This window comes from Heterocephalus glaber, unplaced genomic scaffold (genome assembly GCF_053883595.1).
Source record: "Heterocephalus glaber isolate CG9 unplaced genomic scaffold, H.glaber_assembly_v1.0 deba00001461, whole genome shotgun sequence".
Taxonomy (NCBI): domain Eukaryota; kingdom Metazoa; phylum Chordata; class Mammalia; order Rodentia; family Bathyergidae; genus Heterocephalus; species Heterocephalus glaber.
In genome coordinates this window covers 21649461-21721549 of record NW_028258308.1, presented here as the reverse complement: position 1 = coordinate 21721549, position 72089 = coordinate 21649461, and the positions used below count along the sequence as shown (strand labels likewise).

The following is a 72089-nucleotide window of genomic DNA, read 5'->3' as shown; positions in this document are numbered from 1 at the left end:
GCGGAAAGGGCCAGGGATTTAGCTCAGTGGCGCCATGCCTGCCTGGCAAGCACAAGGTCCTGAGTTAAATCACTGGTACGGGGGGTGGGGGGGGTTATTTTACTTATTTGATATATGATAGGCACCTGGATTCAGGCTCTTCTTTTCTGTTTCTCTGATGTGTACAACTTCTATCCTGTTAGGATATTGATTACCCGCCAGGACTGCTGGAGCTCCTGCCCTTATGTTCTTCCACAGCAGAGCCAGGCTCAAGGGTAAAGGGTGCACCTTCTGCCTTCAACACACCACTTTGAAATAGCACAATCTCTGCCCTAGTCCCTGTTGGGCAGAACATAATGATATGTCCATTCACTGCTTAAATGGAACCTAGGATGATTTTTTTTCTTCCTACTGGGTATAAACCCTCAAGGGGAAAATACAATCTTTATCTCACTGTATCATGTGATTGAAAAAGTGTAGTTAATTAATGTGTCAAGCAGGACATGGTGAACTATTTTGGGCTTGGGTTTTTTTTGTTGTTGTTTCTTTGAGACAAGATCTTGCTGTGTAATCCAAGCTGATTTTAAAGGAACTCACTATGTAGCCCAGGCTGGCCTTGAACTCATAGCGATCCTCCTGCCTCAGCCTCCAAAGTGCTGAGATTATAGGCGTGCTCTACCTCACTTTGGCAGTGGTGGGCCATCATGATGGATTTGATCATCATACCTTCATGGGAACTCAGAACTTTACCTTTGAAAAACATTAGAAAGGGATGTGGGAGTCAAGAATGAGTGAGAAATAGGAATCTGTAAGGCATCCTTGGGTAGGAAGAATATTTATTTCCTTCTGCAATGAGGATTTATATTTGCAGAGACATTTGGCATAGACACCGTATATTTTCAATAATACCAGTTCTTTAGTTTTAGTCCCTCAGACAAAGCTTGTTACATACAAGGAAGGAATTTTTCTTGGTATTTGGGAGCTCATTTATTTTACAATGCTATCAGACACTACTGCTTGGTATTCTGTTTGTCAGCTTTGCCATGCAGACTCTGCATCTTACCTTCTTTCCTTGCTCCCACAATATACAGCACCTGGAGATTCTGTACCATTACTATCTACCCAGTTCACCAATCTTTGAGAGAGAGAACTTCCCCTTAACCCTCCTCAGAACAAACAAATTGGGACCAGAAGTTAAGGAGTACTCTGGTTTGTGTATTGACTCCAAAACAATTTTGAAATTTAATCACCCATGTAATAACATTAAGAAACAAGGCCGTTGGGGCACTGGCCTTGCAAGTGGATGAAGGCCATTTCATGGTGAAGTGGACAGCACAGAGTCCCTTACCAGATCCTGGATCACACTCTGAGACTTCCCAGCCTCTAGAGCTGTAAGCCAAGTAAACGTTTATTTATAATCTTCCCAGTTTAATATTCTCATATAAGGGCAGATAATGGACACAAACAGGAAGTTTTATGATAAAATGATAGAATGATAGGTAAAATGTGGACAGTGGCTACTGTCTCCATGATGTTATTAATTAGAATCCATGTATATTGAAGTGGCTTCAGGTTAAAGAGTGAGCTAGCAGAAACAATACTGTTTACTTTCTTTCAAAATTTAACCACTGAAAATTTTAACCAATCTCTGCTTTCTACCTACTAAGAAATGGTTGACAAAGCTAGCAGTAAATTATTCTAATAGTTATTTTTAAATTATTAAATAGTAATATTTTTGCCTCGAGTTACATCCCCAGACCTTTTTTATTTTATGTTTTGAGGCAGGCTTTTGCTAAATTGCTAAATTGCCCAGGTGGGCCTGAATTTATGGTCCTCTTCCTTCAGTCTCCCAGAGTTCTGGGATTACAGGGGTGCTGCACCATGCCCAGCTAGTATTAGATATTATTTATTTGATATTGGTCAGAGGAGACCAAGACCAGGCACTGAAGTTAACATATGCACTAGTGGAAGTAGCACAAACATGAAGATTTAATAATACAAAGAGATTCTTTATTCATATATACGGCATAAAAACTGCGATTAATAGATGTAACTCATCAGTGTTTTCTTCAAATCTATCTTGTCTCTACCTCCTACTTCAAGAGGGATGATCATTTAAAATTATTGGGAAAGAAACAGTGACAGTTAATTTTAGGTTTAAAAATCTAAAAAAACATGTCAGGCATCGGGAGATGTATATGTTGTAAAGTGCCAAATCTTTTTTTTAAGAGTAGGAAAACTTTATTGGGAGAAAGAAAGCTTCTGCCTAAGAGAGACAGAAGGGGGACCAGAAAGTGGGTTGCCCACCCACCCCACTTTTCAAAGACGTTTTATACAGCAAAGACATATGGTAAGGTGGGTACAAAGTGGGAGAAAACTATAAGACCCAAAGGAAATTTACAAGGTGGGCATGAGGTGGAAAAAAACCATGACCAACCAATAAGATTACAAGTATAGTCACCCAGGTAATATTGATTAAATCGGGGTCAAATGGGACAAGAATTTTCAGGAAGGGTGGGTCAGGGACATTTCCTGGAGAAGCTGAGTTAAGACCTTGGCCCCCCACCCAGGTGATTGATACCTCCTTAGAATATCAATCACTGGTATTCATCCTACCTGGGTATGATAGTTTCTCTCCTTTTACAATGCTGGCCTTCTGTGAATGTCTTCACTGTCCTCCATGTTGGCTCCTCAAGGGCTAGCTCTGCCTAACTGCCTACAAGATATCTAATTAACTTGCCTATCTGCAAAGTTCCCCCCTCTGAAGAAGTACCCCTAACTGCTGTGAGGGGGCAAAGAGCGAAGACCATTCTGGCTACTTCCAGCTGGAGAGGGTCGTAGTTGTGATCAGCAGTCAGAGTTACTCTGCAGAGGATCTATTTTAAAGGCCATTGATAAGTGCCAGGCATTGTCACATTGGTAGCTGTATAGCTTTGAGTCTGGAGGAGACAAAGCCAAACAAACAGTTAAGAATACATGGGCCAAATTATAAGGTCACCAGGATTGGTATGAATATAACCAACAAGTGTCTCCACCAGGAGGAACTAGTAATAGCCTCCCACAAAGAGGATAAGGAGAAGGTCCAGGGGACTTCAGAATCTAACATAGAAGTCATATTGTATAGTTTAGCAGATATGAGCTGTTTACAAGCTCAATCTGATGGGTCCCAGTAAACGAAGTCTAGCACATTTGTCATTGGTTCCATTTGTATGACTGCTTGGAGTTGGCAGCCTCCAGGCAAGGAAAAACAAAACTTTAAGAAATTAGAGCATGTGTAATCTAAGCATGAGCACACTAGAATGGAAGGGCAGGTTGAGGAGAAAGTCACATTTAGAAATTGAAATAGTGATTGTAACCTGCTGGCTCTTAAAGATTCTACCATAGTTTTTCCTAATGATCCATAACCATGGTCAGCTGCTGGTGTAGCTAGCAACTGCCAGAAGGGGTCAGTGACTGGAGCCCCTTTTTGTATCTAGCTTTATTACTATGGCATTTTATACCTCTTTTGGTTATTCTTTTCTGCTGGGTGTTTAAGACCAAGTTAAAGTGAGACCTGTGTCAATCAGTATGAACCTCTTTCTATCTATCAACGTCAGTTAAGTCTCCTCGGGCATTACTTTGGAACTATTAAAGTTCCAAATCTTAAAAAACAGCCTTTCACATTAGCTAGCTTGGGACGGCAGAGTTTTATTTTTATGAGAAATTTAAAAGGTTTACTAAAATATTTATCTTCATTAGAATTTTTCTGAAGAAATAGTTCCATAAAAATCTTTTGACTACACCACATGCAGTAGGGGAATCATACCTATTTGGGAGGTTCAGGCAAGATGATTGCAAGTTTGAAACCAGCCTGGGCTATTCAGTGAGATCCTGCCACAATATAAAAAATAAAAAGGGTCGGGGATGTAACTCAGTGGTGGAGTGCCCTTGGGTTCGATCCTTAGTACCAAGGGTGTGTGTGTGGGGGGGTATAACCACTTGATTTTACCATCTTTACTACTTTTGTGCAATTTCAATTTTTAGTTTCTATTTTCTTGATAGAGGTAGTCAGTAGTTTATGTCTATTGAATATTTGATTAAATACAGTGAATATTCGGTTATGTAAACTCTTATTACTCATGGTGTTCTGATATTTTCCATCTTTCTGCTGCTTTAGTTTGTTTGTTTTGTTTTTTGGAAACATGGTCTTGCTATGTAGCTGAGGCTGGCCTCGAATTCACAGTGATCCCTCCTGCCTCAGCCTCCCAAGTGCTGGGACTACAGGTGTGTGCCACCGCGCCTGGCTTCTATGCTGATTTAACCCTGGCACATGTGTCCTTTTACTAACATTCATTTTAACCATTTTAATAAGAGTGGTAAAAAATCAGCTATCACTCCAGAATTCATCAACACTGGTGACAAACTAATGCTACCCAAACTGAGCTATTGCCAACAGTGTCAAATTTAGCAATAGTATTTTGGGTGGTAAGGAAAAGTGTTTGCCTACACTATTAGGACTAATATTGAGGCTGGATGTGAGGCTAGGTTTTTCCCTCACAGGAATTTGAGAGAAGATAGATAAAACTAATTTGTTTTGTTTTTTGCTTCTTGCCTGCCCTTGCTTGTTCCCTTCAACTAGGACTATGAAAGTACAAAATTTATGTTTGAAGCAGTTGTACGCTTTATAAATCACCTCAGCTACATTAAGTTCTGCAAGACTAACCTTGATTTTGTAAAAATATTTTTGCACATAAAATTTTCCATTTGAATGAACATTGCTGGCATAATAACATATTTTAAAGCTACTTTTTTTTTCCCTGAAAGTCAGCACAGTAGTAGTTTGGACAATATCTACCTTCTAACATTCAATGCCAGTTGTGTTTTAACAATTATACTTCAGGTCCTAAAATATGTTCTAATTATCAGCCAACTTTAAGGTGTGGGACAGGCTTTTGGATTCCTTGTTTCTCATGATGGTGTTAAGCTCATATTCTTTAATTACAGTGAGCAATAAGTAGATCTTAATATCTTCATGATATAGCTTCATTATCAAAATAGATTATGGTAGTGTAAATTTCTTTTTAGGCTATGTGTAATAATATAGAGAAAACAGCTGTCTACAAGCTTTAGGATAAATGTAACATTAATAAGCTTGAGTATGTGCCTCAGTATCAATCATATGTACTCCATTAATATGTATATGACTAAATGGTACATATGAAAGGACATAAAATGGCTTTGTTTCCTGTTAAAGTGAAAACATTCATGAGTTATGAAAGATCAGAAAATGGTGAGAGTAAATAGAGTGACTGAGAAAATCTTCAGTAAAATAATCACAGTAAGTACCCCTCACCATGCTGTGACACACTATTGTTTAGGAAGGCCAAGGTCCCGGCTGCTGGAAAGGACTCTGGATGAGTATAGGAAGCCAGGCTGCTCCTACAGAGAGAGTTCTCTGTCCATGTCAGTGCCCTGCCTCCCATGCATGTTTTATACAAGCTCTCTCAGTCTCACAGTTATAGACTGAGTGGTTTTCTGAAGTTGTGGCAATTAAGTGGCAAAACTGGACAGAGAGCCCTCTCAGACCAACTTCATCACTGAAGCACAACACTTTCTTCAGTGTGAGACTTCGGTAAAAATCCAAACTCCATTTCCTCAGGATGAACTGATTCCAGCTGAAGCCAGCCCATTCACCTTGCTATGGATATACTCTGTAGTTAAAACACAGAAGGGGGCTTGCCCCTGAGTTGAAAGAGATGAGGTAAAGGAAACCTTCATGTTTCTGTTTTGATTTTTACATAGGAGCATCATCTTCCTTTAGATCAAAAGTAGAAGAAAGCTGAGTATGTCAGGTTTTGATGAGCATGCATTGATTTACAGTGACATTCGGATGAGTGTCCTTTACTGAGGTCTGCCATAAGCACTTAATTCTTAAATCCTTGAGCTTTGTAAAGGAGCATGAATGAACTCTGGACCTCGTAGAGATGTGGGAATAAGCCAGTGAGAGAGAGCTAAGCTTTGGATTAAGGAGTCCTCTAGAAGATAACAATGGGGCTGGAACCCATGAGTCACCACTGCTCCTGAGCCTTTTCAGAAATGGGAGGAGGTGGTCGTCTCCAATAGCAGGACTGGGGTACAGCAGTAACAGCCTCACCTGGCACCTGCCTTGCTCATCCAGCTCAGAAGCTGCGAGTCTGGTCCAGTGAGGGGAGAAGGACTATAAATGTGGTAGGACCACTCCAACTTCATGAAGTAAGTCAGGAGAAGCATGACACATGTAATCTTATTATTCGTTCTTTAACAGAGGGAATAAAAATAACATTTCTGTAGGAATATTTTAATCAAAATTTTCCTATATAAAAGTGTAACATTTAAAGATGGTCTTTCTCCTGCTGGTGACGTTACTGTAGCCCTATACAATCAGCTCATTATAAACTAATTCAAATTTAAGGCATGTTACTTTATAAATTGGCAAAATATTTGGTATTTAATACGGATAAGGCAGTATAGTAAGTATCATAAAATTTGGCTTCAAGGGCCAGGGATTTAGATCAGTGGTTTTCTTTTTTTTTGGTATAGTACATCGTGCAGTAATTTTTGCTGATTGTGCTGTGCAGTACAGTACTGTAGTTTTATGTTATTATAGTATATTACTGTGCTGCATGTAAGAGTTATGCAAATAAAAGCAAAGTCATAGAGCTGGAGTTTCCTTTGACCATTTCTTTGCTCTGAATATTGTAATGTGCACACTATATACTTAATCTCCACATTCTCTGCTTTCTCAACTATTAGTGTTTTCAGATGCTACCTTCCTCAAAAGATTGTGGACTGTATCATAAATATATGATAAGAGCTTAGCATACTGGATTGCATTTTTTTATTACATCACTCAAAATTCATAATTTAGAACTTGCTTAAAAACCAAAGTAGAGCCAGGGATTTAGCTCTGTGGCACCATTCCTGCCTTGCAAGCTCAAGGTCCCAATTTCGATCCCTGGCACCAAAAAGAACAAAACCAATGTAGGCTTTAAGCGACACCAAAACCTGAGAACTATGCTGGAGGTTTATCCTTTCATTCAGCGATCATGAAGAGTTTTCCTGTCAAAGTGAAAACATCCATGAGTTAGAAAGGTCAGAAAATAGTGAGAGTAAAATAGAGTAACTGAGAAATCTTCCAAGAAGTTGTCTATTCCAAGACTTACAAGGGAAAAGATTGAATAGAAAGAAAAAAATACAGTAGAAAAGGAAGCTGTTCTAGCTGAGAAGGGGAGGAGCAGAGGAATAAATTGGTCTCTGGGAGAAAGACCGGGGAATTTAATCTTGGAAGAAGGAGTGGGTGAGGAGTAGTAGTCTTTGAGGTAAGAAAAAGGCTATCAGTGTTTGGTGGTGCACTCCTGTGACTCTGGCACTCTGGAGGGGCAACTGAGGCAAGAGGATCACTCAGAGGCCAGCCTGGGCAACATGAGTTCAAGGTCAGCCTGAAATAAAGTACATAGTGAGACCCTGTGTCAAGAAAAAAAAAGTTATCCTAGATATTCTGTAGTGTAGAGCATTCTTTTGGAAAATCAGATAGCCAAGTAGGAGAATGTAGCTGTTATTTTATTTTATTAGCAATTTTTTTTAAAAAGTACTGAAGCTTGATTAGCAGGGTATTAACTGACACAATAAGACTCTTCCAGGGTGGAGAACTGTAAAACTTAGGAGGCTGTACAGATTCCCTCTTTACTGAGACCAGATATGAATTATCTGGGATTGTCTCCTGACCTTCCATCTGTAACAAATTCTTTAGGCAGGTAATTATCCCTACTCTTGATTTTCTGTCTACAGATAATGCAATGATCATTTCCTTCAGCAAACACTTTGGAAACTAACAATTCAGTCAGGCATTATTTCCAGTAAAAAATAGTTAACAGCTTAAGATAAAAATGCTATTGCTAAGGAGAAAGCACAATGAGATTCTCAGATTTTTCTTGAAGGCTTTCTTCTTGTAGAATTGACAATATTTACAGGCGGTTCCTTTGTTTAAAAATATATATTATGCCTGAGGCATTATACAAGGTTTTTGAGATGTAACCAAAGACAAAATATTTATCCAAAGGACTGAGGTTCAGGATCAAGGTCAAAGTTACAGTTTCTAGGGCTTCATTAGAAATGTAAATTAATAGACCCCATCCTGTGTCTACTGAATCAAAGAGACCCCAGGAAGTGTGGTCAAGAAATCTGTTTTATAAAAAAACACATCTTCTTTATCCAGTTTCCAATTGATGGGCACTTGGGCTGCTTCCAAGCTTTAGCTAATACAAACTGTGCCACTAACAAGGGTTAAAATAATTAAAATGAATAATTGATAATTTGAAATAGGAAAAAAGGTCCAAAGACAAAGGGGTGAAGGGAGGGGAAGGGGAAAGGAAAAGAGGAAAAGGAAAAACTATGAGAAAAGAAAAAAAAATGGAAATGAAGTCTGTGTAAATAGGGAAGGGTGGAGGGGGTGAAGGGTGCACAGGTAATGGGAAAAAAATAAGAACCAAGATATATCATGTACAGGTACAAACACCCAATGATAAATGTAAATGAATTGCATACCTAAAATGTACCAATAAAAGAATTTAGGAAAAAAAAAAGAAAGAAATCTGTTTTAATAAATGCAGGTGATTCTAAATCCTCACAGGATTATGATAAGCACTGTTTTAGACCAACTACTGAGTAGGACTTGATTTAAAACTTCAGAAACCTACCTGAAGGCACTGAGCCAGGGACAAGGGGAGCAACACAACTGAGGAAATCTCTTCAGTCTTCCGTTGTGCTTGCTGTTTCCCCTGACCTGAGGAGATTTCTAGGATTACAGAGAAATTATGTAAATTTTCCTCCATCGATCATTTTCTTAATTGTGGTTTTCATTAAATTCCTTAATTTGATCCTAGTATCCATGGAAACTTTATTATTTACATGTAATGTTATATAAGAAAATGTAAGAAATACAGGACAAAGGAAAAAAAAGTTAAGAAAAACAAGAGTGTAGGTCTGATTTTAATACATAACCAACATGCTGTGGAGACAAATTACTCTCCAGTTCTGCTTTCTCTTGATTTTGGTAAAAACATTTAATCTTGTTCTGACCTTCACTGATTTCACTTAACTTTTTGCTGGTTGATATAAATAACTTTTAAAACATTTATTGAGGATCTTGTATGTCAGATATACACACAGCACAGACAAGGTGCTTAATTCCTTGTGAAGAGTGACCCACAAACTTGTTTGCTAGTGCTAAAGTCAGTTGCCCACAGAAAGATGAGGATGTAAGTCACGGGGAGGTACTGAGCAGTGCCCTCTGTGGAAGAGTCATTTGAGCTGTGAACTGAAGGAAAAAACCGAAGCCAGAACTGCAAAACCATGAGGCCGGAGCATCACAGGATGTGGAAACAAAGAAAACACCCCATGAATGTGGATAAATTTGGTGGAGCTGGAGTTGACAGTAGCTGAAGGTGGCCCTGATGAGATTGGATGAAGGTGGGTTTGGAGGGAACAGATCTAGAGTAGGTAATCCCTTCAGATCTCATTGTGGATGCAGGAGGAAGTGGTGATTAGCAGCCTGGTGTAGGTTTTAAAACAGTATTCTGGTCTTTGAACTGAGAGGAGTGGAGATAAGCAGGAAGAATACAAACTAGGAAAATGGCATTCAGTTGGTAAAATGGTGGTTTAACTGTGATTCCAAAGCAGTTTTAGGTATGTTAATTTTTAGTGCTTATTAAAGGTTCAAATGCAAATAAGATGGCAGCTCTGTTCTAGGAAGTATATTTAGAGTGTGGCATACAATTATCAGGGCGAGACAGTAAGACAGAGTTCTGGAATGTTTCAAACTCTGGAGGTTCCAGGAATGTGAAGCAAAAATAAAAATTTGAAAAAACAATAAGAATAATGTTCAGAACCAGACCAGTCTAGGGTCTACTATGTGAACTGCTGCAGGTAGCCTCAGGAGAGCAGAATCAGTGAACTTTAATCAGTGAAGACCTCTAGGGCATATTTAGGGACACTGGAGAAGCTGCCAGAGAGCAGAAGACATAAACGATGAGCTTATATTCAAGGACAAATAAGTAGAAAAAAATGTTTGTAGTTCATATAATAAAAAAGGACCTACTCTTTTACATGTATAAATATCTCTTTAAAATGGACAAAAACTGGCCATAGGCAGGTGTGGCGGCCTACGCCTGTCATCTCAGCCCTCTGGAGGTGGAGGCGGAGGCAGATGATGCATTTTGAGGTTGAGACCAGCCTGGGCTACATAGATCAGTCTGAACTACATAGTGAGACCTTGTCTCAAAAAGGAGGAGGTGGACAAAAACTTGCTAGAAGAAAATTGGTAAAGAAGGTCAGCATATGGCGGGGCTGTGGGGAAAGAGGAACCCTGCTCCACTGCTGGTGGGAGTGTAGACTGGTGCAATCACTGTGGAAATCAGTATGGAGATACCTCAAACAACTAGGACTGGAAGTCCCATTTGACCCCGCTATTCCACTGCTGGGGATCTTCCCCAAAGAATTAAAAGAATCATACCACAGTGATATATGTGCACCCATGTTCATAGCAGCACAGTTTGTGATAGCTAAACCTTGGAAACATCCCAAATACCCATCAACTGGAGACTGGATAAAGAAAATGTGGGGTTTTTTAATAAAATGGAGTACTACTCAGCCATAAAAAATGGGAAACTAGAGACATTTATAACTAAGTGGATGCACATTGAGGCGATACTCTTAAGTGAAATAAATAGGACACACATGTATAAATACCAAATAGTTTCTCTGGTGTGAGAAACTGAAAGTGTAAATAAGGACTAAAATGTATAATAGGTAATGTGAAATAGGAAGAAAAGGGGCAAAGGGGAAGGAAGTGGGAGGGCTGGGGAAATGATAGATGGGAATGGGATTAATATGAGAAAATGGAAAAATAGGAACAAAATCTCTGTAAATAGGGAGGAATGGAGGGGTTGAAGGGAGGGCTGGGCAAGGGTGAAAAATAAGAACCAAGAGAGATTATGTGAAGGTGCAAATTTCCAATGGTGAATGTCATTATATTGTATACCTAAAATGTACCAATGATTAGAATGAATAATCGATAATGCAAAATAGGAAGAAAATGTCCAAAGGGGTAGGGGTAGTGGGAGGGGCAGGGGAAAGGAAAGAAGGGAAAGGAAAAATGATGAGAAATGGAAAAAAATGGAAATAAATTCTTTGTAAATAGGGAAGGGTGGAGGGTGTGAAGGGAGGGCTAGGAATGGGGAAAACATAAGAACCAAGATGCATTATGTAAAGGTCCAATTCCCAATGAGAAATGTAATTGTGTTGTATACCTAAAATGTACCAATAAAAGAATTTAACAACAACAACAAAAAGAATGTCAGCATAGAGTTCACAGAAAAGCAAAAAATAAGTGAAAATATATGAAGACTGCACTGCTAGCAGTAACCCTAAATTTTAACAGCTTTCTTATAAATTGCATGAAAAAGTGTATAACTCTTACGGTTAAGAAAATGACAAAATATAAGGCTGCTGACTGTGGCCTGAACCTCTGCAAACCATAAGCTTTTTTTTTTTAGATAGGATCTCACTAATTCAGGCTGGCCATGAACTCACTATGTAGCCCATGCTGGCTTCAACTCACAGTGATCCTCTTGCCTCAGCCTCCCAAGTGCTGGGATTACAGACAGCCATGAGCCACCAAGCCTGACTTCCTCCCTTTTTTATTTTATTAAATAAAAGTAATATATAAAGAAAACAATGACAAAATGTATAAAAGTTATAGATGCATTTATCAGCAATTCTATTTCTGAGGAATATATATGCCTTTTTTAGAAAGACCAAAATTACCAACTTCCAAAACTCTTTTGTACCCAAATTATTGAGGAATATCTCAGTAAATTTTTTTAAAAAATAGAATGTCACTAAGTCACTGAGTTGGCCAAGCTGAGCTTAGACTTGAGATTCTCCTGTGTCAGCCTCCCAGAGTACTGGGATTGTTGTCATGTACCACCATGTCAGGGAAAAGTGCAGTTTAAATTATTATTAATTCATTAAAGAGAGTTCTTAAAAACTATTTTATGAAACACTTTTTTCTGAAATGAAATTATGGAGAGGATTGGCAGGTTTTATTATTTTGCAAATGTTATCAATTTATGCCTTATCAGAATAACTGCTTTCTCATGCCTGGTTCACATTCTGTACATCGCAACAGGCTGTTTTGTTAGTTGTTTGATTCAGATCTTACTTTATACACAGGTATGTATTTAGAAAAGGGGAGAAAAATTCTAATACCATTTTAGATAACTTTTATTTTTCTGTAATCCAATCAATTAACGTGTTTGTTCTCTTTTGTGTTAAATCTATTGGTCTGTCTTATAATTTGATCACTCTTCTACCCTCCTATAGTTTTTCAACAAAACATGTTGTTCATTTGTGGAAATATGGACTCTCGCAGATCTGCCAGATGTTGACATTGTTCATTATATCAAAAATCACATTTGTTAATGTCAACACTAACTATACTCAGGAAGACTATGTAGCAGGAAGCTCTCCCATTGACAATGGTGAATACAAGTTTTCCAAAGTAATTTTTATATAAAAGTTCCTATTTAATCATTGGCAACTAATGCACTCAGTTTTTGTTTTTGTTTTTTTCATGAAATAACGGGGTCACCTTTGTAAGAAAACATCTTCCAAATTACCAAATTTGAAGTAACTAGTTCTGCTCAATCTTTCAAAAGTAAAAATGTTTACAGATTGTATCTAGGCAATCACTGAGATCTCAATAGCAGCAGTGTATTTTGTGGAGACAGCTATTGAGTTTCTGTAGACAGCATGTTTTTCTGTGAATTTTCCACTTTATATAAATATTTATTATTAATACTTAGTAATTATAAACTTAATAAATATCAAATAAATCAGATACTTCAGGATTTAGTATCTTAATCTTCACAAAGACATAAGGATATTCTTAAAATGTGACTTTTTTTTGAAATGGGAATATGCAAGTATGTAGACTTTAAAAAATATAATAAAAGACTACTGTTTGTCACCTCTTAATAGCAAACCCTAGCAGTTTTATCTATCATCTGTGCAAATGTAAGCACAGTGAAAAAGTAAATTGATTCTTGAGACTGCATTTTGAAAACTCTTTTAAGAGATATCTAAACAAAATACAAAAAAGAATCATATGTAACAAATTAATCTTAAGCATGATAAACTTTTTTTTCATTAAGTTTATTGGTACATTTTAGGTATAAAATACAGTTACATTCATCATTGGGATCTTGTACCTTTAGATGATGTATCTTAGTTCTTATTTTTTCCCCATTTCCCTGCCCTCCCTTCACCCCCTCCACGCTTCCCCTATCTACACAGACTTTGTTTCCATTGTTTCCTTTGCTCATATTTTTGCTTTTCCCTTCTTTCCTTTCCTGTACCCTGCCACTTCTCCTACTCCTTTACACATTTTCATCCTATTAACATTATCAGTCATACCATTTCAACCTTTTTTACATTTTTAGTTTTTTACACCAGAGAAACTATTTGGTATTTACACATATGTGTTCTATTTATTTCACTTAAGAGTATAGACTCAATGTACATCCATTTAGCTATAAATGTCTCTAGTTTTATTCTTTATGGCTGAGTAGTACTCCATTTTATGGAACAATCATATCTTTATCAAGTCTCCAGTTGATGGGCGTTAGGTGTTTCCAAGTTTTAGCTATTACAAACTGTGCCGCTATAAACGTGGGTGCTCGTATAACACTGTGCTGTGATTCTTTTAATCCTTTTGAAAAGATACCTAGCAGAGGGATAGTTGGGTCAAATGGGACCTCTAGACCTAGTTCTTTGAGGAATTTCCATATTGAATTCCACAGTGGTTGCACCAGTCTGCAATCCCGCCAACAATGGAGAAGGTTGCCTTTCTCCCCACACCCCAGCCAGCATGTGTTATTGGTTGCTTTCTTGATAGCAGCCATTCTTTCTGGGGTGAGGTGGAATCTCAGTGTTGTTTTCATCTGCATCTCTCTAATGACCAGTGATGTTGAACATTTTTTCATTTATTTATTTGCCACTTCTATTGTTTATCTGAGAAATATCTGTTCATTTCAGATGCCCATTTTTGAATTGGGTCTTTCAATTTGGGGGGTCTGATTTTTTTTGAGTTCTTTATATATTCTAGATAGTAGATCTTTGTCTGAGAAACAGCTGGTAAAAATTTTTCCCACATTGTAGATTGTCTCTTAGCTCTGTTGGTGGTTTCTCTTGCAGTGCAGAGCTTTTTAATAAGATGAGATCCCAGTTGTTGATTCTTCATGCAAGTTCCCATGCTATGAGGACTTGTTAATAAAATGTTTTCCTATGCCAATATGTTCAAGAGTTCTACCTAACTTATTTTCCAGTAAGTTTGTGTTTCTGTATTAATATTTAGATCTTTAATCCACCTCAATTTTAGTTTAGTGCTTGGTGAAAGACAGCGGTCTAGTTTTAATCTCTGACAGGTTGAAATCCAGTTTTTCCAGCACCATTTATTAAATAGGCTCTCTTTCCTCTGGTTGGCTCCTTTGTCAAAGATGAGGTGATTCAGTATGTCTGCAGTTGATCCTATATCTTCTAATCTATTCCAATGATCCTCAGGTCTGTTTCTTTGCCAGGACCATGATGTTTTTATCACAGTGGCTTTGTAGTATAGTTTCAAAATTGGGTATTGTGATACGCCCTGTCATGTCTCTGTTGCCTAGAATTGCTTTTGCTATTCTAGGTCTCTTCTGGTTCCAAATGAGTTTTGGGATTGTTTTCTCTAGTTCTATGAAATATACTGTTGGGATTTCAATTGGGATTGCATTCAATCTGTATAGTAGTTTGGGAAGTGTGGCCATTTTCACTATGTTCGTTCTTCCCACCAGGAGCAAAGGATGTCTTTCATTTTCTTATACCCTCTTCAATTTCTTTTTTCAAAGTCCTGCAGTTTTCAATGTAGAGGTCTTTTGTCTCCTTTGTTAGATTGATTCCTAGATATTTCATTTTTTTGGATGTTATTGTGAAAGGAATTGTTTCCTTAATTTTTCTCTCAGTGAGCCTTTTTTGTGTACGGGAAGGTTATTGTTTTTTGAGTGTTGACTTTGTATCCAGCTACTCTACTGAATCTGTCAATTCTAGAAGTCTTTTGGCAGAATTTTTTGGATCTTCAATGTAGAGTATCATATCAGCAAATAATGACAGTTTAACTTCTACTTTTCCTATATTTATTCCTTTCATTTCTTTCTCTTGTCTAATAGCTGTGGCTGATGTTTTCAGAATTAATAGATTAGAAAATGCAGAAACAACTCCAGACATACTCAGCCCCATCATCTTTGACAACCACCCTCTTTTAGGAAAAATAGCCTATTTAATGAATGATGTTGGAAAAAATGGATTTCAACCTGTCAAAGATTAAAACTAGACCCATACCTATCGCCATGTACTAAACTAAGATCGACATGGATTAAAGAGCTAGATATTAAGACAGAAACACTAAACCTGCTGAAAGATAAGTTAGGTAGAATTCTTGAAAGCATTGGCATAGGAAAAGACTTGAAGAACAAAATCTCAGTAGCATGAAAACTAGCACAAAGAATCAACAACTGAGATCTCATCTTATTAAAAAGCGCACTGCAAGAGAAACCACCAACAGAACTAAGAGACAACCTACAATGTGAGAAAAAAATTTTTGCAGCTGTACCTCAGACAAAGGACTACTATCTAGAAGACATAAAGAACTGAAAAAAACCAGACCCTCCAAATTCAAAGACCCAATTCAAAAATGGGCATCGGAAATGAACAAGACATTTCTCAGACAAAGAAATAAAAGCAGCAAATAATTATATGAAAAAATGATCAACATCACTAGTCATTCGAGAGATGCAGATGAAAACAACACTGAGATTCCACCTCACCCCAGAAAGAATGGCTGCCATCAATAAATCAACCAATAACAAATGTTGATGGGGTGTGGGGAGAAAGGAACCCTTCTCCATTGCTGGTGGGAGTGCAGACTGGTGCAACCACTGTGGAAATCAGTATGGAGATACCTCAAAAAACTAGGACTAGAGGTCCCATTTGACCCAGCTATTCTCCTGCTGGGCATCTTCCCAAAAGAACTAAAAGAATCACAGCACAGTGATATATGTGTACTCATGTTTATAGTGGCACAGTTTGTAATAGCTAAAGCTTGGAAACAGCCCAAGTACCCATTAACTGGAAACTGGATAAAGAAGATGTGTTTTATTTTTTTTATAAAATGCACTGCTACTCAGCCATAAGGAATGAGAAACTAGAAACATTTATAGCTAAATGGATGCATATTGAGGCCATACTCTTAAATGAAATAAATAGGACACACATGTGTAAATACCAATAGTTTCTCCAGTGTGAGAAACTGGAAGTGTAAATAAGGATTAAAATGATTAAAATGAATAATTGATTATTTTAAATAGGAAGAAAAGATCCAAAGGGGATGGGGAAGTGGGACAGGAAGAGGAAAGGAAAAATTATGAGAAAAGAAGAAAAATGGAAACGAAATCTATGTAAATAGGGAAGGGTGGAGGGGGTGAAGGGCTCACAGGTATTAGGGAAAAAGTAAGAACCAAGATATATCATGTACAGGTACAAACACCTAATGATAAATATAAACATATTGTATACCTAAAATGTACCAATAAAAGAATATAAGGAAAATTTTTTTTGAAAAATGATGTTTTCAGAACTATATTGAACAGGAGTGGTGATAGTGGACATCCTTGTCTTGTTCCTGCTTTTAGCCTGAAGGTTTTCAGTGTTTGACCATTAATATGATCTTAGCTGTTGGTTTTTTATTGTGTTTTTGTTTTTTTTCCCCATTCCTAGCTCTCCCTTTACCCCCTCCACCCTTCCCTATTTACAAAGACTTTATTTCCATTTTATCCAATTCTCATCATTTTTCCTTTCCCTTCTTGCCTTTCTGCTGCCCCTCCCACTACCCCTACCCCTTTGGACCTTTTCTTCCTATTTTGCATTATCTATTATTCATTCTAATCATTGGTACATTTTAGGTATACAATATAATGACATTCACCATTGGAAATTTGCACCTTTACATAGTCTCTCTTGGTTCTTATTTTTCACCCTTGCCCAGTCCTCCCTTCAACCCCTCCATTCCTCCCCATTTACAGAGATTTTGTTCCTATTTTTCCATTTTCTCATATTAATCCCATTCCCTTCTATCATTTCCCCAGCCCTCCCACTTCCTTCCCCTTTGCCCCTTTCCTTCCTATTTCACATTACCTATTATACATTTAGTCCTTATTTACACTTTCAGTTTCTCACACCAGAGAAACTATTTGGTATTTATACATGTGTATCCTATTTATTTCACTTAAGAGTATCACCTCAATGTGCATCCACTTAGCTATAAATGTCTCTAATTTCTCATTTTTTATGGCTGAGTAGTACTCCATTTTATTAAAAAACCCCACATTTTCTTTATCCAGTCTCCAGTTGATGGGCATTTGGGATGTTTCCAAGTTTTAGCTATCACAAACTGTGCTGCTGTGAACATGGGCGCACATATATCACTGTGGTATGACTCTTTTAATTCTTTGGGGAATATCTCTAGCAGTGGAATAGCGGGGTCAAATGGGACTTCCAGTCCTAGTTGTTTGAGGTATCTCCATACTGATTTCCACAGTGGTTGCACCAGTCTACACTCCCACCAGCAGTGGAGTAGGGTTCCTCCTTCCTCAAAGCCCTGCCAGCATTTGTTATTGGTGGATTTCATGATAGCAGCCATTCTTTCTGGATTGAGGTGAAATCTCAGTGTAGTTTCCATTTGCATCTCTTGAATGACCAGTGATGTTGAACATTTTTTCATGTATTTATTTGCTATTTCTACTTCTTTGTCTGAGAAATGTCTGTTCATTTCAGATGCCCATTTTCAGATTGGGTCTTTAAATTTGGGAAGTCTGATCTTTTTAAGTTCTTTATAGATTCGAGATAGTAGACCTTTGAGGAAAAGCAGGTGAAGATTTTTTCTCATATTGTGGGTTGTCTCTTCACACTGCTGGTGGTTTCTCTTGCTGTGCAGAACCTTTTTAATAAGAAGAAGTCCCACTTGTTGATTGTGGTAGTTCATGGGCAACTGAGGTTTTGTTCATAAAATCTTTCCCTACACCAAAGTCTTCAAGAGTTCTACCTAACCTCTGTTCCAACTGGTTCAGCGTTTCTATTTTAATATTTAGATCTTTAATCCATTTTGATTTTAGTTTAGCGCATGGTGAGAGATATAGGTCTAGTTTTTATCGTTGGCAAGTAAAAACCCAATTTTTCCAGCACCATTTATTAAAGAGGTTATCTTTCCTCCAGTGAGGGTGTTTGGCTCCTTTATCAAAAATGAGATGGCTGAGTGTGTCTGGCATTGTTTCTGCATCTTCTAATCTGTTCCACTGTTCCTCAGGTCTGTTTCTTTGCCAGTACCATGCTGTTTGTATCACAATAGCTTTGTAGTATAGTTGCAAGTTGGGAATTGTGATACCCCCAGCCATGTCTTTGTTACCTAGAATTGCTTTTGCTATTCTAGGTCTCTTGTTCCAAATGAATTTTTGGATTGTTTTCTCAAGGTCCATGAAGTATGCTGCTGGGATCTCAATTGGAATTGCATTGAATCTATATAGAAGTTGTAGAAGTATGACCATTTTTCACTATATTAGTCCTTCCTACCCAGGAGCAGGGGATATCAGTCCATTTTCTGATATTATCTTTAATCTCTCTTTTCAGAGTGCTATAGTTTTTAGAGAAGAGTTCTGTGATTTCTTTCATTAGTTTGATTCCTAGCTATTTCAGTTTTTTGGATGCTATTGTGACATGAATTATTTGCCCTATTTCTATCTCAGTGAGCCTGTCATTTGTGTAGAGGAAAGCTATTGATTTTTGTATGTTGACCTTGTAACCTGCTACTTGACTGAATTTGGTTATTAAGTCTAGAAGACTTTTGGTGGAGTTCTTGGGGTCTTCTATATAGAGTATCATGTCATCTGCAAATAAGGGCAATTGACTTCTTCATTTCCTATCTTTATTCCTTTTATTTCTTTCTCTTGTCTAACTGCTGTGGCTAATGTTTCCTAAACTATATTGAACAAGAGTGGTGATAATGAACATTCTTGTTGTGTTCCTGATTTTAGTGTGAAAGATTTCAATGTTTGAACTTTTAGTATGATATTGGCTGTTGGATTTTCATAGATGGGTTTTATCAGTTTGAGGTAGAGACTATCTATTCCATTTTTTTGTAGGGTTTTTATCATAAATACTTGTTGAATTTTGTCAAATGCTTTTTCTTCATCTATGGAGATAATTATATGGTTTCTGTCCTTGACTCTATTGATATAGTGTATTATATTGATTGATTTTCGTATATTGAACCATTCCTGCATCCCTGGGATGAATCCCACTTGATCAGGATGTATGATCTTCTTGATGATTTTCTGCATTCTATTTTCCAGTATCTTATTAAGGATTTTGGCATCTATGTTCATTAGTGAGATTGGCCTATCATTCTCCTTTTCAGTTGGGTCTTTCTCTGCTTTGGGGATCAAGGTGATGCTTGCTTCCAGGAATGAATTTGGGAGTTTTGTTCCCTGTCAATTTCATTGAAGAGTTGAAACAGTAGTGGCATTAGTTCCTCTCTAAATGTCTTGTAAAATTCAGCAGTGAAGCCGTCAGGGCCCGGGCTTTTCTTAGTTGATAAGTTTTTAATTATGTTTTCAATTTCACTGGTTGATATTGGGTTGTTTAGAAGTTTTAGGTCTTCTTCTTTCAACTTTGGTAATTCATATGTGTCTAGGAATCTGTCCATTTCTTCTGTGTTGTCCATCTTATTGGCGTATAGGTTCTGGAAGTAGGTATTGATGATCCTCTGGATTTCTGCTGGGTCTGTTGTAGTTTCACCCTTTTCATTCCTAATGACATGGATTTGGGCCTTTTCTTTACTTTTTCTGATAAGTTTGGCTAAGGGTTTGTCAATTTTGTTGATTCTTTTGAAGTACCAACTCTTGGCTTCATTGATTTTTTTTATCGTTCTCTTAGTCTCCATTGCATTGATTTCTCCTCTGATCTTTATAATTTCCTCTCTTGTATAAACTCTGGGTTTGTCCTGCTCTTCTTTTTCTAGAAGCTTGAGGTGCAGCATCAGGTTGTTTAATTGGGCTCGTTCTGTTTGCCTAATATGAGTATTCACTGCGATGAATTTCCCTTGTGAGACTGCTTTCATTGTGTCCCATAGATTCTGATATGTTGTATTGTCATTGTCATTTAATTGAAGGAACTGTCTGATTTCTTCTTTAATTTCCTCTGTGACCCATTGGTTATTCAGAAGCGTGTTGTCCAATTTCCACATGTTTATGAAATTTTCTGAGTTTCTTTTGCGATGGATCTCCAATTTCATCACACTATGGTCTGATAATATACAGGGGATAATATCAATTCCTTTGCACTTACTTAAACATGTACTATGTGTGAGTGTGTGGTCTATCTTGGAGAATGACCCATGTGCAGCTGAGAAGAATGTGCATTCTGGTTTTGTGGGGTGGAAGACTCTGTAAACATCTGTTAAGTTCATTTGTTCAAGAGTTTGATTGAGTTCTAGTATTTCATTACTTATTTTTTGTCTAGTTGATCTATCTATTTGTGACAGTGGGGTGTTGAGGTCCCCCACTACAATTGTATTAGTGCATATATGACTTTTCATGTCCATTAGTGTTTGTTTTATATAATTGGGCATACTAGTGTTTGGTGCATATATGTTTATGATTGTCATCTCTTCCTGTTCCCTTTACAAGGATGCAGTGTCCTTCTTCATCTCTCTTAATCAGTGTTGTTTTGAAATCTACTTGATCTGCAAAGAGGATAGCTACTCTTGCTTTTTTGTCAGGTTCCCGTCCCCTGGAATATTGTTTTCCACCCTTTAACTTTCAGTCTATGAGTTTCCTTTTGAATTAAGTGTGTTTCTTGTATGCAGCATATTTTTGGATTTTGCTTCTTGACCCATTCTGCCAGTCTATTTCTTTTGATTGGTGAATTGAGACCATTAACATTGATGGTTATAACTGACATGTATTGACTGGTCATTGCCATGACCTTTTCTTTTTGTTGGGTTCCCCCCTCTACATTTAATTTCTTGTCGTTCCAGATGGGTTCATTCTGCTTTGCTTCCTGGGGTTGTGATCCTCAGTGTCTGTTCCTAGGATATTGTGTAAAATTTTCTGGAGTGCTGGCTTGGTATTCATAAAGTTCCTAAGGTGCTCTTTGTCATGAAAGTATCTTATTTCTCCATCAGTTTTGAAAGATAGCTTTGCAGAGTACATCAATCTGGGTTGGAGGCTGTTTTCTTTTAGTGCTTGGAGTATGTCACTCCAAGCTCTTCTTGCCTTGATGGTTTGTGTTGAGAAGTCTGCTGTGATTCTGATGGACTTTCCTTTGTATGTGATTTGTTTCTTTTCTCTAACTGCTTGTAGAACTTTGTTCTTCTGTTGAGTTTCTGGAATCTTAACAATTATATGCCTATGTGTAGATTTTTTTTTTTGATCAAGGCTATTTGGTGTCCTATATGCCTCACTTATCTGTATGTCAAGTTCTTTTCCCCTGCTTGGGAAGTTTTCTGCCATTACTTCTGTGAACAGTTTTTTAATTTCATCTGCACTCTCTGCTGTTTCTTCATTGACTCCAAACAGTCTTATGTTATTCTTCTTTGCATCATCTAGCAGCTGCTGGATTGATTTCTCATGTTCCCTTATAATTTTGAAGCAATTTTTCTTTTCCTGGTCATTAATTGCAATCTTATCTTGTATATCTGAAATTCTGTCCTCACATTGGCTCATTCTGCTGTGTAGACTTTCAGTGGAGTTTTTCATGTCCTGGAAATCTATTTTCATCTGTTTTATGGATTCCATTTGTTTCTTATGTTGGGATTCCATCATGTTTCTGAGCTCCCCTCTAGATTTATTAATCATGTCTTGCACTAGGAGCACTATTTTTCCTGTTATCTGAGAAATTATTTCTGATTTCATTTTTTCCAGATCCCTTTTTGTTGCCAGTTCAGTGGGTCCAGGTGTTTGAGTATCAGAGTGTTCCATGTCATTTCCCTTTGGGGTTGCTGTAGGTGATCTGGAATTCTGGTTTTGAGACTTGTTTACATGTCTTCTCATCTTAACGGGGGGTGAGGGTGGGGGTGGTAGGGGTGCTGTTGTCACCCTAGTGGCTCATCTCCTCTGAGCTGGGAGAGACGGGACAGGGGCCAGAACCAGCAGGTGGGATGGTGGCCCGCAATCCCCTTTCTCTGGGCGGGGAGTGACAGGCTGGATGGTGGCCCAGAAGCCCCTTCCTCTGGACCAGGACTAGTGGGATGGCAACTCAGAAGCCCCTACCTCTGGTCCAGGAGTGGCGGGATGGAGTGTGGCCGGGAAGCCCCTTCCTCTGGGCAGGGAATGGTGGGATGGATGGGAGCCCAAAAGCCCTTTCCTCTGGGCCCGGAGTGGCAGGATAGATGGTGGCCAGGAAGCCCCTTCCTCTGGAACAGCTGTTGGTTTTTTATAGATAGCCTTTATTAGCTTGAGATAAAGACCATCTATTCCAATTTTCTGTAGGGTTTTTATCATGAATGAATGGGTATTGGATTTTGACAAATGCTTTTCATCTATTGAGATGATCATATGGTTTTTGTCCTTGGCTCTGTTAATGCAGTGTATTACATTTATTGATTTATGTATGTTGGTCCATCCTTGAATCCCTGGGATAAATCCAACTTGGTCAGGGTGTGTGATCTTCTTAATGACCCTCTGTATTCTGTTTGCCAGTATCATATTGAGGATTTTTGCATCTATGTTCATTAGGGAGATTGGCCTGTAGTTCTCTTTTTTGGTTGGGTCTTTCCCTGGCTTTGAAATCAAAGTAACACCTGCTTCCAGGAATGAATTTGGAAGTATTGCTTCCCTTTCAGTTTTGTTGAAGCATTTAAAGAGTAGTGGCACTAGATCTTCTCTAAATGTCTTACAGAATTCAGCAATGAAGCCATTGGGACCTGGGCTTTTCTAAGCTGTAAAGTTTTAATTACATTTTCAATTTCACTGATTATAATTGGACTGTTTAGACTTTTTATATCTTCTTCATTCAACTTTGGGAATTCATATGTATCTAGGAATCTGTCCATTTCTTCTATGTTTTCCATTTTATTAGAGTACAGGTTCTTGAAGTAGATATTGATGATCCTCTGGATTTCTGCTGGGTTTGTTGTGACTTCACCTTTTTTGTACTTAATTCCATGGATTGGAGCCTTTTCTTTCTTTTTTTTTTTTTTGATATGGTTGGCTATCAATTTTATTTATTCTTTTGAAAAACCAACTCTGAGTCATTGATTTTTTTGTATCGTTCTTTTAGTCTCCATTGCATTGATTTCTGCTCTGATCTTTATAATTTCCTCTCTTTTAAGAGCTTTGGGTTTGTTTTGCCCTTCTTTTTCTAGGAGCTTAAGGTTCACCATTAGCTTGTTTATTAGAGCTGGCTCAGTTTTCTTAATATGGGCATTCACTGCTATGAATTTCTCTCAGAACTGTTTTCATTGTGTCCCATAGATTCCTATATAGTGTACTGGCATTATCATTTCCTTGTAGAAGCTAATTTCTTTAATTTCCTCTGTGACTCATTGGTTGTTCAGGAGGGTGCTATTCAATTTCCATGTGTTTGTGGAGTTCTTGTGGTTTCTCATGCTATTATTGATCTCCAGTTTAATTGCACTATGATCTGATAATATACAGGGGATTACTTCAATTTCTTTACATTTACTTAAACGTGTTCTATGAGGTAGCATGTGGTCTATTTTTGAGAATGACCCATGTCCAGCTGAAAAGAATGTATATTCTGATTTTGTGGGGTGGAACATTCTGTAGACATCTATTAAGTCCATTTCTTCAAAAGCTTGGCTCAGTTCTGTTGTTTCATTGTTGATTTTTTGTCTAGATGATCTATGTGTTATAGTAGGGTATTGAGGTCCCCCATTACAACTGTATTAGTTCTTATTTTGTTTTTCATGTCCATTAATATTTGTTTTGTATAGTTGGGGGAATTAGTATTTGATGCATATATATATTTATGATTATCATCTCTTCCTCTTGGATTTTTCCCTTTACAAGGATGTAGTGGCTTTCTTTGTCTCTCTTAATTAGTTTTAGTTTGAAATCTATCTTCTCTGCAACTAAGATTGCTACCCCTGCTTTTTTCCAAGTTCCTGTAGTGTGGAGAACTGTTTTCCATCCTTTTACTTTCAGTCTGTGAATTTCTTTGTGAACTAACTGGGTTTCTTTTATGCAGCATATTGTTGGATTTTGCTTCTTAATCCATTCTGCCAGTCTATTTCTTTTGATTGGTGAGTTGAGGCCATGAACATTGATGGGTATAACTGATATGCATTGGGTTATCCTTGTCACGTTATTTTCCTGTTATTGGCTCTTTTATTGTTTATCCCCCCCCCCATTTAATTTCTTGTCTTGCCTGGTGGATTTGCTCTGATGGGTCTTATGGAGTTGTGACCTTCATTTTCTTTTTCCAGGATTTTTTTTAGAATTGTTTTGGAGTGCTGTTTTGGTTTTCATGAAAATTCTCAGGTATTCTTTGTTGTGGAAGTATCTTATTTCCCCATCAATTTTAAAAGGTAGTTTTGCAGAATACATCAGTCTAGGTTGGAGGTTGTGTTCTTTTAGGGTTTGAATACCTCACTCCAGGCTCTCCTGGACTTGAGGGTTTGTGTTGAAAAGTCTGCTGAGATTCTCATGGGCTTCCCTTTGTATGTGATTTGTTTCTTTTCTCTTACTGCTTAGTAGTATTTTGTTCTTCTGTTGGGTTTCAGAGAACTTGATTATTATATGTCTAGGTGTAGATTTTTTTTTATCATGGCTAGTTGGAGTCCTGTGTGCCTCACTCATCTGTATGTCAAGTTCTTTCGCTCTGTTAGGGAAGTTTTCTGTCATTACTTCTGTGAACAGTTTTTTAATGTCATTTGTACTGTCACCCGATTTTTCATGGATTCCTATCAGTCTTACATTATTCTTCATCTAGGAGCTGTTGGATCGATTTCTCATGGTCCCTTATTATTTTTAAGAGATCTCTCTTTTCTATATCTGATATTCTGTTTTCACTTTTGCTCATTCTGCTGCAAATGCTTTCAATATAGTTTTTAATCTCCTGGATATCTGTTTCAATCTGTTTCATGGATTCCATTTCTTTCCTATGTTGGGGATTCATGGTTTCTATTTCTTTCCTATGCTGGGCATCCATGCTTTCCAATCATGGTCCTGAGCTCATCTATTTTTTCATCTCTTTCTGTTCTAGAGTCTAGTCATGTTTTTCATTCTGCTCACCATCTCTGTAGTTATCTGGGAAATTATTTCTGTTTTGAATTATTCTAGAGCTTCATTCACCTGTTTTGTTACTTCCTGTGCCATCAGTGTAGGTTGTCCAGGTGATTATCAGATTTTTCCACCTCGTTTACCTCCGAATTTGCCTTTGGTGAGCTGGTAGCCTGATTTTGCTTAGGTATCTTCTCATTTTTATTTTTGTTGTTGGTACTGTTTTTGGATCAATTCCTGGGTTGATACTTCCATATTGCTTATTGTAAGTATCTTTGTTGGTTGTATTTAGAACCTTTATGAAATGATTGTTTCCCAGAAGTGCCTTCCAGATATATCTGGCCTTTAGATTTTGAGTCTCTAATGACTCTTAGGCCATCACGTTTTCATTTTACCAGTAAGGACAACTGATTCAATCAATCATAATACCTTAGCCCAAGTGATACAATCATCAACAACAATAGCATCAAACACAGTTTAGAAAATGACAATTTGTGGTAGTTATTAATCTATTACTTAAACATGTTAATTAAATCAAAATCGAGGACCAGCCCAAAATATGTCTATAGTGAATAAACTCTTCAATATAGCAACTTTACCCTTCAGGATGGGGACTTAAAAGGAGTTGGGGAGGGAGGGAATAGATAGATATGATAGCTTAGAAATGAGGCCAGAGGGTAGAGGAAGATCACCTATAGGAAGCTGTTGTAGAGAAGAGGAGAAGACAGAATGAAAGAACAAACACAAAAACAGAACAACCAAACAGCAATAGGGAGGCTAGAAACTGTATTCACTTTCCTTTAAAACTAGTTACAATCAAGAGAAGGAAAGAGAAAAGAAAAAGTAAGAAAAAAAAAGAAATTCGAATTAAGACAAGAACAGGGATAAAAAGAGAGAGAAATGAACAAGGTGGGAGAGAGAGCAAAAGAGAAAGGAAAGAAAAGGAGAAAATAAGGGAAAATTTGAAAAGAGAAAAGAATAAATAAAAATTAGAAAAAATATTAAAAATAAGAGAAAAAATTATTTTGAAGATAAAAAAATAAAAGTAAAGGACCCCCTTTACGGTATGCCTCTGCTGTCAGTATAGACAGCGTGGGCACGAGTGTGCAGGTGTAGATCAATTAGTCTCAGCAAGCCAGCAGCTGTCCCCTGAGGTTCAGGGTTATTTCTGCCTGTAAGGCCCAAGTTGAGATCTCTGACCTCTTGCTGAGTTGAATGCTCCAAGGTTCTACTGCAGGTTCCAGCTGCCCTTCCCCTGAAGATAGTCCAGGTTCCGATGGGAGGTGGTGTTCCATGCACCTTACCAACTACCATGGTCTTGTGTGCCTTTATTGCAGAGATTTTCTTCACTTTTCCAGTAGTCTTCAATTTTCATCTAGGAGCCTCAGAGGCCCTCTTTCTCTTGTTCACTTCTGTTCTATCTTCTGGCATTCGGATCAATGTCTTTTCTCACCCACTGCCCCTCTGTGGTGTGGATCCAAGTGCTGGCTTGGCCCCGTAGCCAGAGGTGGGGGGAGGGCACATAGGCTCCCATGTGACTCCACTCCTCTATGCTGAAGGGGTGGGGCCACTGGACATCTCATGCACTGCTCAGAACCTCCATTATAAACTTCTCTAGTTTTTTTTTTTTTTTTTTGAGACAAGGTCTCACTGTGTAGTTCAAGCTGGCTTTGAAATCTCAGAATCCTCCTACCTCAGCCTCCCAGCATGCTGGGATGACAACTGTGCATCACTGTGCTTAGCTAGGAAGGAGCCTCAATGTCTTCTTACACACTGAGTTTTTTAAAAAAATGTTTGAAAGAACAGGAAGTGCTACTGATGTCCAAGGAAAAGAGTTTTGGTGGGAACAAGGGGAGGGGAGAATTAAGAAAGGAAGTTTGGGATCCCAGAGGTCTGTACTGTTATTAGGAAAGCTGGCTAGCAAGTGGTCTGTGGACACTGAACAGAAGAGAGAATCTGAAGAGCTTGGTACTTGCTGTTGTGATGTCACCTAAGGGTGGCTCAGTTAGACCAGGAAAGTAAATGAACAAGGAGTAGGCCTATATTGAAGACCAGTTTCCTCAATGTTAAAATATATCAGGAAGGATATATTTTTAACAGTGTAATTAAAATCATATTTCTAGTGAAAAGGTAGAAATGTTGATCAATGGTAAATCATAGAAGGGAGTATAGATGTGGGGATGCAGCAGGATATGTTTATTCCTGGAAAACAGAACAAAGCAGGAAAAAGTAGTGTCTCACATTTTTTACAAAGTTGCTTTTGCTTTGTTTTATTATTTCTTCAATGATAAGTTCTAGGGTCATGCAAGCTGACCACCTTGGCTGCAGAATTTAAGGAGACACCCAACTCTCTGGCTCATGTGTACCTCTGCTACCTTGAAAATAAATATCTCTTATATTTACTTTTTTGTAGATACCTCCCTTTTAAGAAGCTCTCAAAGAGTCCTTTACTTTTTGATCTTGCCTTGAATATGTGCACAATTTGTACTATGAATGTACAAATTCCCCCAAAGGAACATCAACTAGGGGAGGCTTGGCTTCACCTCCACTAGTTCTGTTGTTCCTTCAGGGGCTATTACACTTACGTCTTCCACTGAACATTTTGTATTTTTTCCACAGAGAGATCCTGTGCCCTGCTGTTGTTTGTAACTATTTTTCAGCCTAGTGCTTAAAATTACCAGAAAATTTGAGAGAGCCCCTCTGATTGGAAATATTAACATATTGCTATCTTTTTCCTCAAGCAAGTGGCTGCCAAAGATTTGTTGGATTTGAGGAGTCCAGGATGTGCTGACCAGTTCTGTCTGCATGGACTCTCCTTGTGTCTCTGATGCATCACTGTAGACACTGAGCTTACCAAGTGTACCTGCTCCAAAACAAGAAGGAAGCCTGTCTGTCTCTTCCTGTTCAGAGTACATGAAGATATTCCACATTTAGCACAAGCTTCAGCTAGGAACTCCATCCAGGATGTCCAAAAGGTGCAGGCTCCAGTTACAGCACAGCACAACAGAAGATTCCTATTGTGAGACACACCTGGAGCCATTAGAGCTGTTCTGTGATGATGACCAAGTCACACTGTGCAGCAAGTGCCTGCAGGCACAGGACCATGAGCACCATGCGGTATATAGTGTACAGGTGGCTGCTGAAAAGTACAGGGTAGGTTTCATGAAAATCTCAAAGCACTGGGGCCAACTCCTTTGATGGATTGGGCAGATATTCTGATCCTCCAAAACCATCCCCTTTGTTAATGTCTATTAAGAAACACCAAAAAAATACCATGCTTAGTCAAGACTTAAACATCAAAGCTATGAAAACATATATTCATCCCTACTAGCTCTTTAGCCCAGTTATTCTAAAGCAATTAACTTTCCTGGAATTCTGTCATGTATTTCTCTACAGAAATTATTCCAAGAAATATTGAATCTACTGAGGGAGAAAGTTGAAGTCGCTAAAAGTATATTGGCTGATGAGCAAGAAAGAATGATGATGATTCAGGTCAGTGCTTATCTTGATTCTTGGAGGAAATTATCAATAATGCTGGATAACAAATAATAGCTCGTAAACAATGTTGAAAGGCAAAACCAGAAAGTGACAAAACAGGAAGCATTTGAAATCCAGGGGGTGTGAAGTGCTGATATGATAAAGAGCTCTTAGAAGTCTATTAGAGAGCTGGGTGAGGTGGCACACACCTGTAATCCCAGCACTTGGGAGGCTGAGGCAGGAGGATCCCTGCAAGTTTGAGGCCAACCTGAACTAAATATATCGAGGCCCTGCTTCAAAAAAACAGAAACAAAAAGTTTGCTGGAAATAAACTAGAAATTCAATAGAAAAAATGATCAAAGACTTAAATTTTGGAGAAAAGAAAATACAAATATCCTTTTTCACCTTTGTAATATTTTTCTTTCATTTTTTCTCTTTTTCTTCTTGGTTTTGTTTTGTTTCTGTTATTTTTGAAAATATGTTTTAAACATCCAAAAAGATTTTGAACTTTGCTCATAGTAAGAGCAAGTAAAAATTATATTAAATAGTGATAATGGTATTTGCAAGTCTTGTTGGCAAAGATCAAAGATCAAAAAGATTTAATACCACAGTTTATAATAGTGGCATAGGAAAATGAGCATCTCAGGTGTTTTTGGTGGCCATATAAACTGTGCAGCCCTAAAGGGCAATTAGGAACTTCCATCCAAATTGAGGGCTCTCCATCTTCTGTTCACGTTTCATTTCTCATTTCAAATCATGTCTTCAGATTTAACCCCATTCTGTTCCAGATGTTTCAAATTCTGGGTCTTTTCTCTCAACTTTTAGAGAGTATACCTGTCCATTTGGAGGTAATAAGGGAGAATAATTACCTAGATGTGTAATAACTTCTCAATCAATCCCCATTTTTTCAACCCCAAACACTATATATTTAACAAATATTGATGTCCACTGTTTACCAGGGAGTATGCAAGTTTCTGGGTAGTTGGCATTGAAAAAGCAGTTTGATTATGAAATTTCATATGGACATAAACAAAATAAATTACACGTGTAATATTTTACCCAGTAATTCCTAGAAGGAGGTTAAGGATTAAACACCCTGTAAGGGTCTTCCAGGCAGAGGGAATCAGCAGCAGTACAAAGTCAGAGATACTGTCCTGTACTTGGCTGAGGCCCTGAGAAGGAAAGTGCATGCTGCAGATAATGAGATCAGAAGATAAAAGGTCTAATAATATTGGACATTTAAAATAAAATAATGAAATCACAAGATGGCATTGTAAGAGAATAAAAGCACTTGGGGAGACCTGAAAAGAAACTTTGCAATAATCAGGACAGGTAATGGTGAACTGATAGTACCTGAGGTGTTAAGCAATGGCCAGATACTTAAACTTTTATTCCATTGAATCTCATAGGATTAAATAGAAAATTTATATCTCCCAAATTTATATCTCTCACCTAGATTTCCAATGGAATACTTTCAGTCCTGTTCCTACTTGGCATCTCTCCTTGGATGTCTAATTGACTAACTGAATTTATCGTATCCCAAACTGAGTTCCTGATATACTCCCTACTGTTAGAAACTAGACTTTTCCATTGTTTCTCTTCCTATATTTTGGTAATTTTTCTTCCTATTCATAGTCTAAAAGCTGTGGGGTCTTCCTTCCTGAATCCATTTTCCTACGCTCACCATCTAACATGTCAGCAAATCTCATTGGCACCACTTTTTAATTTAAAAACTGTGTTGATGTCTTGGCTAATCTTGAATCAGATTTTCTTTGTCCTTCGGATTTATGTCCTTTATTTTTTCCCCTGTACTTTCTTGCCTTGCATTGTCTTTCATTATGGTTAGAGATAGAAATAGGTTATGTATTTGTGGTCTGTCATATTTAATCTAAAATTCATTATGTTGATATTTGAGGAAGGAAGAGCAGCGGAATTTTAAAGTGATAATTGAGTCTGAATATAGGATAAAGTTCCAGCTATTGAGAGAAGAGAATGAGATGAAATTTCTGAGACTCCAAGGATGCAAATTTGACTTGAACATGAGAGAAGCTAATCAGAATCATTTGATGAGACTTGCTACAGAGGTAGAGGAGAAATCCCAGAAAATGCTACAGGTGAGATATTGAAAATCATATCTTTATAATATTTGGGTAATTAGAGAAAGAAGAGCTAAACATTATGTCAGTTCCAGAATAAGATATCCAGTGACAACTACAAATTTATTAAATGTATGTGTGTAATACCTACCTAACAATCCTGTTTCTTTGAACTTACTATCACACCCATGTAAAGACACATGGATATGTAAAATATACCTATAAGATTATTTGTATACATATATTACAGTATTATTCTGCAAATATACTTACATCCATATGACAATACACATGGACAAGGCAGCACTATAAAACTGAGTTTCCGTTTAGCAGTTAACCTTTGAAGCCAGGTTGATGGAGTTCTTATCTGAATTCTACTTTTTACTGTCTCCTGAGTGGTTTCGGACCTATTGCTTAATATCTGACGCAGTTTCTTTAGTTGTAAAATGGAGACTACAGTAGCCCCTATTTCGTAACACTCTTGTTAGTTTTAAGTGACATGATCTGCAGAAAGCTCCCTAAATAATGTCTTAAAATTTTAAAATAATCAATTAGTAGACATTTTTATTGTTGTTGTAACATTTGTTCATAGTAAGAGATTAGATTCAATCTATATCTGTCAATGAGACTCACAAATTTTGCTACATATATAATACAGCATACTCTTTACCATGAAGAGAAGATAGAGTTCTATGTATGTATGAATTAGGAACACTCCCCAAGACAAAAACTAGTTGTCAGATTAGTGGAAGATACTGTAGTCCTATATGCATTATTTATATTTTTATCCTTGTGTACTCATGTGACTACATGGAGTACCTTTGGAAGAGTGAAAAACTGGCAGCCACGGTGGCACACAACTGTAATCCCAGCACTCTGGGAGACTGAGACAGAGGATGGCAAGTTCAAGCCCAGCCTGGGCAACTTAGTGACTTAGCTCTTGTGTCAAAAATAAAGAATAAAAAGAAGGATTGGGGATGTAGCTCAGTGCAAAGGTCCTAGGTTCAATCCTTAGTTCTGCAAAACAAAAAAACCCAAACAAACAAAAAAAGAAGGAAACTAGTACCAGTGGCTTAATTATTTAAATTTTATTATTTATTGATATAATTTAATCTTAATTTTAGCAATGTTACTTGATTTCAATTTTTTTTTTTTGCTTAAATTCTTTTATTGGTATATTTAAGTATACAATACATTTACATTTATCACTGGGTACTTGTACCTGTACATGATGTATCTTGGTTCTTTTTTTTTGGTACCGGGGATTGAACTTGGTTCCTTGCGCTTGCGCAGCAGGCGGCAAAACCACTGAGCTAAATCCCCGGCCCAGGGAAACAGGTTTTTAAAGAGATGGTTGATTACTGAAGAAGAAAAACTACTAGTAGTTCAGTAGTAATAGAGATTCTTCTGCAGAGACTGGACTCTTGGGGGAGAGAGAACATGAATAAACTGAAGGAGAGTGAAGCCAAGGTTTCTGAACACCTTTGCAGCCTCCGAGAGCTCACCACAGAGCTGGAGAAGCAGTGTGGGCATCCTGCCGCAGCCTTGCTCCAGGTGAGACTGAAAAAGCCTTGTTAGTGTTTGAGAAATGAGAAGTGGACAGCTCTCATAGGGGTCACTTACAGAACACAGTATCCAGTGATCTTCTCCAGTTTTTGGTTGCCAAAAGCATTCTGCACTCTCTTTGTGATAAATTAGTGCAGCCATTATGAAAACAGTATGGAGTTTTCTCAAAGAATTCAAAATACAACTATCCGGTGATCCAACATTCCATTTCCGGGTATATTTACAGAGGAAATTATAATCAGCATATCAAAGTGACATGTGCACTTCCAGGTTTATTGCAGCACCCTTCACAACAGCCAAGAAACCGAACAGCCTAAGTGTCCATCAGTTGATGAGAAGATAAATACAATGTGTTTCGTATACTGGATGGGGTAATGGGATCTCTTCAGCCATGAAAAAAGATGAAATTCTGTCATTTAGAACAATCTGAGTAGAACTAGAGAGCATAATATTAAGTGTACTAAGTCAGGGACAGGAAGGTAAGAAGCACATGTCTCACTCATGTGGATAATATAAAAAGGTTGGCTTCAGAGGGTGAGAATAGAGGCCAAAAGCTAGCGAAAATAAGGAGTGAAAAGGGATGAAAAGAGCTTAATCAGTGGGTACAAAGTTACAGAAAGAGAAGACTGAGAAGTTCTGATGTGCAATGCCATAGCATGGCGATTATAGATAACAGTAATATACTATGTACTGTATTTCAGAAAGGTATGAGAAAGGATTTTGAATGTTTTTACCATGAGAAAATTTTTAAAAAATTTTTTTTGAGACAGAATCATCTGGCCCCAAACTTGAATTCATAATTTTCTTTCCTCATCTTGCAGAGCAGCTGGGATTACAGGCATTTGCCATCATAAATTTTCAAGGAAATACATACATTTATCCTGATTTAAATATTACACATTCTATACATGTATTAAAACATCATGATGCCTTATATAAAATGTTTGTTTTTTTAACATATCTGTTAAAAACTTTTAAATTTAAAAAACATTTTGGATTGTTATAAAATCATGGTATAGTGCTTAGCTGCTTCACAATAAAAATTCTCACCTTAAAATTATTAACAATAATTTGAATTGATATTCAATAGGATGAATAATTCATTAAAGTATGATGCATCTGGACTATCATTTCTACAACTATAAAAAAAAAAAGCACCTCTATAGGCACTGAAATAGTATCCTCAAGATATTATTAAGTGAAAAAGAATTTAGAACTGCTTTTTGTTTGGTTTTTGGAGAGTAAGTATATATGTATGCGCAATATATGTACTTGTTAATGTTCACAGACTTTGGGAAAAAATCCCGTATACCTTGGTATTCTTGGGAAAGAAGAATGAGATTAGTTTGTGCAGTGTTTGCTATGGTCAGAATGTTTGTGTGCCCTCAAAATACATAGGTTACAATCTCACCCCCAAGGACCATGTATTAGGAGGTGGGTGTATTGGGTTCTGGGTGGAGCTCTCATGAATGGAATTAGTGGTCTTGTAACAGGGCCTGAGAAAGACTCCCTGCCCCTTTCACCATGCAAGTTTTGAGGGTGATAAAAGCTATTGATGGACTCTTATCAGACACCAAACCTGTCAGTATCTGCATCTCAAAATTTGCAGTCTTCTCACTGAAAGAAATGTATCTTTGTGATTTATCAGCTACCCAGTCTGATATTTTGTTATAGCAGGCTATACCTACTAAGTATTACATACCAAGTATTATATTTTATTCACTAATATACTTTGTATGTTCCAAAAATAAATTACTAGCTTTTAGACTCTGCTTGTATTCCTCTACCAGGTCCATATTTGCCATGAGTACATTCATTTGAAGAATCTTTGTAGGTATATGTGTATGCATGTATGCATGCATATATAAATCAATTTAAACTCTTTAAAAAATTTAGTCCATTAAAAATAAAGGTTTAAAGGGCCGGGGATTTAGCTCAGTGGTTCTCCCGCCTGCCTCGCAAGCGCAAGGACCCGAGTTCGATCCCTGTATCAAAAATAAAAATAAATAAAGGTTTAAAATAACAAATTTAAAAATGTTTACATTTTTTATTGGTACATGTTTGTAGTACATAATGACTACATTCCTCCTAGACAGATGATACATGTACATAGCACATAGTAATTCTTTTTTTTAATCCCCTTCTCTCCCTTTTCTCCCCCCGCTTCTCTCCATCTCTTGATCCCTTTCACTTTCAAAAGACCTATCACCACATTTCCTGTTATCTTTTTTCACTGTTTATTTATAGTTTTGCTCTCTCATGTAAGAGAAACCATGCAATATTTAAGCTTTTGTGTGTGATTTATTTCACTTAACATTATGATCTCAAGATACATCTTGTTTTCCTAAAAATGACTCGTTTATTCTTCTTTATGCCAGAGTGGTACTCCACTGTATATAAATGCAATATTTTCTTTTTCCATTCATCTGTTAATGGACATAGTGGCTGCTTCCAACATTTAGCTATTATGAGTTGTTCTAATATACATGTGGGTATGGATATATCATTGTACTATGGTGTCTTTACCTCTTTCAGGAAGATACCTAGAAGGGGAATAGCTAGATCAAATGGAATTTCTACTTTTAGTTTTTTGAGGAATCTCAATACTGATTTCCATAGAGGCTTACATTCCTATCAACAGTGTAGATGGATTCCTTTTTCCCTGAAGCTGTGCTAGTTTTGTTATTTTTTGATTTCTTGATGATAGCCATTCTTTCTGAAGTAAAGTGCAATCTCAGCTTTGTTTTAATTTGCAGTTCGCTAATGCCAAAGATGTTCAACATTTTTATGTGTTTAGTGCCCATTTATACTTCTGAGAAGTTTCGATTCATTTCAGTTGCCCATTTTTTTTGCTTAAATTCTTTTATTGATACCTTTTAGGTATTCATTTACATTTATCTTTGGGTGGTTGTACCTGTACATGATGTATCTTGGTTCTTATTTTTTCCCCATTCCCTGTCCTCCCTTCACCCCCTCCATCCTTCCCTATTTACAAAGACTTTGTTTCCATTTTTTCTTTTTCTCATAATTTTTCCTTTCCCTTCTTTCCTTTCCCCTTCCCCTCCAAATTCCCCTACCCCTTTGGACCTTTTCTTCCTATTTCAAATTATCAATTATTCATTTTAATCATTTTAATCCTCATTTTTTGATTGATCTTTTATTTTTCAAGGTCTGATTTTTTTTTTTTTTTTTTTTTTTTTTTCAAAGTCTGATTTTTTATAAAATTCTTTACATGTTCTAGATATGAACTAGCTGGAGGAAAATAGTTTTCCCATTCTGTAAGTTGTTTCTTCACTCTGTTAGTTGTTTCCTTTGCTGTGCAAATTTTTAAAAATTTGATATGATCCCATTTATTGGTTCTTGGTACTATTTCTTATACAACTAAGGTTCTGTTCAGAAAGTCCTGGTCTACCTGTATGTCTGCAAGTGTTTTATCTATTTTATCTTCAAGCAGATTAAGTGTTTAACATTTAGATCTCTGATCCATTTTAAATTTAGTTTAGTACATGGTAAGAGGTGCTGGGCTAGATATAATCCTCTGCATGTGGATAGACAGTTTCCATAGCACTATTAAAAATACTGTCATTCCTCCACCATAAGTTTTGGCCCCTTTGTCAAAGACCAAATGGCTGGATATACCTGGGACTGCATCTCCCTCTATTCTGTTTCACTGATCGGTATCTGTTTTTGAGTCAGTACCATGCTGTTTTCTTTCTAGTTTTGCAGTACAAATTAAAATCAGGATTGTAATGGCTCCTGCTTTGCTCTTGTTGCCCAGTATTCCTTTTGCTATTCTGGATCTCTGATTATTCCATATGAATTTTAGGATTATTTTCTCTAGTTTTGGGAGGGATGCCATTGGTAATTTCATTGGGATTGCATTAAATCTATTTTACCAATTTTTTACCATTTTTGCTGAGTACAGCTGGCAGTAGAATTAGTATGACTATTTTGACAGGATTGGTTCTGCCTATCCAGGAACAGGATATCTTTTCATTTTCTGATGTCTCCTTTGAGCTTTTACAGAGTACTGTAGTTTTTGTGGTAGAAGTCTTTCAGTTCCATGGTTAAGTCAACTTCTAAATACTTAATTTTTCTTTATGCTGTTGTCAATGTTATTGTTTTTCTAATTTCATTCTCAGTAAATTTATCACTGGTGTATAGGGACGCCATTGATTTTTGTCTGTTGATTTTGTATCCTGATACATTGTTGAATATATTTATTCTGGGAGTCTTTGGGTGATTGTGTGTGTGTGTGTGTGTGTGTGTGTGTGTGTGTGTGTGTGTTTGTGTCTTACATAATGGATCATGTCATTTGCAACAATGAATTTCCTCAGCTTTCATTTTTCTGGAAATGTTTTCATCTCTCTTTTACTTTGAAAGAATAGCTTTGGTGGATACAGTTGGCAGTTTTTCCTTTAGAACATTGAATATTCATCATACTCTCCTGACTCTGGGATTTCTGCTGAGAAGTCCTCTTCCAGGCATAATGGAACATATTTATGCTATTTGATTCTTTTTTTCTTACTGCTTTCAGCATTCTCTTTTTCTTTGACCTTTGAGAATTTGATTAGAATAGGTTATGGAATTTTCTTATTTGGACTGTATTTTATAGGTGACCTTTGACCTTCTCATACCTGGATTTAAAATTTTTTCTCAATGCTTGAAAAATTTTGTTACTATTTCTTTGAATAACCTTTTTTATTTCTTTATAGTTCTCTAGTCCCTCTTTTATACAGAAGATTTAGGGATTATGGATTTTTTCTCTCATGACATCTCATGACATATTTTTGTTTCATTTTCTTCTGCCTGTGTTTCTGAGTGTCTTTGAACTCACTGATCTTTTCATTTGCTTAATCAGTTCTGTTGTTGATATTCTACTGAGTGTTTCATTTCATTCATAATATTTTTCACCTCCAAGATTACTGTTAGATTTTGTTTTTTATTTCAATCTTTCTGTTTAAAATTTTCAATAAATTGGGGGAATATTTCTCTTTGTTTTCTTGAAGTTCACTGAATTTTTAAAAAAATAACTACTTCAAATTCCTTTTCTGGAAAATTCTTCGTTTGTATGTTTTTAGGATCAGTTGCTGGCACAAAGTTTTTTCTATTCATTGAGGCCATATTTCCTTGATTATTATTTCGTGTAAACTTGTATCTCTGTCTGTACATTGACATAATTGATTCTTTTTCTTTACAATCTGGGCTTGTTAGTCAGTGTTCTATTTTTTGGTGACTTGTTTAAAAATCTACTGAACCTTTGGTTGTATTCTTTTTTAGCATTAGAAGGCACACAACTCAGATTGTTCATTTTGTAGTGTCCCGCCTGGAGGAGCTCTTGGGAGGCACAGAGAAGACCCCAATTTCCACAGTGTCACACACCTAAAGAGTTGGTCTAGTGTGGTGTCTTTCTGGCAAGGATGGAGCCACCAAGTTCTGTGCATTGGCAACTGTGTCCCTATCCCCTCTCTTCATCACTTTTAGGCTCACTGGATAACACTCCACGTGGGCTGCTCTAAGAGTTAGTCTCCTGAAAAAGACTTGGAAGGCTGGGAATACCAAATCTCCACCTCTGGTTCACTCTGCAGTGGAGAAATTTTGAGAACAGTGAAATTTTCTGCACTTGGTATGACAGGTGGCTTGTGGGGATGGATATTGTGGCTGCAGAGAATCATTCTCTATACCATCCAAACATGGTTCCACTCATCTTTGCTGTACAAAGGGATTCCACAGACTCACTTCCTGGTTTCCTTAGCTGTCATGTGAAGGTACTATTATGTATAGATTGTTGCTCAAAATGATATTTCTGTGGGGAATTCACACTAGGGAGCTCTACTCCATCATGTTGCTCTCTTTCAGTACTTCAGCTGAATTTGAAGGTTTTGTGGGTTGCTGGTCAGTTTGAAATTACTAAGTTTTAGTTTTAAACAATCATGTTATATTTTAGACAAAAGACAAAGTAAAAGTGGGCTTATCTGTGCACACATATTGTTTCTCAGTTAAGATGCTTACTTCGTTTTGAATTTGTGTGTATTTTATGGCAGGAAAGCCTGGGCTATGAATCTCCAATTAATAGAGATTAGCTCTTTAATCTTTCAGAGCTGAGGGTGTAGAGTGACACAGACTCCCAGTTACAGTGTAACAGTCCTACACATGAACAATATGAGTAAAAGAGTAGTCTAAATTTAATAAAACTCATCTTTGACTTAGGTCAATCCATGATTGACTTGTAGTCAGCTCTTTTGGTTATCTTTCTAGCAGAGGAAATAGAGAAAATCCCTAGCAGGTATCTCTGGAGATTTTATGATTTTATACACAATCACCTGTGTGCAACAAAATATTTGCATATATATTGAGGTAAAAATGACCTTTGATTGGAGAATAAAATAGAAGAAAACTGAATGAGAAGTTCTTAAATAGCATCAAGATGATTCAGGTAGTAAAATAAGAATACGTAAGAAAATGATCATTTGCATTAATACATTTTAAAATAGAAAAAAATGTATGAAATATAAGAAAGAATGTAGACTATCCTACGAAATAGAAGTTTATCAAGTGATTTTGTAGAACTAAAACTTGTATATGATAAGAACTCTAGATGAATTGAACAGTATACTGGACAGATCAGATTACAGAATTACTTAATTGTAGTTAGTTGGGAAACAAGTCAATGGAAAAATTCTTACATTGAAGCACACAGAAAAAGCATAAAAATAAGGTAACAAATATACGGAACAAATATATAAGCTTTAACATTCTTAATATTGGAGTCACAGAGCAATAAGCAAATTGAATATAGGGAATGTTCTCAGAACTATTTGTTAGTAATTTTTTTTAAAGGGAGAGAATATTTCAACCCACTGCTTCAGAATGGGTCACATATTTCTCAGAGGCAGTAATAATTTTTCTCTTGTTTTATTCAGATTTTCATTTTATTTCCTGTGAGTTCAAACCTTCAGCTGGTCACTTGCACACAGTGCTTCATTTTGGGACTATGTCTTCCACATCAGGACATAACTTTATTGATAATTAGAGTATCTTTTGGTACAATCTATATTCTCATTTGTTGTAACTTTTTTGTGATATATATATATATATATATATATATATATACATACACACATACACACAAATTACTGCAAACACTTGATCAACAAGCTTATGATACAATAGGATGAATATTTACATTTTAAAATTAATTCAAAATGATAGTTTATAATAGCTAAAACTTTAAAATAAATTTAAATTTTTTAAATGAATAAAATAATTATTAAAAAGTTTCTGTAGATAAACCTGTAAGGAACAATTCAGTTCTAGAACCAAGTTTAGTTCTAAGCAATGCAAGAAGATATGACCCATTTGTACTCAGTTCCTGGCTCAGCTCCCTGCTGACCTAGGGGTCCCCTTCATCTGCTCAAGTCTCGCCATTCTCAGTACACAAAGCAAATAAATGAGCACCATTTTAAGGAATGTTTCTCTTAGGAATACAACAAAATTATACCAAGCATTTTTCATACTCAATGTTAAAATTTGATTTCTCAGAATAAGCTCTGTGAGACTGAAGAAGTTACATGGAAATCAAGTTCATCATTGCAAGAGAGGATATTTTCATATGCACAGCTTACAAAACATACTCAGAAGTAACTCTCTCTTTTTTTTTTTCTTCCTAGAATGCAAGATACTGTTTGGAAAGGTAAGTTTTCATTTTGACACAATTGAGCCAGAACCATGAGTCTGATGTGTGGAGTGCAGAGGTTATGGGTGTTGGGAGGGACGGGGAGGTTATATCTACTGAGCAAATGTAACAAGATTGGTCCTCTAGATGGCAGGCCCTGGGGCCTGTGCAGCCAGCTGAAATTGTCTTTTTTTCCCCTTTTTTTTTTAATAGAAATGAGTCACTACTTCTTCAGTCCCTAGTGCCTGCTCGTATCACACACCTGAGTTTATGTCAAATAAAAAGAATGACCAAAATGCTAACAGTTCACAGAAGTAAGTTGGCATACATCCGTGAGTACACAATACATTATTATTCTGTTTAAGAGTTAAGTTATCATGGGGAGTGGTGTCACAAGCCTGTAGTTCCAGCACTCAAAAGGCTGAAGCAGGAGGATCACCATGAATTCGAGGCCAGCCTGGACCACATAGTGAGTTCAAGGATATCCTGAACTACATAGTGAAATCCTGTCTTAAAAAAAATTATCATCTCCCATGAATGAAAATAAATTCTAGTAGTTTAAAGATTAGCAAGCATAATCTGCTATACTCATGAGATAACCGTATCAAGAAAATGTACAGATTTCTTACGTAAATTCTTTACCATCTTCCCAACTCTCAAACATAATTGCAGGCAGATTCTACTACTTAAATATTTTAAACTTCAGTGTAATATTGCACTATTTACAAAAAAAGATTGATATATCCTCTCCCTAATGTAGTTTTCCTTTTCCCAGAGTGTCCTATCAGTGGAGTCACAGAGTGTTGTAGAAATAGTATGTGGCCTTTGGAGTCTAGCTTCTTTCACTTAGCATAATTCAAGTGAGATACATCCAAGTTACTACGTGTATCAGCAGTTTGGCCCTTTTTATTGCTAATAATATTCCATTTTATAAATAGGCCATAATTTATTTATTCTTGCAGTTTCATTTGGGTTGTTTCCAAGAGTGTGCTGTTCATTTTTGCGTGCAGATATTTGTGTAAACATGACTTGGTAATTCTTGATTGACTAGGAGTAGGATTGCTAAACTTTTCTCCCAAACTACCTTTGCAATTTTTCGTGCTTATCAGTAATGCACGAGAGATTCAGTTACTCTACTTCCTCACCAGCATTTGGTACCATCAGTTTGTTTTATTAGATCAACCCTATAGATGGATAGTGGTATCTCACTTTTATTTTAATTTGTATTTCTGGGATGACTAATGATTGAATATATTTTCATGTGTTTATTATTTACTCTGTATATTTCTATTTTGGTGACATATATCCAAACCTTTACTCTATTTCTAAAATTGAATTTCATGTTTTTTCTTACTGAGTTTTGAGATTTCTTCATATTTTATGCTTATCAGTTGTTTTGCAGATATGTGTTTTGCAAGTATTTTCTCTTAGATTTATATTTTCATTTTTCCAATGAGGTCCTCTGAGGAACAGAAATTTTTTTTTTTTTTTGGTACCAGGGATCAAACTCGGGTCCTTGGGCTTGCAAAGCAGGCGATGGAACCCCTGAGCTAAATCCCCGGCCCTGAAGAATAGAAATTTTGATGAAATTCAATTTATCAAATTTTTCTTCTTTTATAGTTCTGGGTTTCCTTAGTAAATGAGTCTTTGACTGCCTCGACAGAGGCTTTCTTCTAGAAATTTTAGTTTTATGTTTTACATTTAGGTCTATGATCTATTGGAATAAAACATATATACTTCAAGAAATGGTACAAACACTCTCCTCCTGTCTTTTTGCTGTTATTTTGTACATGGATATCCAGTAATTTTAGTGCCAACTGGAGATGATGTTTCAGTATCATTTGTTGAAAACACTATTTGGCGTTTCTGTTGAAAAGGTGTATGTCACCAGGCCTGTCGTGGATTCTAATAGGTCTGTTGATCATTGTGTCTTTTTGCCAATACAATACTGACTTGATGGATAACTCTACAGGAACTCTTGAAAGCAGGCACTGTGAATTCTCCTAATTATTTATGTGGTTTTTAAAACAACATCTTGCTATCTTCGTCCAGGCTGGCCTAGAGCTTGCCATGTATGTAGCTCAGGCTGGCTTCAAACTTGTGGTTCTCCTGACTCAGCCTCTCAAGTGCTAGAGTTACAAGCAAGGGCCACCACACTCCACTCAAATTTACTCTTTTTTAGAATAGTTTGTCTAATCTAGAGTCTTTTCCATATAAATTTTACAATCAGCCTTTTGACTTTTTCAAAATAATACTGCTGGAATTAAATGATATTATGTATAAATTGTAGGTTAATTTGGGAAGAATTAACAGTGACAATATCAAGAAATATTAACATGTAAGACTTATATGTATTTTTATGAGATTGATTCCTATTTTATGTTTTTGGTGCTATTGTAAATAGTATTTCTAAATACCAATTTAAAATTGAAATTGTATCTATTTCTAGTTTAGTATTATATCTTCTCTTTTTTTTTTTTTTGGTACCAGGGATCGAACTCGGGTCCTTTCGCTTGCAAGGCAGGCGGTGGAACCACTGAGCTAAATCCCCGGCCCTAGTTTAGTATTATATAAAAATACAAATTATATAGAAGTTATACTGTCATTTGTATCTTATAACTATGCTAAACTTGTTCATTAGATCTAGTGGATTTTTTAAATGTATATAAATTCCTTGAGATTTTCTTTTAGGTCAGTCATATATTTTATAAGGATTGATCAAAAATTATAATGTGTGTTTAAATAGAAAAAAAAATACCATGATAGCAAGGTGTGTTAGCATATCCCTATAATCCCTACACTCTGGAGTCAGGTAGGAGGATTGTCACAACTTTGAGGCCAGCCTGTGCTGCATAGTGAGTTCAAGGGAAGCTTGAACTACACAGCAAGACCATCTCAAAAAAAAGTTATCGTTGTAAAAGACACATTACCATCAATCCCCCCTTTCAAAATGCTCCTCCAAACTTCAAACACACATATCCCATCATTCTTGCCACTTTTGAAGTAGTTCTGCAAGTCCTTTTTCATGGGTGCCTTTAGGAGGTGTGATAAAAAACATGATGATCTGCTGCCAAGTGCCATTCAGTGGAAAGACAGGCTCCTAAAATCATCACAATGTGTCCTCATCTTACTTTTTCATCGGATCTGGATCTTCCCCAAAGCCAAATGACCACAAAAGATGAATGTTTTTAGTTAATTCGGAGCATCAAGGCAGCCACAACAGCACAACTACAGACACAAGAAAGGACTTTCAGAACTGTTCAGAAAGTGATAAGAATGATGGAATAAGTGCATTCGAAACAAGGGTGAGTATTTTGAAGGGAATTAATGGCAATGAGTCTTTTTTTTTTTTTTTGGCAATGAGTCTTTTACTGTAATAATTTTTTAAAAACATAAACTTTCCTCATAGCTTTTGTCACACTTCATACAAATATTAACAATTTAGGTTTTTTTCCCAATCTGTAACCTTCTGTATTTTTCTTGCCTTGATGTATTGTTTCAGATCTGCAGTATGTTAAACAGGAGTAGTGAGAATGGATACTTGCCTCAATCTTGATCATAAAGCAAAAGCAAGCACTAAGCCTTTCACCCTAAAATTTGATGTTAATTGTAGGCTTTTAAAAGTTGCTGTTCAACCAATTAACAAACCTCTGTACTCTTAACTTGCTGAAAATTTTTATCATGAATGGCTGTTGAAATTTACCAAGCACTTTTTCTGTATTTCTTAATGTTTTCTTCTTCTGAAACTTAATAAAGTGGATTGCGTTGATTACATTTTATATACTGAAATAGCCTTACATTCATAGGATAAACACTTGGTAATGTTTGTCTATTTTATATATTGGTGTATTTAATGTGTTAACATTAAGAATTTTTCATTTAGATTCATAAGTGACAATCAGTCTAGCTGCTTGCATTGTAATTACCACTAGCGCATGGAAATTAATTCATTTTGCTTTTGATACCTGGGTGAAATATTTGGTCCGTCGTTAAAACTGTTACGTCTTGCATTCTAATTTCTTATAATCTGTATACATTTTTTGCTAAGCATGCACTCTACCATGGAACTACACCCCCTGGCCCATATCCTATATAGAAATTTTTAATATTTTGTTTTTCTTCAAGCATAGCAAGCAAAATCATTTTAAAGTCGGTACCTAATAATTCCAGTATTTAAAATTCCTTAGATTGATTTCTGCCAACTATTTGGCCAGCACTAGTTTTCTATTTTGTAAGTGTATGTTTATTAACTCTTGATACTAAGTTGATCTTTGTTCTTTAGATATTATTTTTAGAAATTCTTTAGTACCAGGAAAAAAGCTGTATATTTTTTCAGAGAAAGTTTGCATTGCTTCTGCTAGTCTCCTAGAAATACTGAGTCTGGGCTGGCTTGCAATTTAAAGTTCCAGGCATGTGGCTTTTGAGACTCCTCTAATAATGTGAATTGGGCTGCCAGTCCCAGGATTTAAGTTAATTTAACTTTTTGAAGTTAAGTAACAGAAGTTAAAGAACTTGCTGCTGGATTAGATGTCAGAGGAAGTAAGAAATACAGAACTACTCCAGGTTTATAGCTTAATCAGCTAAAGCAGCAAGGGAACTGTTAACTGAGAAGTACAGAGTGGAGATGAATGGGGTTTGGGTTCCATTTTGGATATATTATGTTTGACTTTCCCATGTTATACCCAACTAGTAATTGAAAGTTTGCTTGTGGAGTGAATCATGAACATAGAAAAGATATTTAAAACTGAGGCTGAGGTCACCTACAGAAAAAAATAAAAATAGTAAAAGGAAAGAAGTCCCCAAGACCAAGCTCTGAAAAAAAATCACAAATTTGGGGGCTGAGGAGAGATAGGAGAAGAAGCAATATAAGATATGAAAAGGTCAAGTGGCAGTTTCCTTCGAGTGTAAGGAAGTACAGTGACCTTACTTTGCGTTCTACTTGATTTTGTGGAGATTCTCATAGGTTTTTGAGCCTCTGCTAATATGTTCTCATTTCATTTACTTAGTATCAAGTACTTGCTGTCAGCAGTTTTAGAAGTTTATATCACACAGGAGATATTTAAGATGAGTAGAGTGATTAAGTCACAGGGTACAGTCATGAATCAACTGTTCTTATAGTAGACACCAGTACTTCTGGCTGTTCCAGAATTAGAAAAAAAAAAATCTGTAGGGGAATAGAGTTGGATCCCAGGTAGTATCTGGGTGGGACTGAGTACCAGGACAGTTTTACAGCCACTGGGATGATGGTACTTCTAAAGCTCTCCTTAGTCCACTATTCTTTGTTTTGTTGTTTCTCCCTCACAAATCTTTCTTTGATTGTATCCCTTTCCATCATCTTGTTGACTCCTTTTTCATGTCTATCTATTGAAATATGTAAAGCCTCAAGGCTCCTTTTCCTGGATTCTCCTAAGTTCGCTATATCTGCCTGAGACTTGTTCTTGCTCATTGGGAAGCTCTGCATGTAAAAAGGTCATATCTTTGGCATTGGTTTGGGTGGATGCCTATGTAATTTACATTTCTCTCCCCTGCAGAACATATAACTTTGGATCCTAAAACAGCTCATCCCTGCCTGGCCTTTTCTGAAGACTTGAGAACTGTGAGATTTGGAAATATCCAGCAGGATGTCCCTGGAAACCCAGGGAGGTTTGACTTCAGTGCTTCTGTGTTGGGTGCAGAAAGCTTCAGCTCAGGAAAGCACTACTGGGAGGTAGCTGTGGACAAGGCAACACAGTGGCAGTTGGGTGTGTACAGAGACTGCTCTGCAGACAACAAGGACAACATGCCTGAAGCATCTCCAGATAAATTCTTACTCATAGGATCCATGATGGGTCCCGATTACACCTTCTGGGTCTTTCCCCCTTTAAAAAAGATCCACTTGCAAAAAGAAATGCAAAAAGTTGGAGTTTTCTTGGACTATGAAAATGGGCACATATCATTCTACAATGTGACAAAGAGATCCCTCCTTTATAATTTCTCTCGTCTTGGGTTCCAAGGAGCTCTCAGGCCTCTATTTTCTCTTTGTATTCCAAATGGAGACATAAATTCAGACTCTCTTACTATCTGCCCCCTTCCTGTTTCTTCCTGAAATGTCAATATTAGCACTAAGATCACAAGAGACCAGAAAGTTAAGAACAAGACATTGTAAAAGAGTTTGTGTAAAAGTAATCCAATAAAAGACTTCTATGAGTTGGATCTCGGTATAATGACCAGAGCCTTTGCATTAAAGTGGCTTTCAGCACCTGCTTAGTGGATGTGGTTGCATTTAAGCTGAATTATGAATGATAATATGCAAAAGACCCATAACTAGTTAGAACTATAAATGCATGTGTATCATAGGATTAGAAAAAAGAGAACAAATACAGTCTGGGGTTCTTAGAACTATGATTAGGGCTCTAGAACTACTTCTGAAACCATTTACAGAATTAAATATAATCAGAATTGAAAGCATGGTGATTTCATCATAGCTCATAGTGCCCTAGTTGAATGAAGATGTCCTAATACCAGTCCTGTTACTGACAGGGAGGCCTGTTATTACTGACAGAGAAAGTCAAGACTTCTTAACATGTATCATTCAGTACAGAAAAGAATAACTTGATTTTCCTGGGTAGCAAAGAAAGTGCTACAGAAAATGTGAATTTTTTAAATTATTTTTTCAAATACTCTTTTCTACTTCTCTTTTTGAAAAGGAAAATTAAATTTTGAAAAAAGTTTGGAAATTGAATGCTTTGAAAGATATGAGTAATATTGTGATGATGTCTTGTATTCATTCTTTATTTGCTAATTCACTGAAAAATGCCTTGTCTTATATCTTTGCTCAGGGAGGTATGTAATGCTAAGAAGAACCAAAAATATTTATTGAGGGAGAGACTTTTATGTAAAAGGTTTATCATGCTTTATTTTCCTTACTTTTAACAAACTGTACATATTTGTTAATCTTATTACTCAAGTGTAGAAACTGATACTCAGAAACTGGTTTAATTTTCCTGATGTCACATAGCTGTTAATTATCTAGTAAGTAATTAAAGTAAGGAATTAAATCTAGTTTATTATACCAAAGAACAAGATCTCAACACCCAGCTGGGAAGAGAATAAGACAAGCACAATAAAATGGCACAATCCCTTCCTACACACAAGTACACAGAAAGATAGGTCTTGAATCCTATCACATAGGATTGGATAGGCTTCCTTATTGTGATAAGCACACCTAGGACAGTGATCCAAATTCATTTATATTTCCCAAAAATACAAGCCAATTTCTACAGCAAGGGAAGGGAGCATGATATTTACCTTTCCCTCTGGTAGCTATACTGTGGTATACGGTGCAAGCTAAGTGGTTTTTTGTTTTGTTTGGTGGTGTGGATTGAAGCCAGGGGTTACCACTGAGCTACAGGTTTTTTGTTTGTTTGTTTGTTTTCATTTTGAGACAAGGTCTCACCAAATCATTATGTTACTCAGATTGGGTTTGTATTTGTGATCCTTCTGCCTCAGCCTCCCAGAGAGGGTTACAGGCACATGCTCCCCTGCCTGGAGGCTAAATTCTCAAGGATGGATGGACTAAAAGGGAACAAAAGGCAAATAGAAGAAAATTGAGTTATGGAGATCTGTAAGGCTGTCATCCTTTTTTTGTTTGTTTGTTCTACCTATCTTTTGGAGACATTTTCAATTGACATCTTGGGATTTTCAAAATTTGCTTCTAAAACATCATATAGTTTCTTGCTGTTGTTGTTGTTGTTTGCTTGTTTTACATTTATAAGTTTGTAAGCTTAGAGAAAAATCAGTTTATCTTCATACTGAATGACAAGGCTTGAGGGAAAGTGTCACTGCTTTGAGAAGGGGAGCCAAGTTAGGTGAATGAGTTGAAATGTCAAATTAAGGAATTGGTTGTCTAATTCTTGATTTTTGTTTGTTTGTTTGTGCTGGGGATCAACAACTTGGGACCTTGTGCTTGTGAAGCAGGCCCGCTGAGCTAAATCCCGGGCTGGCTCTCCAATTCTTAAGGATTATCTTCCCTTGAGGAAAAGAACACAGGGAAATGTGGGAGGATTTACCAACAAGCATATGCATGATTTTTTGATGTTTAAAAATCTCATTTTTTGATGTTTAAAACCATCACAAGCATGGTGGTGCATACCTACAGTTTTGGCACTTGGGAAGCTGATTCAGAAGGATCGTAAGTTCAAGGCCAGCCTAAACCACATAGCAAAATATTTTTTCAAAAATTTTTTAAAAAATAAAATGTCATGGGGCCGGGGATTTGGCTCAGTGGTTCTGCCACCTGCCTTCCAAGCACAAGGTCCTGAGTTTGATCCCTGGTACCAAAATAAAATAAAATAAAATCTCATGCATATGTCTAACTACTTAAAATTATCAGCTAAAAATACTTTGAACCAAACATTTATATTGGCATAAAACCCACAGTAATAAAACTAGTTTAGAATGAGCAAAAACTCATAAAGCTAAACCAGTGAGTCTCACCTGGGGTGGTTTTGCGGGAACAACTAGCAGTCTGGAGACATTGCCTGGGGGTCACAGCTCAAAATAATTTGGTGTGATGCTGAAATCTAGTTGGTAGAGGCCATTGATGTTGCTATATATTTTACAGTGCACAGTACAGCCCCACAGAAAAAGAATTGTCTGGCTCAAAATAGAAATTGTTTTGAAGGTGAGAAGTCCTGAGTTAGACTAACAATTATGACAAGTGTGGATAAAGAACTTTGAAAACTCAATCATGGGAAGCATTGTTATACCATTATCTGCATCCTTTCTCCAAAGTCCAGGAATTTTTAGTGTAATACTCATCTACTAAGACCTTAAGGGAAAGTTAATATCACATTGACTTTAACTTATAAACACCGCAATTAATTGTTTACACATTAATAGTAATAGACTTTGGTAATTATGCTATACATTTTTCTTTTCTTTTTTGATTTATTAATTGACATCCAAGAAGACTATCCAATTACAGCTAATTCTACTCTTTCAGGACTCACCTTAAAACCCTCCAGGCAAGGCTCTAAGCACTCTACAGTGGACCCTTATGAACTCATTTCGCTCATGATAGCTAATTGTAACTCAAGTTGGTTGTAAGTCAAGACTATTTCAGTCTCCTTAGTGAGACTTTGGCCCAGGAAAGGATGTTGTAATGTTCCTTCCAGAACTCTTTAAAGGTTAAATCTGTATCTGAGACCATCTGGAAGGACTTCAGGAACAGATCCTTTGTGTATAGCTTCTTTAAGTTAGCTATAGTTTGCTGGTCCATAGTTTGCAATAGAGGAGGTGTATTAGGTGGGAAAACTTGATAGAGAGCCATGGGCAGCCAATTCTTCCAAATCTCGTGGGTAAGCAGGAGCATTGTTCATGATGAGGAGCTTTGAGTGGTAAACCTTTGTCCTCTAGATATTTCTTAACAGGACAGAAAGCTTCCCTGATGCACTCAAGAAAAAGTACTCTTGTTGCTCAGGCTTTTGTGTTAGATCTCCACATGACCTATTCTTCATGACTGTTTTCTGAATACTCTAAAGGTATGAGTGATAAACCAAGAAAAGCTTTATCTTGAGGTGACCACTTGCATTGTCATATAGCAATAACATTAGTCTATCTTTCATAGACTTATGGCCTGGCATTTTCTTCTCTTCTGGGTCATGTACTCCTGGGCATTTTCTTCCAGAAAAAGACGGTTTTATCACAGTTAAAAACTTGGGAGGAAAAGCAGTCTCTCTGTGTCACCATTTCAAAGTGGTGTATGTAATTTTCAGCATCCCTTTTATCAGCACCGTGCCTAGTTATGCTGTGAACCCCACTTCTCACTTGAAAATTGTGAAACCACTCCTTATTCATGTAAAATATTTCACCATTATCACTCGTTGATTGATTTTCCTTTACATTATCTGTATTTATAGCTATAGCTTTTTCACAAATTAGAGTCAGACAGGCTATAACCTGGCATCTGCCTTTCATTTATCCACACTGATAATAGCCTTTCTAACTTATCTAACGTTGTTGAACATGACTCACTAATCTGAGTAACACCTTTAGCAACACTAGCTTCCTTATACAAATCTTTTCTTTGTAAGATTGTTGAGATGGTGGTTTTGACATGCTATACACATTAGCAAGATTGGTCACACAAACAACACTTTCATACTTCTCTACAATTTCCTTCTTTTCAATTGTGGTTGCTTTCTTTACCTTCCTTTCCTTCATTAACTTCTTTTCTAGCTTTTTGGGGGTCATTTTGATAGCAGTAATTGTGGCAATTATATAAAGCCATGTGCACAAATGCATGCATCTGGGCTCAGACTGACACTTATGTATGCTTACAAATGCTTTTCTAGTATTGAAAGTCTTTGTTTACAATTGCACAGGTGGCCAGCATTCAGGTTGTAACTCAAGACTTTGGTTGTAAGTTAAAACTAAAACTCCGATAGTAACCAAGTTGTGTTTGTATGTGAGGCTGGTCATAACTTGAGGTCCACTGTACATATCTTTCTCCATTTTGAAACACAGTAACACTGTTAGGTCTGTGTTTTGCCCTACGACAAAAAGTCTAATTTGTCAGCTTTGTTTGATCTGCAGGGTTTGGGGATGATCTTTTGAAAGAGTCCAGTAGTGAACAGTTTTCATCTTTTGAACAACAAACTACAAATTCACCTTCACCTACACAGATTATTTCTCCTTTTTTTTTTCTATTACAATAAACTTTTTCCTTTTTTCTAACTTGTAATACCTCCAAATATTTCATGAAATTCTAGCTCAGAAATCAGGGGTTGGAAAAATTTTTCTTAAAAAAACCAGAGAATGATTAGGCTTTACTAGCCAGCCATATTAATCCCTCTTAACACTAACTGTGCCACTATAGTGCAAAGGCTTGTACTTAAATGATTGTGTAGATGTATTCCAATAAAACTTTATTTATAAAAATGCAGGATTGGGCCGAGGATTTAGCGCAGTGGTTTCGCCGGCTGTTGTGCAGGCGCAAGGACCCGAGTTCAATCCCCGGTACCCCCCCGCAAAAAAAAACCCCGCAAAATCCAGGCCTTTGTCAATTTGTGCTGTAATTATTACCTCTGTTTAGTATTCAAACCATCCCTCAGTCAGGGCCTTCCAAAATTAACTTCCAAAATGAGAATATTTCCATTTTACAAGCCAATTTTCACCCCTGCATCTTCCGCTAGCCATTACCTAAACTTTCAACTTTCTATTCACTAAAGAGAGGAGTCAAAACCTGTAATCCCAGATGCACCAGAGGCTGGGACAGAAAGATTGCCCAACCTGGGCAACTTAGCAAGACTCTGTTAGAAAACTTTTAAATAATTATGAGGACTAAGGATGTTGTTACTCAGTGTTACACTATCTGCTCCCGAATTCAGCCCATTGTACTTTCTGTCCCTATTCTTCTGCCTATAGGTCTCTATGCTGGCTTTCATATTGCTAAATCCAATGGATTGCATTCTATTTTCACCTTATTCGAACTCTCAGCAGTAGTCACTGCTATTAATCTCTTGCTCTTCAAGAAAAATTTCCCTTGAACTGTCAGCTACAGCATTTTCCTGTCTTCCTCCTACCACTGTGGCTGCCACTCCTTTCTGTTTAGACTTAGAGTCAACCAGCAAATCTTTGATGTTCCTCAGTAGGAGCTCACTTCTACTCCACTCTCCTCAGTGAGCCTCATGATCACAGCTTAAGCTGTCACTTCCCCATGAATGACTCCTAAAACTATACTTCTGACTGTTAAATTTATACTTGTAATGCATGTACTCTTATGTCCAACAGAAGTAAAACTTGGTTTGTATAAAATGAAAAGAATCTTAACTACAACAGTGGTTTGTGCCCTCCAAAGGGGCCTGGTACATAAACATGTTCAGTGCATCTGTGGTAGTAGAATTTCATAGTGGGGAGGGTGATTTAGGAAGAAAAGTCTCTTTCAGGAGCAATAATGACCAAAAACACGTTGAGACACATTGCTGCAACCCCAGGTTGCTGCTTTGACTATTTTCCTGCTAAATGCAGTTGTCACCTTGGGATCCCCAGAAGAGTTACTTTCCGACATACTCACAAAGCTGTCTGCTTTCCCTCACACCCTCTAGAAAATCTCCATCATCTCTTGCCTGTTTCTTTTTTGCTCACTGCTGACCCTTGGTTTCTACACTCGCTCTTATGGGTTATGAATCAGATAACGGTGTCACATGGACAAAAGCTTTCAGTAGCTTCTTAAAGGGCCTAGAAAATAAGCAAAACCTGTCTCTTGGGTCCTGTGTAATCTGACCCCTTGCTTGTGTGCCTTGCTTTATCTGATATCAAATTTCTCCTACCTCTGCAACTTGACTTCTAAGAACTATATCCCCAAACTTAGTAATCAAAGGAAAATGGAGCATGTCCTTTTAATGTCACTCTAGGACATCATCTAACAAACATTTTGTTATTCAAAAATCTGTAAAACAATATACTTAGTTTGGCTTAATCATTTACCATTTGATGAAGACATGACTGTGAAAAGTTGCATATTAACTTATGGAAGTGCTTGTCAGAAACGATCATCTCAAATGTTTTGGTTTTGTTGCGCTCTACGGTATTAATGGTTTTGTGTCTAAATTAAGCACTTATTTTTAAGTCTTTTTCATCCTGACGAACTACATAAACCTCAGCTTCTCATTTGTTTGGAAACCAAAATCACCTGAAAAAAATGTTTTTGCTATCAAACTAGTTGCCTAAGTAATTAGGGAGTTGAATAAAATCTTTTGACATATGTCCCTCTGTATCACTTGAAGCTCATTTCTCTTTAGTTTTCTTCTCCTTAAATTCTTTAATGATCAATTTTAGTAATAAGTTCGTGCCTTAGGAGCATCCAATCTTTACCAGGTTTTGGGGCATTGGAATCTCCTTCTGGAGGTGGTTTCTAGGTTCTTTGTATCCTGAGCAAAGAATTGGTCAAGACAAGTGCAAACATTAGCAAAGTTTTATTAAAAGAGGGAAAACAAACAGACTCTGTTTGGGCCAAGTAAAAGTAGGAAAAGAAGTACACTCTACAGTGTGAAGGAGAACAGAGTGCCTGAAACTCATGTTTTTAAGAGTGATACTTTAAAAAAAAAAAAAAAGTGATACTTTGTCTCAGTCTGCTGATCTTCAGAATCAATGGGTGCCCAGTGAAACCTTCCACCCACACAGGGTTTGCACATCCATTTCCTTGCACCTGAGTCACTCCCCTCCCCCTTCGTGGCTAATTCTTGTTCATTCTTCTGGATCTTAGCCTGAGTGTTACTCCTCAAGGAAGCCTGCCTTGACATTCTTAAAAAGAAGTAATGCTGGAATATCACTGCATCAGTTGCAACTTCTTACTGTAGAAAACAGCAGGAGTTTTATGGGTGGCTGATTGGCTCCTCCACTAGAGTATAAATCACAAGAGAGTGCTTGTTTTTGTTCATCCTTTTAGCTCCTGATGTTAAACAGTTCCCAGCACATAAATAAAATATATTGAAAGAAAGTGGGGAATAAGGCATGTGGTACATGCTTGTAATCACATCTGCTCTGAAGTTAGCAAGTTTCAGGTCATCCTTTGGCTATTTATGAGACCCTGTCTCAAAACACAATTTTAAAAGGCCTGGAAATGTATGTAGTTCAGTGTGTGCGTGTGTGTGCTTGTGTGCATGTGTGTGTGTGTGACAGACAGACAGAGAGAACCTAGTTTGAGATAGCGTCTTCGTATGTAGTTTAGACTCATAGCCCAGGCTGCCCTCAAGCTCATGGCAATCCTTCTGCCTCAGCCTCTTGAGTGAAACAGCAGAAATTTATTTTCTCATAATTCTGGAAGCTAGAAGTTGAAATTGGTTCTCTCTAAGGAGTGTTTCTGTCTCCTAGCTTCTAATGGTTTGCTGGGAATCTTTGGTGTCCCTTGGCTTATTGATATAAAACTATCGTCTTTACCTTCATCTTCATTAAGTTGTCTTCCTTTGTCTCTGTCTCTTTACATGGTATTTTATTTTAATACAGGCACCAGTCATACTGAATGAGTGGCTTGCCTTACAATATCACCACATATTAGGGCAGGAGGTATATTTCAGTGGCAGGGCGCTTGCCCAGCATGTGTGAGGCCATGGCTTCCATCCCTAGCACCACAAAAAGAAAATTAAATAGATACACAGATACCTTCATTTAACTCAATAATGACTTATTTCCAAATCAAGTCATATTCTGAGGCACAGTGTGTGAGGACTTCCACATGTCTTTTCCAGGGGAAGACAATGTGTGGGAAGAACACAATGAAACCTCTAATAAAGTTGATAGGAAGATAATATTCCATGTATAGCAGTGGGTTTGTGAATTCAATCCATTGTGTAAAATCACGTGAGAAAATGTTTTAAAATTCAAATATCCAAGATGCACACTCATACCAATTACATAAGTTTCTGGAGTTGGAAATCAGGTATCACTTTTTTTAAAACTTTCTGGGTGACTACAATATGCAGCCAAGATAAAGAACAAAGTTACTAGAAGCAAGAAATAGAAGACAACACCTGGTGTGTCCAGTGGCTCTAGTCTTGTGTAGCATGCAATTTTCATTTCTAAAAGGCAAAGACTTGGTGATGGGGCTGTGGAGGGGGACGGTGGTTTGGGAGAGAGATATTGCTGAGCCTCGCATGCACCCTCAGAGATAGGCAACCATGCATGCTTCGGGTCTAGCACGGCCAGCCCAGTGGCTGTTTTAGGAAGGTTGTTGGTGTGATCAGATGTAAGCATTATGGAACTATTAGTCTTGAACATCTGGGCCAAGGGAGACCTAGGAAGTCTCAAGCTATCCAAGACTCCTTCAGTGGTGTGGAACAGGTGGGATTCTCTCCTCACACTGGGAAATGTTGCTCGCTGCATTTAAAACACTGTGGGGCTAGGGGTATAGCTCAATAACAGAGTGTTTGTCTGACATGTGCCTTCTCATTAGTGCAATCCCTAGTGTTCCAAAAATAAATAAATTATAAATAAATAAACATTAAACATGTATCTTTGGCCATACAAATTTATGGACTGATTAAATTTAAAAATCTACTTTTATTCTGTAGGTTTAACTTGGAAAAAGTGTTCTCAGTATGTGCAGAGAGATCAGTCAAGCTGTGACGTGTGTGTGTGTGTGTGTGTGTGTGTGTGTGGTACTAGGGGTTGAAACTAGGGCCATTGAGCTGCCTCCTGCCCTTTTTTTTTTTTTTTTGAGACAGGGTCTTATTAAGTGGCTAAGGTGCTCTGACTGGACTCATAAACTTGGAATCCTTCTGCCTCACCTCCTAACGTGCTGGGACTATAGGCATGCCCAGCACGAAGCTGTGAGATTCTGCATAGCTAAACTAATACATGCTTGAGTTAGGAATTAGAGGGAATCCCACAAGAAGCCTCACCACTCACGAAAATCTGAAGCAGCCTCTGTAACCCCCAAATAGAGATAGGGCAGCCTAGGAGAAATCATTTATTTAGGGCTCAAAGAAAGAGAGGTAAGTGACTTCACTGCAGTTTATTTTTTAATGTCATAAACCACAAAAAGGAATTACAGGTTAAAGACATAAAGAACTCATGGAGAATAAGGAAGGAATTTGAATGTTTGATTTCTTGTATTACCTGATTAGAATGTTGATAAACTTTATCTACGGCACTTGAAGTTAAAAAACAGAGAAGTGAGGAATTAGAAAAGACTGAACAGGTTGCATTTTAGTTGTGTCTTGGCAAATTGTAAAGTACATAAGAAAATGAGACTTTTTCCCTGTAGAAAATCAGTATGAGATTGGAAATTGACCTTCACATGGGAAGAAGCAACTGTGTATTGCAATAGATGGATGTGGTAGAATGACGGAAAGGATATTGAGTTTAAATATAACATGTCTTTTTTAAATGATAATTTAAATTTGTTATATATTTGCTATCTGCCAGATAATGTTCCAAATGTGTTCTGTTAACTTAGTTCAAATTCTTGAAAAGCCTGACTATTCTTTCCACCTTCACCACACAGATTGTATCTCCCTGAAGGTATTCACAGACACCCAGGGTTGATTGGAGGGCAAGATGAGAGAGGCCAAGGGCTAAGGGAAGATGGGAATATGAAATTCACATTCAAAAGAGGCAGTGTATAGAGATTTAATGTAAAACAATTATCAGAAAATGTATCTATGTATGATATAATAAAATTTAAATTAAAAAGTAGATTAAAACAGGGCTGGGGATTTAGCTCAGTGGTTCAGCTGCCTGCCTCACAAGCACAAGGACCCAAGTTCGATCCCCGGTACCAAAAAAAAAAGAGTATATTAAACCACCTCATGAATAAGCTTTTCCCCTCAACTGAGGGTTTTAATGAGCATTGTGTTTTCATCCTACAGAACATTGCTTTAATCAGCTAAAGATAGCCCTGTATTGTTTCTTGTTTCAGATAGGAGAACTATGTGTTCTTTCCACATACCAGAGATATGACTGGATTTTCCATTTGAACAGAGTGTGGGCTGAGGGAACTGAACTCTTATCATTGTTCCTTGGCCTATGGATTTCCTGTGGCTAAAAGTTGCTCCTACATCTGATGTTTGAGATTCAGAACTGCAACTATCAGTGAATTCTAGCCTAGGACCTATACAGTACTTGCAAGTTTCCTCTAAGAATATAATCTCCCCCACTTTCCGAGTTGCTTTTTGAGGAAAGAAAGGCAGATATACTAGTTTCCTGGGTTTATAGTAATTTGGGAGCTTGGAGGAGGATTGTGATATATTTCACCTCTTTAAGACCAAAACATCTTTCCATATACTTATGAAGAAGACATGTGAATATCCATCTAGAATACCTTCTCCTGACCTACATTTTTATTGGTTTGGGTTATTTAATTTTTCTGGGTAGAGTTGCATTAACATGAACTCTTGATCAATGGTGAATAGCTAGATAAAAATGAAAACCAATTTCCTCAATTTAGTCCTCTTCACACTTATGAATTACAACTTTAGCTTCCTCTTTAGACTGCAATTAACTCTTGAGCCTCTTCTGCCCACACCATTCTTTCTTTATCAATTCTTTGTCTTTTTCCCTAGCTTCAGTTGTCACCACCTACATCCCCTATTGTCCCAATCTCTTAGGTATCCTTTGCTTTATATAAGCATCAGGGAATCATCTCTTACCTACATTATTATCTCTACAGGATTGATCATCACCTGAATTCATAGTGTTTACTTAACTTTTCATCCTTCTCTAGATTTAAGCTATGTGACAAGGTCTTTAAATAAGTAGTAAACAAGACAACCATCAAATATTTGTTAAGTGACCACCATATGGCAGGTATTTATTTTACATGAGAGAACAAAACAAAGATCATTATCAGACAAGACAGTTTGGCAGTGGAGTTTGAAATACAATTTGTCTAAGGAGCTGTTTGTTTTGTCTAGATAATCGAGACTGAATCAAAGATTTCTCTCCTATGCCTGTAATATTTCATCATGATCCAGTGCCCCTTACATTCTGTTAATTATATCTCCTGAACATAGGAAAGGAAAAAAATAAAGGTGTTACTGAAATGATGGTGAAGGAGAAAAATTCCAGGATGATGATGGCAGCCACTAGCCCAAATGAGAACCAAATATACAACATTCATGGAAGGGTACCATGAAGGGAAAAAATAGAATTGATTATTTCATTATATCAAGAAAAGTTTCCAAAGGGGAGGGGGAAGTATGGAAAGGGGTAGGGAAAAGGAAAGAAGGGAAAGGAAAAATATGAGAAAAGAAGGAAAAAACGGAAACAAAGTTTTTGTAAATGGGGAGTGTTGGAGGGGTGGAAGAGGGGAAAGGAAATGGGAAAAAACAAGAACCAAAATATATCATGTACATACAAATTCCCAATAATGAACGTGAGTGTAATGTATACCTAAAATGTACCAATAAACTTAATGAAAAAAAATGAAAATTTAAAAAAAAAGAAAAAAAGGAAAATTTTACAGACCCACAGGAAAGTTCAAGATGAGATTGTGTTTGGTACATTAAAAACTAAAAAAAGTTACATACTTCTGTAATCCCAGCACTCTTAGGAGGCTGAGGCAGGAGGATCATAAAACTGAGTCCTGCCTGAGTGATTTAGTGAGATCTTGACTCAGAAAGAAAATATTTTTAAAAGAGCTGGGAATATAGCTCAGTCCAAAGAGCTAAGTTTAAAAATATTATGTAATTTATGTAAGAAAGAACTAAGAGTTGAACATGATTGTGTCTATGTTGCAGTAAAGAAGGAGGAAAGGAACTTAGACCTGTAGTTTTGTTTTCTAATTTTTAATTTTTTTTTTGTACAGGGGATAGAATTCAGGACCTTGTGCTTGCGAGGCAGGCAGCGGAACCACTGAGCTAATCCCTGGGCCTTGAATTTTTAATTATGAACTTCATAACACTTTTTATTTTTATGAAATAATGTATATATATATATTTTTTTGGTAAAAGTAAATTCAAAACAATTAAGAATGAATGAATGGTTGTCTTAGGCAACCAAGAAAATTTAAATTTCTGAGATTACCAGGAATATCAGATTACTTTCGTGACAATTATTATATGAAGGTACTTGTTAAAGTGTAGTAACTGAAATCTTATCAAAACTTTTGACTCTCCTAAGAAAATGTATTTGCTTTCAAAGAAAGGGGGAAAAAGTTGAGGAGACCTCACCTAATTAAGGAGGATGATAAGAAAAAGCAAGCCAAGAAGAGGCAAGATAGCAAAGGCCTAAGGAACTCTTCTTACTGCTTAAATCTTGATCAAATAAAGTGAAAATAAATCAATAAACTATTTCAACTTCTGAAGCCTTGTAGAAGTTGGCTGTTACAGGAAATGTAATAAACTGAAAGCAGTCTGATACAGAAAATTATTCTTACAAAATATACTTAACAGGAGAAAGACCTGGAGATTTTCCAAATGGGATTTGGGATACAAGCCAGTGATAAGTAACCCAGTAAGTGGTTTTGTCCTCCAGCGATACCAAATGTTTCCTTCAGTTTGTGTCTCACTGAAGTCTTGTACTCACTGGGCTAATGGTTTGTCAGGTTAATAGCTGTAAGCAAGAGATAAGCAATAGTTTAAATATAGATAGGTAAGAATTATTTTGAATATGTAAGGTATATATATATTTTTAATTAATTTTATTGGTACATTTTAGGTACATAATATGTTTTTGTTTTTTTATTAATTTTATCGGTATATATTTAAGGTTTATTTAAAGTTAATGAAATAAGCTGATCATTAATGTTTCTTAAATAAATTGTGTAATCTTTTGTGAACACAGAATCTTCTAAGGTCCAATATAATAAGAAATTGATAACAATAAATCTGAGGACAGACTTCTTTTTTTTTGGTACTGAGGATCAAACTCAGGACCTTGTGGTTGTGAGGCAGGCTCGGTGCCACTGAGCTAAATCCCCGCCCTAGACGTTTTTTCCCTTAGGGAAAAGACGTTTTGTGCTAAAGTCTATAAAATTTCTATGAATGGAAAGATAAAAATATAATGTGTATGAGTATTTTGAAATCTATTTTTAAATGATACATAAAGGTCAAAATTGTATATATTATGGGGTATCATGTGAAGTATTTTTATTTTATTTCAGATTTTTGTTTTTGTTTTTGTTTTATTTTTGCAGTACTGGGCATGGAATCCAAGGCCTCATGCATGCTAGGTAAGCGTGCTGCCACTGAGCTATACGTGCAATCCCTCCATGTGAGGTTTTGATACATGTACACATTGTGCAATGTTTAAGTCAGTGTAAACATCTATCTTCACAGACATTTGTTCTTTCTTTATAATGAAAACATTCAAAATCTTTTTTTCCAGATTTTGGGAATATATAGTACATTATTGTTATCTGTTTATTGGTCACCCTATTTTTGTATACTCATGTGAACATTATAAGTAAAATTTCTATAGTTCAGCTTAAAGTGAAGATTTTGGGATCCATCCTGACACTGACTCATGACACATAGCTTAAATACCACATTTTTTCTCTTTTGTGAAAAACTCCACATATAAATAAAGAGAAAGTTACAAGATAGGTAATAGAAAAAAGGGAGATATATTTTTGCAAAAAGGAAGGGGAGCAAGAGTTAGAGAGAGGTAGGGAGGAAGAGGGGAAGGGGATGAAAAAGAATTCAGATGCGTTATGTTATATACCAACATCCCAAGAGGAACGTAATCATTATGTCTTGCAAACATGTACTAGTAAAAACTAAAAAAAGTTTCAATGACAGCTGGAATGGAAAATTCACCTTCTCATATATTCTGGTGGCCACTTTACTTCAGTGAAGTCCCTCTACTTATTTATAAAAACAAATTGGGAACATCACGAATGGTGTATGCATCTGTATCTGGATACATAAGTCTGTTCTTCCTGCCAGTATGTAGCTCTCTGGAAATCCTGTCCCTCTGCCACAACAGTAGTGAGTGACAAAGAAGAGTGCAACATTAAAGCATTTGATAAAACAGTCAGGAGGACTGGAGGTTAGTGCCCCTGGGGCTGCCTTGACAGCTCTGCACTCCAGGGACTGATCCAGAGTGTTCCCATCCGTCTGACTCTCCATTCATTCATCAGCAGCATTTTTCCCAGTGTTCCAGGCATGGGTAATATTGATCACAAAGCTATAGCAGTGGTTCAGCCATTGGCCTCCTCCAAACAAGAATATCCAAAGCAGGGGAGAGGGGGCCCTTTTCTGTGATTTCTTAGAACCATGATGAACACCTACTCTCACAACTAGACTGTTGGAGAATAACAGATCTATTAGGGTTACAAAAATAATAGAAATGTACTGGTAGTATCTAAATAGGGTCAGAAATGGAAAATTAGAATATGAGGTCCTAGGGCTGATGTCTGATGGTATTGAAGATGATGTTTATAAGGCAGAGAACTGCAGGAGGATGGGAAAAATTTTTCAAGTGGCAGTTTTGGATTGGTGATCTCAGTGTGGCAAGGATCCTAAGTAAGTTTTGATGAACATCGTTTTTCTTGCTAATCAAGCTATTTTAGGTGATTCGCAGTCTAAATTGTCAATTGTCTTAGCATTCCTTAACATCTGGGTGGGATAGGATGTTGGTTTTAGTTCTCATGTCTTGGGTGAGATCTTTCCTAATGGTCCTATGAAGCTGCCTTGAACTCTCTGGGTCCTACATGGAAAGAAATAAACCACAGGTGTGAGCTTCACTCTGAAATCAGGCTCTAGAGAAGAAGGCTTTGTTTCTTCTGTCTTCTGGTGGCTCCAGGGTTTGCTTAGGGCCACAGGCTACACCAGTCTCTGCCTTGTCACGAGGCTGTCTCCTCTTCTCTATCCTCTGTGTGTCTCTTGTAAGGACATTTGTCTTTGGATTCAGTGCCCAGACAATGGCACGAGAAGACCTCAAGATCTCTGCCACAATTCATTATTCAAAGGCTTCTTTACCAAGCAAAGTCGGTCAACTTAAATTAAAATTAGAGTGCCGGGGGGGTTTTCCTCAGTGGCACCAACCCTGCCTCACAAGTGTAAGGTCCTCAGTTCAATCCCTGGTACAAAAAACAAACAAACAAACAAAAAATAGAGAGATTCTCTAAAAATTTGTGTGGGAATAGAATAGCCCTGAAGTGGCACTATGCATGCTACAGAAAATGATGGACATGTATCAAAGAGGATGAGGCAAGAGAAGTTTTTAAAGGCTAAGAGGGAGAAATTTATCTGAGTCACTTGTTTACAAAGTTCACTGGTCTTGGAAATCTGAGGTCAGAGTTTGTGGTCAACTCATTGGTAGAGATGCAGCTGCAGTCCAGTATTCTGTGCAAACCATTTTGTCTTGACTGTCGCACTGCTAAAGAATGGTAAAGGTAAAGTTTGTTTCCTAAACCCGTACATGCATGGAAGGAATGTAAGGCATAGATTCACATAGAACAATAAGAATATGTTGCCTGTAATTCAAGAACTCCAGGAATCTGAGGCAGGAGGATCACAGGTTCATGCCCATACTAGGCGATTTAGCAACTTGGTGAACCCTGTCTCAAATTAAATAAATAAATAAATAAATAAATAAATAAATAAATAAATAAATAAATGAAGGCTATGAATGTAGCTCAGTGGGATGTCCATGTGTTCAATTCCCAGTACTATTTAAAAAAATAAAATCTCTTGTACAATTTGAGGAAGACCTTCCAATAGTATTTATTCAGATAGGCAAGCATGAGCTCTTCCTCTTTATTATTTTCCTGCATCAGCTTTGTGTGAGTCTGACAAAACTACCACATCTTGGTATTATCAAACTTCTAAGGTCACATTCATAAGGTCCCAGATTTTAGGACATGGATATATTTTTTAGGGACTCACCATTCAAAGTACTATGGGGCCTAATGCTAGAAAAATGAATAATAAAACATTCATTTCTTGCTTTGTTTCTTTTTCAGTTTAGGTACTTACTTTGAGGTCCTGAGCTCAAACCCAGGCTGGTGCATGCTAAGCACATGCTTTACCACTGAGCCAGAGCAGGCTGATAAGTGGGCACTCACTCATACCTAGAGGGTCACAAGGACCTCTAGTGTGGTGTTGCACAATAGGGTGACGACAATTAACAATATGTTTCAAACAGTCATTTCAAAAAGCTAAAAGAGGGCTGGGGATTTAGCTCAGTGGTTCCGCCACCTGCCTCACAAGCACAAGGACCCGAGTTCAATCCCTGGTACCATAAAAAAATAAAATTAAAAAAAAAGCTAGAAGAAAGGACTTTGGCAGTTTTTACCATGAAGAAATAAAAATGTTGGAGAAAAGACATGTTTAACCCAATGTAAGCATTATACAACATATACATATAACAAAATATCATGTCACCATATTCACATGTACAATTTTTATGTTTTTATATATATTAAAATAAATTTAAACAATAAAGCACTCACTATTCTCAAAAGAATTTCAACCATATATAATCACATAGCTTGCCGTCTTGAAGACTTAGTACAAACTATAAGGCGAACACAGAGGAAGAACATTTACCTCCCCCTGTCATTGAGGTGGTGCAAGGAAGGGTGTGGTCACTAAGAAATCTTCTTAGAGGGATCCAGGTGGCTTCTGAGCAGAAGCCTAGGAGATCTGTTTGAGTTATCTAGGACAAGGAAGGTGACTAAGAGGAGGTCATGTAGGCAAAAGGCTTAACGCCATGAGGTCGGGAAGAAGAAAAGGCTAGTTTGAGTAGGAAATTTAACAGTTCAGTGTTGCAGGAATATAAAATTGTGCATTGGTATACAGTGACCAAAGATGAGCTGGGAAGTAACTAGGGCCTCTCAAACCTGAAAGAGAGATGAAATCACCCAGGGCTCTTCTTAAAATGCTGACGGACTACTCAGGTGAGAAGCAGGGCCTGAAATTCTGCATTTCTGAAAAGCCTTCAGGTGATGCTGATGTTGCCTGCTCACCCTGAGCATAAGGATTCCAAATAGTGGATTGGAATCCTACAGGTGCGAGGAGCAATGAATAAAGGTGGCACCTGCAAACCAGGAATGTTGTTGTGAGGAAATAAAACACTCACAATGGCCACATCTGCACATTATTATCCAAAAGAAATGGGCATCTATTATTTGAAAAAAAAAATCCAAATAAAAGGCTAACATTACAGCAACATTTAAAAAATATTGATCTGCTGGGTTTTTTTTTAACTTCTGTGTAAACCCTTGAGGTTCTTTTAAGAAGAATGTTCCAGTGGTCAAATAATCTTGAGAAATCCCTTCCATCTGGGAAGTTGCAGCAAAGATGGCCTAGGGCATTGATGGTGAAACTTTTAGAGCTTTCAGTGAAAACAAACAGCCCACTGTGGCACATGTGCCATAGGTTTGCCACCACTGACCTTTGGGCACTGAGACCTACTATCTACTCATGGAACACCTGGGGCTGTCCCATCAATAAGGGAAGAATTGGCAAGTATCCTGGAGCAAAACTGGTAGAAATGATTATCTCATTCTAGAAAAATGGAATGACTTATGGACATTACTTATGGTAAGATCAATAATAAGTAGATGAAAATTTTTAAAAGAAAGGAAGAAAAAGGTTCTGATTTTACCGTATGACTATGGTAAAATGTAACTATGAGATTTTAGTATGGCCATTATGTGATAATGGTTTTCTCAGAGTTACACCAAGGCATAGCTTCATTTTGAGAGTTTTAAACAAATGGTTCTTCTAAATGATTATCAAGGGGAAAGGCATCAGGGAGGTTTTGAGTATAGATGCTTTAAAATCAAGAACTGCTGTATCCAATTTTAATTTGAATCTGAGGGTTTATCCAATGGTAAGGTGTCTGCCAAAGAAACCCAAGAATTAATTTCTTTACCTAAAAGTGGACCCATTCATTAGTCTCTGCAACTCCTTGATTATTCAGGCTTGGTATTTTATGTTAAGGATATTAAATGTCATTTATTACAAATGCATCATAATCAACAATTTACAGGGAGCTTGGGACCCTTTTCCTTCTTTTAGGGAAGTGTGGTGGGCAGTCTCTAGAGTGGTCCAGACCCTATTCTCCTGTGTTCATGTGTGTGTAATCCCCTCCCCTTCAGGGTGGTGGGAGCTGGCTTGCTTCTAACACATTAAATACAGCAGAAGTAATAGGTTGTTGCTTCAGCAACTGTAACGTTTGACTAAGATGCTCCCTTACTGGCTTTCACAAAGTGAGCAGCCATCTGTGGCAATGCTCATGATAAAGAGTATGAGCAGGCTTCCAATAGTGAGGGAGAAGCTGAGTCTCTCAGTCCAAGAGCCTGTAAGGAACTGAGAAGTGAAAGCTTTCCCAGTCCAGCTTTCAGAAGATAACTCAGCTCTGGCTGACACCATGATTTTAGCTGTCTTATTCTCTCAGGGCTGCTCTAACAAAGCAACCACAAGCTAGTGGCTTATAAACAAGAAAGTATTTTCATAGATCCAGAGGCTGAGAAGTCCAAGATCAAGGAGGTAGATTCGTTGTCTGGTGGGGGCTTGCTTCCTTTCCTGGTACGGAGATGGCCATGTTTCACTGTGTCCCCATACACTGGAAGGTTAACGGGGGCTCTCTGTCTCTACTATAAGACTACATTCATCCTACTCCTCACCTTCCAAAGAGCCTTCTATTATCACACCATGTGCTAGGATTTTAACATACAACTTCGGGGGCAGTGGGAAATAAAATATTCAATCTGTGGTAGAATATTTGTAGGATCCAGCTGACTCTTTCCTGACTTCTGACACATGAAATGATAAATGTTTGTTTTTCTAAGGTGCTAAGTGTGTGGTCCTATAGGTAGTTGTTGTCATGATGATTCTTAAAGACTGTGGTGATAAAAACATGTTAAAAGAAAGATAATGATAAGAAACAGTCGTCTTTTATACAATAGCACCAACTGAAAGCTTACATATGGCCACCCAACCATACTCCAATAGCCTCTGTTATTAGAAGGGGCGGAGGTTAGAAAACTTTGTAGTTTAATTTTTCAGTGTTAGGGAGAGGCTTCCTAGATAGACATTTTTTTTTACTCTAGCTTTTTATCTTGAAAAAATTCAAACCTTAGAGTGGATGAAAAAGAAGTTCAAAGAAATCTACATGCCTTCATGTTCTGCCACATTTGGTTTATCACTCTCTATACTTAAACACCCCCCCCACACACACACACATTCAGACTCTGGTTTTGATTTGACAAAATCAAATAACTCTGTATAGTCCTTGGGGAGCTGCATTCACAGTATTCTCACAAGGGGAGGTTAGAATCCAGCCTGAGTCCGGGTGTTAAATAAAAGGACAGTTTCAACACCTCTCCCACCCACCCCATCACCAAGAAGAAAAGCAATTCACTGAAGGAGTGTGTATTCGTTCTGTTCTACCAGAGAGAGTCAGACAGAATTGTATGGTTCCTGGAAACTGAGGCAGTTACTTTTGGTAATTACCAACATGCTGTGAAGTGGGACTCTGGTCTTTGTTGCATGACCTGAGACAACAACTATTTTCTCTATACAGCAAGAAAGAACTAATATGTTATCTTATTTCAAATATTGTCAGAATAATCCCAGCACTTGGGAGGCTGAGGCAGGAGAATCACCAAATGTTCAAATCCAACCTGGGATACATAGTGGGTTCAAGGCCAGCCTGAACTGTATAGTGAGACCCTGTCTCAAAAAAACAAAAAACAAACAAACAAACAAAACTCAAAATAACTCTTTATAATAGCTTATGAAAGTTTGTGTTACTAAGTACCTATGAGCTGTCATAATGAAAATGGTGAAATATAAACTATTTCCCCTGAGTTCCATCACCCAAATACAACTATAATTACTTTGCTATAGTCAATTTCTGTCAATTCCCTTTCCTCTGTTAAGGTTTTAATTTGTACAACTGGAATTATCCTCTGTATAATTACAAGATACACTTAATTTGCTTGACTGACTAAATTACTAGCCTATATGGAAACTTGTTTTTAGAATTTATCATTTGAATACCCACGATTTCCCACACTGACCCCTCCATCCAACCAATATCCTTCTCCACAGTCTGTAAATATGCAAGCACATACATACTTCTCTTTAACATACAAATTATAGCATACTTTTTCACATTTCTCAATAAACATGCCATAGGATCCCCCATCTCTCTCTCTCTCTCTCTCTCTATTTATATTTTGTTGTAGTTGTATGTGTATTGAAAAAATACTAGTGTGTTTTATGTAGTAGGCTCCCTTTTAATAATTTGTTTTCAGATTTTCATGATAACACGTATTACAATAAACTTATATAATATCACATATAACACATGTAAAATTATATATTTAAAGTGAATTTGCTAGAAGTAGAAAAAGTGGATAAAAATATGCATTTTATAGGAAGAAATGGGGCAAAGCGGAAGGGGAAGTGAGAGGGCTAGGGGAAAGGAAAGAAGGGAATGGAATTAATATGAGAAAATGAAAATAATGGGGGTTTTTATCGAGTTATGTTGTTTATAAAGTTTGCTTATCTGTTTATATGGTCAACAGGATCACCTAGGTACGGTCACATATAGTTCGGGTGTTTGGGGATGAAAGCTCTTGCAAAGTACATTTCAAATGGAGATAATAGGTAAATAGAGATTAGAAATTTTTTATTGTATCTTCAGAATGAGATCACACTACTTAAAAATAACCCAAGATCTATGGACAGTGGTAAGAAAAGAACTTGCATTAAAAGGCAGCACTACTTAATTATTTAGAGACTATTAAGAGAAAAAATTTAGCCTGAAGAAATTCACAGTGTAAAATGACAGGTTTTGTTGGAGGCAATGACTGAGGCCCAAAGTGAGAGACGGTGTAAAGTCCAATCCCATCTGAAGGGAGGCACAAGTCAGTTTTACTTCTAAAACTGTACTGACCAACACACTAACCACTAGCCACACGTGGCTAATTACATTTAAATCAATTAAAATGAAATGAAATAAAAAATTTATTTTTTCAGCCAAATTGGCCATATTTCAAGCACCCAATAGTTTATAGCTAATGGCTGCCACGCTGGGTGGTGCAGCTGTAGAACATTTTTATCACTCCGGGAAGCACTGTTTTAGAAAATTAGACTCACGGCATTTTACAAACTATATTGGGTCCAGGGACTGGATGAAGGAGGATTCTACTAGAAGGCTAGTATGAGGTTCATTTAAGATGGTTTTAGTAAAAAAAAGAGATTGATATGAAATGTTGTTCAGTTATTGTAGGCTATAAAATGTGTTTAGCTGTAACTTTTAGATTGGGAGTCTGGGAGATGGTAAAATTGTGAAGAGAAACATGACACATATGAAACAGAACATGTAGCCAGGCACAAACCTGTTATCCTAGCACTTGGGAGACTGAGGCAGGAGGATCCTGACCAGTTTGAGGCCAGGTTGAGCTACACTGTGAGTTCAAGGCCAGCCTGAACTACATAGCAAGACCCTGTCTCAGACAAACAAACAAACAGAAGGGAACAGTATGTGTAAAAGGAATGGGAATCTGTAAGACTAGGAATATGCTGAGTTGGATTTAGGAACTATCCAGATAAAACAGATTAATGTATCAATGCTTAGAAAGAGTCTTATACTAATGAGTAGATTTTTGTTACAAATCAGACAGCTATTTTTTTTTAATTTGCTTATTTTTTGTTTATTTTGATTACGGGATTTTCATTTGTTTTTAATTCTGACTTTTATGTTGGTAATTAGATATCCATAAGCCTATTATATGTTTTTTAAATAACTAGATAAATTTATGTTGAATAATGTGAATAAATATTAAGTGTACAGCTCAATTAACTTTTCTATATTTATATGCCAGTAATACTATTACATAGATGAAGATTCAAATGATTTCTTATGAACCCCAAAGGCATCCAGTGCCCTAAAAAGTGCCTAATCCCCGAGAAGTAGCCATTATTCTCACTTTCACTACATACTGGTTTTACTGTCATGAGGGTATAAGCTCAGTGATGGAGCATTTGGGTGGCGTGTATGAGGCCCCGAGCTGAGGCCTTGGAACTGCAAAAGAAAGCAAAAAATAATAAAAATGAGTTTTCCTAGTTTTTTGCTTCATATAAATGGAATGATAGAATTAGTATTTATTTATTTGAAGCATTTTTTGCTAAAATAGTGGTTGTGAGATTTCTTCCATGTTGTATCTTTTATTGGTAGGTTTTCTATTATTTTGCTCCTATCTGTGTGGTATTCTTTTGTATTACAAGCCACAGTTTGTCTATCTAGTCTACTGTTAGTGGACATTTGAGTTATTTCCAGTTTTTAGTTATTGTTTACAAAACTGCCTTAAATATTCATGTACATTTTTTTGGTGTTCAAATGTATTAATTTCTCTTAGGTATATATCTAGAATTGTAACTGATGCCATAGGATACTGAAACATGCAAACAAAAATAATATACCCTAAATTTCATCAATATTTCACATCTTGGCCTGTCATCATTTTTACATATCCAAGTACAAGTATGTATGCATTTGTGCAAAAATCCACAGCTTTTTGTATATGTCTCATTAGCAGTAACTAAGATTAAAAAATCAGAAAGATATAAATTATCTCATTCAGTGAAAATTTTTTAAAAGTCTCAACATTATAAAATGCTTAGGGATTTTCAAAAAATTTGAAAGAGTTATGGAGAAGTTAATTCAAAGTGAGAAGACCTACAAGTAAAAAGAGACACTATGTTCCTAAATGGAGCACTAGATATTACACAAATGCCAATTTTCATCTAATTTTCACAGTAATTCCAAATGTAATTCCTTCAGAATTTTCTTGGAACAAATAAATGCTTCTTAAATTTATATGGAATCATAAATGTGTGAAAAGAGCCAATAAAATATCCAAAAGAAAAAAATGAGATAAGTATTCTCAACCAGATATAGACAATAAATTATTTAATACACTGTTCAGGACACTTGGCTATACATTTAGAAATAAAATATATATCTTCACCTAAAATAAATTCCAAATGGATGAAAGACAGAAATGCAAATTAATCCATCAGTATGAAAGAGACCATAGAAAAAAATAACTTTATAATTTTGAAATAGAAAAGGCCTTTGTAAGCTTGTCATAAATTCTAGATACCATAAAATAAGGCTGAAATATTTGAAATTATGTGAAATTGGAGATAAAAAGAAAATTTGGGAAAACGCTCTGCAATATATCTGACAATATATTAATAGTCTTAATATAAAGAGCGCTAACAAATGGAAAAGACAAAAAAGAGCCCAACAGAAAAGTAAGGAATATGAAAAGGTATTTCACTGTGACAGAAGTAAGAATATCATAAATATCCACTTACCTCCACTAATAATACATGGAATACAAACCAAAGCATTAAGAATAAAATTATTGGGGCCGGGGATTTAGCTCAGTGGTTTCACCACCTGCTGTGCAAGCGCAAGGACCCGAGTTCGATCCCCGGTACCAAAAAAAAAAAAGAATAAAATTATTTTTCACCTGTACAAATATTTGTAATGTCATGTTGATAAGTGTATGATGATGGTCACTTGCATAATTGCTTGGAGATAGTATATACAAGTACAATTGCTTTGTAGGAAGAAAATCTATTTGCTGTTAATATATTGGTTTTGATCCAACAAGTTCACTTCTAGGTCTTATCTCATGGGAATAATGAGGCAGGTGTACAAATATGTATTCTAAAATATCCATTGTAAAATCATCATAAGGAAAATGTCAATGGGAAAATGTCTAAGTAAACTGGGAAATATGATGTGGCTGACAAATAGAAGGCAAATGAGAGGAAGGGATAGGTTAAAAGAACTTACTGTTGTATATTTAGAATGACAAAATTAACTTCAAAAAAAGACTTTTAATTTTGTATGTTCTGTGAATGCAGGGCTACATAATTTCTATGGATCATCTCATCTACTCCTCAGAAACCCTATTGTCTAGTAGATGAAAACATTTATTACAAATACATTTCCTCAATAAGAGTCTATCTTAAATGCACAATAAAGCAACAGCCAAAACTGTTTAGAATAATTTCCTGACTTTTATGCTTCAGTTATTTTTCAATCTTTAATGAGCTCATAGTCTTTTTACTTTCATGGACTTTTCAAACATTTCAAAAAGTTAGCCATAATGATTACCACTGAGTTTTTCTCCAGGGACACCCTCACCTACTCCTGGCCTGTGGAGCCAAATCTCAGTGGTTGCATCATTGTACCCACAAATAGTTTAGAGTAGTGGCAAAGAGAAACCAGGTCCCCCACCCCACCATGTCACTCTGCACTTAAAATAACAGCTGTATTAACTTTTTAGTTTCTGTGCTTTTAAACTCACTCTGCTTCTAACTGCATCTCAGTATTCTATAGTGTGGATATAGCACACATCTTTGAAATTAATTTCCCTTTTGATTTGCTTCAAGCCTGACAATTTTTCACTATAAGAAACAGTACCACAATTATCATTGTACAATGCTTTTTCTTTCTTTTATCCTTTACTTCCTTTTTCTTTTCTTCCTCATAGGATGAATATCTCTTTCAGATAGATAGCTAGAAATGAATTGATTGGACATCTAACAAATATAAAAATTCAAAATATTCATGCATGGTACTTCTGTGCTCTAAATCTGCCCCTGAATTTTTACCTCAATCAGACTGGAAACCAGCCTGTGAGGGCCAGTGTGGTCTGGTCTGTGGAGCCCCACCCTTCCTCCCATACAGCCATCACCCCTGGGGTGTGGCCTCTGTCACAACTCTTTGTCTCTGCTGTAGAAACACTAGCCTCTCTTTTTGTTAAGTATATAGTGTACATCCCTCTCTAGACCCTGCCACTTCTGTTCCTTTGACTTGATATACGTTTCATTAAATGGGTCTATGGCTACATACCCTGCTTCTTTTAATTGCTCAATTTAAAATAAAAATAATAATAATTTCAGTGCTGGGGACTGAAACCAGGGCCTCATGCTCAGTCTACTACTGAGCTACACCTACTGCTATTTTTTAATTTAATTAATTAATTTATTTATTCATTTATTTTTTTGGTACTGGGGATCGAACTCCAGTCCTTGCACTTGTGAGGCAGGCGATGGAATCACTGAGCTAAATCTCCAGCCCTATTTTTAAATTTTGAGACTAAGTATTGCTGAGTTGCACAGGCTGTCCTGGAATTTGTAGTCCTCTTGCCTCAGCTTCCCTAGTAGCAGAGATTATAGGCATGTACCACCACATCTGGCTCAATATAAATTTCAGTAGGAAATTTTTAAAAAGTAGACAGATTGTTTAAATCATCCATTTTATTTATTTTAAATCTGCTTAAACATACCTATCTTCTCAAATATGGAAAGTCAATTCTGAAGTATACATGGAAAAATAAATGAATAACTAGAAAAACTATAAAGCAGAAGAATACCCTATGCAAGTGATCAGCCTCACAAGTCAGTAAGATAGGATAAACAATAATTA

The 72089-nt window shown here is 36.8% G+C and overlaps 1 protein-coding gene across 1 annotated transcript; it reads left to right on the top strand.

The window, feature by feature from the left end:
- The first annotated feature begins 28133 nt into the window (after positions 1–28133).
- Positions 28134–46328, top strand: Triml2 (tripartite motif family like 2). Its single transcript, XM_004853100.3, has 7 exons — positions 28134–28535; positions 28779–28874; positions 30779–30973; positions 32369–32509; positions 40192–40214; positions 40410–40510; positions 45728–46328. Exons 1-7 carry the CDS (start codon positions 28347–28349, stop codon positions 46279–46281), a joined length of 1299 nt encoding a protein of 432 aa, XP_004853157.1. The 5' UTR covers positions 28134–28346; the 3' UTR covers positions 46282–46328.
- The last annotated feature ends 25761 nt before the right edge of the window (positions 46329–72089 follow it).

Coding starts and splice junctions, on each gene's coding strand:
- Triml2 (XM_004853100.3), top strand. CDS start 28,347: ATGTCCAAAAGGTGCAGGCTCCAGTTACAGCACAGCACAACAGAAGAT. Junction 32,510..40,191: donor CTGCCGCAGCCTTGCTCCAG/GTGAGACTGAAA, acceptor TTTTCTTCCTAG/AATGCAAGATACTGTTTGGA. Junction 40,511..45,727: donor AATGCTAACAGTTCACAGAA/GTAAGTTGGCAT, acceptor TCTCCCCTGCAG/AACATATAACTTTGGATCCT.